General features: G+C 42.1%; 2 pseudogenes; both read right to left on the bottom strand.

Annotated features, from left to right (window-relative positions):
- Positions 1-29,720: 29,720 nt before the first annotated feature.
- Positions 29,721-49,904, bottom strand: LOC136479961 (uncharacterized; annotated as a pseudogene).
- A 201-nt stretch (positions 49,905-50,105) lies between these two features.
- On the bottom strand, positions 50,106-51,299 carry LOC136481976 (protein ANTAGONIST OF LIKE HETEROCHROMATIN PROTEIN 1-like; annotated as a pseudogene).
- Positions 51,300-53,019: the final 1,720 nt, after the last annotated feature.

Genomic DNA, 53,019 nt, shown 5'->3' with positions numbered 1-53,019 from the left:
CCAGATTGGATGATAAATCTTTTTCTCGTAAAGTGGTGTCTGAGGCAGGAATAGGGGAACAACTACTATGGTTACTATGTTTGCAAGTTTATCAAGGAGGTCTCCCAAAGAACTCCTACAGAGAGACTCAAAGTACGTTAAAAATACACTATATATTTATTTAATTATTATTATTGATTATGTTACTATGTCTTTATATATATATATATATATATATATATATATATATATATATGTATGTATGTACATATATTAATTTATTTTCCTTTAATTCAAACCTGTAGGCTCGATGGTTGGAGGAAAAGGTCATACGACAAGACCAGATCAAAGCAATTCAAGAGTCTATAGCCGGATTTTTTAATGACCAGGTCATCGATTCCAAGGGCGAGTTCTACTTTGACCCAACACTGCCATGGAAGCCAAGCTAGAGGATGAGAGGAAACTTGTTATATCACAACAACTGTAATGCAATCTTTTGTAATATATGCACATGAAATAATATAATGTAAAATACACATATGCATGCATGCATGTAAATATATATGATGCATCCATGCATATATATATATATATATATATATATATATATATATATATATATATATATATATATATATATATATATATATATATATATATATATATATATATATATATATATATATATATAGTTCTATGCTTGAATTCTGTCATTTAATACGTTCATTGTGCTTGAACCGAAACATACTAATACGACTTCGAAAACCTATTTTGAAAAGAAAACAAAAAATTGAAAAGAAAAGAAAAAAGGAAAAAAAAACCTTTAGTCCCGGTTGGTATTACCAACCAGGACTAAAGGGTGCCGGCCTCGTGGCATGTCAGGAGGCACCTTTAGTCCCGGTTGGTGTTACTCATCGGGATTAAGGGTCCCCCTTTAGTCCCGGTTCGTAACCCGGGACTAAAGGACCCCCTTTAGTCCCGGATGCTTGCTCCCGGGTGGGGAACCGGGACTAGAGGGGGTTCCCCACCGGAAGTAAAGGCCGTCTCTGTACCAGTGAATCTTATGCACCCATAGTATGACCCTACTTGAACTCCCTCCACCCTATGCTTTCCAATACTTTCCATCACAGTACTCCTTTCGATCACGCTAGCTATACGGTGAACCTAAACCATGGCTTCTATTCCGGAAAACAAGGTCCGTGTGCATAGGGGGTATGGCCACATCTCTCTTGCTTGTTCCCCACAACCTTACCAAGTTTGCCGTTACTAGCACATGACTTCATGTTAGAGGCAAACATTTTGTGGATGATATGTAGAAGCACGTACCATTGTGAACTATATACTCAATCATATGCACCCATAGTATGATCCTACTCGAACTCCCTCCAACCTATGCTTTAAAATACTCTCCGTTACTGTACTCCTTCCGATCACGCCAGCTATACGGTCAACCTAAACCATGGCTTCTATTCCGGAAAACAAGCTCTTTGTGTATAGGGGGGAGGTATGGACACATTTCTCTTGCTTGAGTTGGCTAAGGAGGACTAAAAGATCCATTTGCGTCGTTGTCTACTGCTTCTCCCAGGTTCTTTCCGTGAGCTTCCTTGTCGTATAAGAAAGAAGACATGTTGAAATGCTCAAAGGTGTACTCCATCCCTTCCAAAAAGGATAGATTTTGTGCCTAATCGTACAATGTAACAAGTTTAACCATAAACCAACCAACCACGACAGAGGGATAGGTGTATAATATATTTTGCTATCAAGGGACAGTCCGGCCACTAGTTACTTGACAACGCCAGACCATTCTCCTGGTGTCCAGCTGGCTCTTAATCTCGTCCATGAAAAATCAAGAACAATAGGACAGTCCAGCCCTAAATATTTCACAAAGGCCGGACCTTCTTTTTTGACCCGGTTTCTTGTTCGCGCCAGTGATAGTTGGTTTCAATGCGAGCCTCCCACTAGAGGGGACGCATTTTCAGAGGTGGCTGACCTAAAAAAAAGCCCCTGCAAATGTGTCCCCTTTATAGGCGCGCTTGGTGTCGATGCGGGACCCATGGGGTTTCCCACGGAGAAGAGAGAAGAAGACCTAGTCCAACTAGGATTCCCTACATGTAATCCTACTAGGACTAGTTACACGTAATCCTACTAGGATCTCTACTTTGTAACCAACTAGGACTCCCGCTTCTCCTGGACTATATAAAGGAGGGCAGGGGTCCCTAGATGGAGACACATAACCGACAGAGTTCAGACAACAATTGTACAATACAACACTTTACAATCAATCCAACGCAAAGGCGAACGCCGACTGGATATAGGGTTATTACTCGATCTACGATCGAGGGTCCGAACCATGATAAATCGACTGTCTCTTGCGTTAACCGTCGAGTTCTGCATATGCTGAAACTCGAACATACTGCCCCGGGTACCCCCATGGCAGGTTATCGGTGGTTAAACATCTACAGCTAGCGCGCCAGGTAGGGGCTTTCGGCGCAATTGCATTCGAGAGCTCGATGGACCTCAAGATCACTACAATATTGGCTGGGACAGCATGCAAGCGTGCTCTGCAGTGCAGTACATCTATCTACTTGGACACCACCGATTACTCGGCTACGTACAGGGCTTGGTCGACAAGCAAGATAGTTATTGGAACTTACACGTACACCGGTGGCCGTTTTCGACTCGGACAAGCTAAACCATATCCGTCTCGGCTTCATGCTATTCGACGTGTGTTGTCCGTTCCCAGGCCTCGGTGACGCCGCTACATAGCACATGTGGGCAAGGGAGTCCAACTTCTACGAGTCAATATACATGGAAGCCAATTGCTGAGGCTTCTTACCAACGGATCGACACGCGGCAACGACCAAAACAACAACTCGATGGCTACTTCGACAGTTCAACTACTCGGACCTGACGCACAAGTTGGGGATGGGTTCCGAGTACTCGGCAACAATCATCCACGAATCAAGCTAAGTCACTTTTTTAAATTATTTTTTCTCTGGCTTGTTTTAGCATGATTGACCAATGCGCACAACACGCGCTCTACTCGCCGGAGGGCAGCAAACTCTTGCGCACAATCGTGCTCTCTTTTTTTTTGCAACGACGACTACTCATTTTTGTCTTCTCTTAAAGTCACTAATCTTCTCGAGCAGAACACGCCTTAATTCATGAAAGCCTCAGGTGCACCTGTTACGCCTAAGTGCCAGCACACATACACGAGACAAAGATCTCAGCTGTGCAAATGGCAGTGCCCGTACGCGTAAACGAGACAAAGATCTCACACACGCAGTGGCTGCGGCTAAACGGGGACTGAGAGCCTAAACGTAATAGGCTAACTACTCGGGAGAGATGTGGCCGAAATAAGAGCATGACACAAAATGTTTATATTAATCACTGAATAAATTTTAGTAGTTTCAATATTCTACAAATATGCTATATAATGTATGCATCTTTTCTTTCAGAACAAGCCTCGGCAACGACGCTCCAGTACGCTAAAGCGTACCTCCAATGGCTCAGCTAGCTTCCAAGCTCGGGGGCTGCAACAGGAGAAGTTCTCGGTCCTTACCAAGACAAATTCAGAAAGAACTCGGATCGATCAGAAAACAACCCCGAAGAGGAGCTGCAAGTACCAAGACAAATTCAGAAAGAACCCGGATTGATCAGAAAACAACCCGGATAAGGGGAGCTACATCTGTACCATGAGATCAGGAAAAACACGCTCCTGAGACCTAGCCTAGAAACAACCTGGTTTGATAAAAAAAGAACCCCGACAAGGTGCGGCAAGAACCAAGACAAACACTTAGAAAGAACCCGGATCGATCAGAAAACAACCCCGAAGAGGTGCTGCAAGTACCAAGACAAATTCAAAAAGAACCCGGATTGATCAGAAAACAACCCGAATAAGGTATATACAAGTTCAGAAAGAACCTGGACGAAGTGCAAACAACCTGGAAGAGGTACACCAAGAACCAAAGAAGTCTAGAAACGACCTGGATGAATAAAAACAACTCGGAAGAGCATCACGGCTTAGTCAAACACTAAGCTCGGGGGCTCGGCATTCACTTCAACTACGCCCGAGGGCTCGAATTGAAGGATGAAAGACCAAGAATACAAGTACTCAAGACTACAACAAAGACAACACATCAAGACCCTTCATCCGATTTCTATTCTAAAGAAAAGTACTCGGAGAAGGCTCGGGGGCTGCGGGATACATAACCCCAAAAAAATTTTGAAGACAAGAATCTGGACCCTCCAACTTTTGCAAGAAAAAGCAAGAGGCTCGGGGGCTACACACAGTGAGTGCAATTTTTATGAAAAATTGCACCCACCGAAAAAGAACTCGGAGCAACCAAGAAGACTAAAGGGACCCTCTGGCTTCTTGTCCCAACAAGCAAGAGGCTCGGGGGCTACACTCACTGAGTGCACTTTTGTCCAAAAGTGCACATCAGCCGAAGAAAAGACAAAGAAGACCATCTCAAGGTTTCACTTCAGAAGAACCTGGAACGGATTTACAACAACTCAACGAAGACCAAGAAGAACAAGAAGGCTTCTGAAGCTCATCCATGAAATGCTCGGGGACTTGTCGATGCGGGACCCATGGGGTTTCCCACGGAGAAGAGAGAAGAAGACATAGTCCAACTAGGATTCCCTACATGTAATCCTACTAGGACTAGTTACATGTAATCCTACTAGGATCTCTACTTTGTAACCGACTAGGACTCCCGCTTCTCCTGGACTATATAAAGGAGGGCAGGGGTCCCTAGATGGAGACACATAACCGACAGAGTTCAGACAACAATTGTACAACACAACACTTTACAATCAATCCAACGCAAAGGCGAACGCCGACTGGACGTAGGGTTATTACTCGATCTACGATCGAGGGTCCGAACCAGGATAAATCGACTGTCTCTTGCGTTAACCGTCGAGTTCTGCATACGCTAAAACCTGAACATACTGCCCCGGGTACCCCCATGGCAGGCTATCGGTGGTCAAACATCGACACTTGGGTGAAAAAATTTCAAAGTTCCTGGCGCACCTGTTGAAAATGTTAGCGAAGCGCTGCCGAAATTTTTCTTCGTGCCTGTTCAATTTTTTTCGTTCACCGCCGCTGCCGCCGAAGCTCCGCGGAGGTCCACCGCCCTTCCATGCCTTCATTTGCCAGCTGTTCTGGTCCGACGTCTGCCGACTCTTCCTCTCCGCCACCACCGCGGCTTGTCGTTGTCATCTACACCACGGCCCATCGTCGTGGTGGGCTATTCCCCGGCCCGTTTTCCGCCCGGCGCTCCCCCGTCTTCTTCCCTGTGGCCGGCACTCCCCCATCATGTTCAGTGTAGCCGGTCAGCCGTAATCGGTGCTCTGCCGCTGCGCAGGAGCTCCCCCATCTTCCCTTCCCGGCGCTCCCCCGTCTTATTCCACTCCAGCGACCACGCCTTGGCTGGACCACGACCGCACGCGCCGTCTTCTTCCTCCGTGCCGTCAGCCACCGCCAGCCTTTCCCCCCAAAGGTTGTTTTTATCTTAATCTTATTAGATAATAAATGCTACATAACATTTGATGTTTAGAACCTAGTGTTATAATTAATTATATGCATGAGTAGTAGATAAATGATATGAAGCATAGGAATGTACTAAGTATTTAAACTTTCTAATTTTTGTTACATGCATATATATAGCACCTTTCCTTTAACATGTGTAGAAGCCATGTGTTAATTTTAGTACACTAGATGTAATCATATTGATATGAATTATAATCTTGGTTCCTATTTCGGTATGAAGTATAGTTTTAGAAAATAGCTATGGACGTATTTTGTAAATGTTTTCACCTAATTGAAATTTTGAATGTGGGCTGCAAAAAAGATTTATAACAATACGCTCTTCCTTCATGACTTAGATTAATTCATCCGCATTTCATAGCGATGGCTGGAGATACGACAACAAACGAAGCAGATAATTTGCAGTGGTTGTTGGACAACAACGGCACATCCTCGACCTCATTGGAAGAAGCTTCGGAACCTAGTCCTAGACCTAACTGCCGGGCTATGAGGGCCGAACTTCCAGACCCACAATACGATCCAACCGAAGATGTAAGCAGTAGGCTCAGGATGACCTGCATTACTTGTTATGAATTAATCTCTTTGGTTTTCAATTTAAGTCCTTCCACTATCTATAACCTAATGTTTACTGCTTCAATTTCGCAGGAAGCTATGGAAACTATACGAGCAGTACTTGTTGCTGATGGGCAGGAACCATTGACTAGTGCTGATGTTGTTTCCAAAGTCATTTGCCTCTCCTAGGGCAAGGTCCCCTCCCAGGGCAGTGGCAATACCCTATTTTGAAGAATGCTGGTATCCCAACAAGCTCCACCAGAACAGAGACTTCGGCGGAGAGAACGCTTCAGGAATAGCTTGTTGCTAAACAGGAAAGTTCCGCTGCCCTCGTCGAATAAGTGGATGAACTGAAGAGGAAGACAAAAGACTAAAAGGGAGTTTGAGGAGTTCAAAAAACGGCAACAGGAGGAGTACATTAAGCTCCGTGAGGATATCATGCGCTTCAGCGCTTCTGGTAACTCTCAGTCTTCAACTCCTGTTGGCTTGATGCAGTGAATATTTGTGGTTTGAAGTGTGGACTCGTGTGCCGGTTTGATGCGGTGAAACTCTATCAGTGGCTTGTTGCTGTTGTGTGAACTGTAAATTGTTGTTATTTGATTGCTAGGTTGAACAATTTTTTTGGGGGAATAAATAATTTTGTAGTCATTAGTTGAATAATTATGTAGTCATTCTATACAGCAGTGATGATCTTGATTTTTTTCTTCTGATGAAATGATTGTTCTGCGCGTACTAGAACCAGCACAAGCCACGTGATCAAACAAAAATGTGACATGTGGACGAACCAGTACATGACACGTGCAAGGAAGTCGTGAAGCCACATGGCTGAATTAAAAAATGAAACGTGGATGGACAACATCGTGATGCGTGGTCCAATAAGAAATGGACACGTGCACCAATAAATATACGACACATAGTCCAATGAAGAAGTGACACGTGGGCCAACGGCGACACAACACATGTGCCATTAAAAAACTGACAAGTGGAACAACGGCGACCCGACACATGGTCTAGTAAGAACCTAAAACGTGCAAGAACCAGAGATGGCCGCGTTGTCCAATAAGAAGGTGACACGTGACCCAAGCATCTCCAATGTAACCGCCTATAGCATGTACACGTAGAAGCATCTCCAACAGAAGCACCCGCCAGCGTGGCTGCCCCGGCCATGCATGCCAAAACAGTTCTATGACGGATGGTTTTTCATTACTAATCAAACCACTTCTATGATGAATTGTTCTAATTCGTCATGTACGTACCAATATGACGTGCTTTCTTTGACGAACGCATTTTCATCATAAATTCGTCATAAAAATGAAATTATGACGAATTTCACTTCTTCAGTGACGAAAGCGATTCGTCATGTAAGTGCAGATTTCTACTAGTGTTGCTAGCAGTTCACCGCATTTATTTTTCACATGAGTGTGTTGAACATTTTCTTTATGTTTTATATCTATTTGACCATATGCGTACCCCTATGCCTAGGCAAACTATAGAGCAATCACAGACATAGATAGAGATTCCAGTTACATCATCCGCTCCTGAGACAAGGAAACGGAAACAAGGGCAAAGAAGCAGGAACAAGTTCCCTAAAGGACAGACTATTGTTATAGAACAGGTTAGCCTTATCGGCGAGCCCACATAGCCTGAGGGCATACGTGCCCTCTTTGCAAGCTCGATAGGAGCAGCGGTCAGGGACATTTTGGATTGCTCAATACAACATTGGAACTAAGTGCCCACTACTAACAAGAAAAAAAATATGGGACAAGTTGAAGGAGGCATTTAGTTTCCCTACTGATTCGGAAGACACCGTCAAGAGTTTCGCATTGAAACAGGTGGCGAAAAGTTTCCAACATTGGAGGTTGGAACTAAATACTAGATATCGACTGAATGGTCGTACGCCATTCAAGGAGTTTGGGAAGATCAAACATGAACAATGGAGAAGGTTTTGTGAACTGAAGACCACACCTGAGGCCTTAGCCTTGAGTGTCTTGAACAGTGAGCTAGCAAAGAAGAACATACACCATCACTGTCTCGGCTCAGGTGGATATGCCCCCATGGTGGAAAAGTGGAGAGCAGAGGCTGAGGCTACTAGGGAAGCTGGTGTGCCATATAAATATGAGGGCTTTGAGGAATGAACACTGAACTGGCTTAGAGCTAGAGAACTTAAGGACGAAGAAAGTGGGGAGCTAGTAATCCCTGATGCACGTACTGAAGCAGCCGCGGAGGCCATAAAGGCATTTGCTCAGAAGAAAATGACTGGTGAGTTTAAACCTAGAAGAGAGGTGGATGAGCTTAGTGTCACCCTAGGCAACAAGGAACACCCTAGCCATGTGCGGGGCATCTACTCCAAGCTTGGACTCAAGCACGGTTTTCCACAGGAGGCGAGTAGCTACAGAACAAGGCAACGCTACAAGGACGACCTTTTTGACAACCTTTGCAAAAAAACCGATGCATATATAGATCAAAACATTGCATCATTGCAAGCTTCACAAGGTTTGTCAACCATGGAGCCAATAGTTGTAGTGCCAAGTAGTGTTGCATCCATCACACTTGAGACTTTCCTGTGGACACCATTGATAGGCCTACACCATGTGCTCTGCACATTCCTTACAACCAGAAGGCGAAGACGATACAAGTAGCCAGCGGAACTGCTTATCCAGGACGCGCTATGAACAACAATGTACTTCCAAATGATTACGCGAGGGTTGAAGTTCTCTCGGTTTCTTTGAATCATCTCGTCTATGAAGTTGAGATCGCTGCTCGTGATGGTGAGACGGTCTTGGGCAATCTTGTAGGCTATTTCATTGCTTGGCAACGATGAGACATTGTGGTCTTAGCAACCCTGTCTCAGATGCAATTGACTCAGGTAGAGAAACAAGCAGAAATAGGCCCCAGTTTATGTGCATAGTCACCGACATATGATCAGCAGATGGCATCATTCACGGAGGATATAGTAGCCTAGCCAGGCCTTAGCCTTGAGTGTCTTGAACAGTGAGCTAGCAAAGAAGAACATACACCGTCACCGTCTCGGCTCAGGTGGATATGCCCCCATGGTGGAAAAGTGGAGAGCAGAGGCTGAGGCTGCTAGGGAAGCTGGTGTGCCATATAAATATGAGGGCTTCGAAGAATGAACACTGAACTAGCTTAGAGCTAGAGAACTTAAGGATGAAGAAAGTGGGGAGCTAGTAATCCCTGATGCATGTACTGAAGCAACCGCGGAGGCCATAAAGGCATTTGCTCAGAAGAAAATGACTGGCGAGTTTAAACCTAGAAGGGAGGTGGATGAGCTTAGTGTCACCCTAGGCAACAAGGAACACCTTGGCTATGTGCGGGGCATCTCCTCCAAGCTTGGACTCAAGCACGGTTTTCCACAGGAGGCGAGTAGCTACAGAACAAGGCAACGCTACAAGGACAACCTTTTTGATAACCTTTGCAAAAAGGCCGATGCATATATAGATCAAAACATTGCATCATTGCAAGCTTCACAAGGTTTGTCAACCATGGAGCCAATAGTTGCAGTGCCAAGTAGTGTTGCATCCATCACACTTGGGACTTTTCCTATGGACACCATTGATAGGCCTACACCATGTGCTCTGCACATTCCTTACAACTAGAAGGCAAAGACGATACAAGTAGCCAGCAGAACTGCTTATCCAGGACACTCTATGAACGACAATGTACTTCTGAACGATTACGCGAGGGTTGAAGTTATCTCGATTTCTTCGAATCATCTCGTCTATGAAGTTGAGATCACTGCTCGTGATGGTGAGACGGTCTTGGGCAATCTTGTAGGCTATTTCATTGCTTGGCAACGACGAGACATTTGTGGTCTTAGCAACCCTGTCTCAGCTGCAATTGACTCAGGAAGAGAAACAAGCAGAAATAGGCCCCAGTTTATGTGCATAGTCACCGACATATGATCAGTAGATGGCATCATTCACGGAGGATACAGTAGCCCAGCCAAACCTAGTTTATAGCTGCACCTATGAAGAATTGATGTTAGATATGATCGCAGGAAGGGACTGTTTATACCAAAATTTGGGAAGAAGAATTGCAGGAACTCGAATGCTCCCAAGATCGTGTCATCGAGGAATCAATTGCATAAAGGTCGGTATCAGCTGATTCGAATGTAGTACTAGAATTGGCTCTCTTCAGATAGCACCAGCAGATAACGATAAAAGCTGCGGTTGGCGTTAGGAAAAACATGTTGGACTCTACAAAAAGGGAAAGATTAGGGTCCAAGTTATCTTAAATTAGGAATGTTTTCTCTTATGCCAAAGATTGTAATGAGTCGTGCTTAAGTACGATTCATGCATAGGTTCCGGGTATAAAAATTGGACCCCGGCTATTGTAAAGGACACACAATCAATCAAATACAAGTTACTTACTTTTTTGGCTCCGGCCACCCCTTAGGAGTAGGAGTAGAGTAGATCTCAGTGAGTTCTTTAGAGAGCAGGGCTGCATCAGTCTGGTCGACCTCTGGCTTGTTTGTAAGTACCCTCATGCCTTATACTTCTGTTCATACGGCTGCATTGATCCAGTCGACCTCCACTGCGACCTTAGTATAAGCTAGTTATCGACTCTTGTCTAGTTCAAGTATGGTTGCATCAATCCGATCGACCTCCACTACTCAAACTAGATTAAGGTCAAGTTATCAGCTCTACCTAAGAGTGGCAATCTTTGGCAGATTCATTAAGTTACCGATCTTGCTGATGTTCTTATCGTCATTAGTTTGCAGCAACATCAACCTACCCGGTCGAGATCGATTTAGATCGGCCTCATATCCTTTGGGTCCATCATTTGCTTTGTCACAACACGACACTTCTTACAATGAACTATGCGTTATGTCTTATTGGCTGCTCTATTTTGATCTTGGTCGCGCATAGTACGCGGTTAAGGCACGAATGATCTTGAGGAGGTTTGCCGGCTAGTTGAATCTGGTCTACGGTTCACTATTATGGCTGTAATGATCCGGTCGATCCCCACTGATAGCACTGTAGATTGGAGGATGCTAGTTAGTAGATCCGTTCTTGATTTGGCGTGACCTTAACTATTTGCTATGCCTGCATCGGCTAAATAGTCGATCGCCTATGCGTTAACGCCTACAATGTGTTTACATGATTCTGTTGAACATGAATAGATCTGTTTACTTTAAAGGTTTGATTTGTTGTCTTTTTCATGGCTACATCGATCCGATCGAACCCCACTATTAGAGATAGCAGGTTAGGTCTAATGAGTCCATAGGTCTGTCCACGTGAAATAGTCGATTGTTCACACGCTGTAGTTCTCTTCACTTGAATCGGCTATTTTAGCCGATTCATCCGAGCCTTCACGTATAGCATGTCTTTCGGAAAGCCTATCGAAGTATAGATGGTTTTACGGATTCTTTAGTTTTAATTTGTTATTATCATCATAGCTACCATCGATCTGGTTGAACCTCACTATTTAAGGTAACAGATTAGATTTAGAGCGTCTATAGATCCGTTTGTATCAGATAGTCGATTTGTTCGTGTGTTCTATCCTTTCTTGTTAGATTCATCGACTCAATGATTCATACTGGTAATATCCACCTAGCTGATGATCTCATTTACATATACGTGTACTATACCTATCAACATAAAATCAATCGCTACCCATGAGATTTACAGTCCGTAATAGCCGATCTATGTGCGTATCGGCTATTTAATCATTCTTCCCGTATGGCTACTCCCGAAGCGGCACACTTAGAACTGTCTGGGCATAGACCAGCACGTTCCACCTTAAATTACTAATAAACTTTCTCTCCTTATCAATTGTAGGGTCAAATGGACTGGCATGTCTCGGGAGGAATATGCAGGATCGATTATCCCTGCGTTGAAGCCAGGTGAATCTCCAGCTCCTTCGAGCAGACCCTTCTGGCTTGCTCATGTGTCGACGCATTTTTGTGTCGACACACATTCTGGCACGCCCGGTGAGACACCACAATCGTCATGGCGGCTTACAACAACAACGACATCCTTATGGTACCTTATGAAGACCTACCTGATGGAGATAAAGATGTCATCAGCAAAGCTATTGAAGAATTTCAGAACAAGTGTTCACACGCTGTAGTTCATAGGTCTGTCCACGTGAAATAGTCGATTGTTCTCACGCTGTAGTTCTCTTCCCCTGAATCGGCTATTTTAGCCGATTCATCCGAGCCTTCACGTATAGCATGTCTTTCGGAAAGCCTGTCAAAGTATAGATGGTTTTATGGATTCTTCGATTTTAGTTTGTTATTATCATCATAGCTACCATCGATCCGGTCGAACCTCACTGTTGATGGTAACAGATTAGATTCAGAGCGTCTGTAGACCCGTTTGTATCAAATAGTTGATTTGTTCGCGTGTTATATCCTTTCTCGTTAGATTCATTGGCTCAATGATTCATACTGGTAACATCCACCTGGCTGATGATCTCATTTACATATACGTGTATTGTACCTGTCAACATAAAATCAATCGCTACCTATGAGCTTTACAGTCCGTAACAGCCGATCTCTGTGCGTATCAGCTATAATCATTCTTCCCGTATGGTTGCTCCCGAAGCGGCACACTTGGAACTATCTGGGCACAAACCAGCACGTTCCACCTTAAATTACCGATAAACTTTGTCTCCTTGTCAATTGTAGGGTCAAATTGACTAGCATGTCTTAGGAGGAATACGCAGGATCGATTATCCCTGCATTGAAGCCAGGCGGATCTCCAGCTCTATCGAGCAGATCCTTCCGGATTGCTCGTGTGTTGACGCGTCTTCATGTCGACAGGGACATACTTGAGTTGCAGGCACATCATGATTAGACTCAGGCAGGAACACAAGTGTTAGGTGACAACGAAGAGGCACATCATGAACAAATTGCTGAGCCGCCACCGCCACCACCACTGCCACATACACCACAGCCACAAACGGCAGCGTTGCCACCGCCACAGATGCCACAGCCACAAACGGTTGCACCGCCACCGCCACAAACACCGCCATCGCCATAGACACCGCCGTCGCCACAGACAACTACTCCACCACCGCCACCACCGCCACAGCTACAAATGATTCCTAAGATGTTGAGAGGATTTGAGAAGGGTAGAAATTCGCTCGATGTTGTTGTATCTGCGATGTGGAGTTCACTTAGCAAAAAGAATGGCCAGGAAGCTTCTGCAATCAAGGACAAGGGGGTAGCATCCTCTACCCCAAAAGGCAAGGCCATCAAGGCCAAGGAAGCATCTGCAACAATCTTTGGTGGGCAGCACCATATGAGCAAAACCCTAGGGAGAATTGATTTCGTTCAAGAGATGATGAGTCAGGACAATCTCGAATGCCCCTATGAGTACGTGCCAGGCAAGGAATTCCTATCTGATTTTGCCCTAGAATGCAACAAAAGATTGTCAAACATGAGGGTCTTTCAGAAATGGTATTTGCAAGTGGTCGAACTCGGCTTAGAGGCAGTGTCGTTGTGTTACCTAGCTAACGACATATTCGCTACCGGTGTTGAATTTCAGAAATTGACCATAACTTTTGAGGACATACAATTCTTATTCCACCAGAAGAGACTCGAACTGAGTTAGATTACCCTGTGGTGCATGTAAGTAGTGTTTCCTTAAACTCATCCTCAAATGTGGTTATATGTGCATGTGCTATCCTTTTAACCACACATGTGGCGTACTTTCATGTAGCAAAGAGTGGATGGATGTGGCCAAGTTGAGCGTGAAGAACGCATACCTTGACCCAAATCTCATTTGCGAGGTAAGACACGCTGGACCTCTATTGTGGCAAGATAATCATCCTACATTCGCGGGTGCCAAGGGCAAGGCAAGAGAAAAAAATAGGAAGGCTGCGTACAACGAAGCAAGGTCAGCAGTTGCAATATATATCAGGAAGACGTTCCTAGCTCATCAGAGATTGCAATATATAGAAGCCCCGTACAATTTCGGGTAAGATCCACCACTATATTTTTTCATTTTATAATTTGGTTTACATTGACACCATTATCTTTATTGTACTAATGCAGCGATCACTTCATCTTAGCAACCATCAATTTGAGAGTTGGCAGGGTAACCATATATGATTCTATGAGAAAAGAAGAAAAATGTACCAACGTTTCATCAATGTTTTACAGGCGTAAGTAATCGTAGTTTATAACTTGTGATACTAATTTTTCATCCGATTATTGTTATATTGAAATTGATTATTTTGTTCATTAAACAACACGTACAGATATTACATTAAAGAAGGTGGACCACATGACCCAGAGAAGAAGGATAGGATGACTGTTTATCTACATCGATGGGTACGACCATTTTCTAACTCAAATAGCAAGAATATTGATTTTATAGAACAATGTGTTTCACTGTATTGTTTATTTTGCATTTCACCGACCTGCAGTGCTCGAGGCAGCCTCCCGGAAGCGCCTTTGTGGCTACTATGTATGTCAATGGATGAGAACCAATGGGTGTTACTACAATCATCCTGAAGACGTAAGTCGATCTATCGAACCATATCATATGCATATGTTCATTAATATGAATTTAGCTAATTGTGTCCCTTTTGTTTTGTGTTGCATGAACAGTTAGGCCAAACGAAGTAATTAGCCAAAACGATATTCAAGAAGTTCAAGATGATTTTTGCAGGTTCTTGATGCGGGAGGTTCTTAAATCAGGGGGCATATTCTTTGATCGTGACTCAGAGTATGCCACACATCCCAAGTTTGAGTCTCTTCACGCTGCATGCGAGCATCCCTTCTTTTCTTTTTTTTTGGGCAGAAGCACAATTAATGTTAATTTGTGTTTGTAATGTATTTAAAATTATGCTACAAATAATTTGTTGATCATTTGTGTATTAGCTAACTCTGACTTAGTACTATTTATATATGAAAACGCGATTTTAAATATGGCGGCAAATTTCAAATTCCAAAAGTTTGAAACTGATCTTCAGAGGCAGTTTAGTGAACCACACTTGCAAATACATTTTCAAAGGCAGTTACATTGCGGCAGCCGTCCTTGATAAAAAACTCTTCGAGGGCGGTTGCATTGCAGCAACTGCCACTGAAAATTTGTTTACAGGGGCGATGTTCTGTTGGCGGTCCTTAACGATCAAATCCGACCACCAATTAAGACACAAAAAGGAGAAAACTACCATGTTTTACACACATATGTTATTTATATTGACATAGTTCCACATGTATTGGAGATTAAGTATTTTGCAGGACATATACAAAGATATGGGGGAATTATAGTCAAAATGCACAATCTAGAAAGCGTAAAAGCAGATCCGTGCAATGGAAGAAGGAGAAGGCCAACTTACCTGAAGATTTTGGGCCAAACACCGACACATCTGAGGCCCAGGCCCACTCTAGAACCGACTACGCAAAGGCGGTCGCGGGGCGGCCCCACCAGTGGGCGGCCGCACCCCCTGGCTGCCAACCGGGCCCCACTTCGCCATGGTAGTTCATTAATTAGAGGGGAGGTCGGTTAGGCTATTTACCATGTAAATCTCACCCGAAACCGACCTCTAGCTTGCATAAATAGAGGGGGAGAGTCTCCACCAACACACACACCACAACTCAAGAGCCTCTCTCCACTAGTATATTTTTACCTTTTTAGTAGTTTTGTTTGAGCTAGGCAAGAAGCTTTGTTGAAGAGCTAGGACATCTAGAAGAAATCTTGGTATGATCAATATGAAGAGTTCTTCTATGTTCTTGTTCTTATATTATCAATATATCTATGTTATGAAATTAGAGCAAAGTTCTTATGTTATTCATTTAGCATATAGAACTTTATGCTTACTCTTTCATACAACATACATGTTTAGACCAAGACATAAGTTGAGGTATTGAGCTCTACTTTAAGTTAGTCTTGGTCATTATAAGCTTGCAGGTAAATCGTCCGTCCCCATGACGGATACTCTAGTAGAGGACTCTTGATAAAGATGGATGTTCCTAGCCAACGCTAGAGTAGTAACCAATAGCGTAGACGTGGTGTCTAAGCTAGAAGTTACCTTCGTTTGCCTCATACACCACGGTTGAGGGGTAGGCGGTTCATGGTGATAGCCCTATCCGTCCTTCATAATCCCCCATGTTCGGGTATGGGGTAGAGCTGCAGGCCGGCATCACTTGGCAGACCAGGTGCGATCTGGTGCCCGAAGCAAGTCTATAGTGGCCAAGGCTATCTTAACTTACGATCGCTATCCCTAGAAAACCATGTATGTGTATGATCTTCTACTCATCTTAGCATAGCTATTTAGGATATGTCTGCTCCAGTTTAGATATATTCTTTTATTCTTTATTCTTTCTTTTATCTTTATCATTAAGATTAGCTTGAGTGTGTGTCACACTATCCAATTTTTATCCTAGCTTACCCCTGTTATGAACATTGCTCTATTATGCAGTCATGTTATCTTGTCCATATCCATACTAGAGACTTTTATACCATGCCTTCCTTTGAGAAAATATAAATGAACGATACCCTAAAATACTTCTGGGTAAAATGCTACAACAGTATTTCCGTGTGCTTGTAGATTTATTCTGTAAATGATATAGAATACCAACCAACATTTCTGGTGCCATTGTCATGGACTGATAATCCTAGTGATGAAGCTAAGAAACGCCAACATGTTCTTACTGCAACCGCCCCTGAAAATGGAATTTTAGAGGCTGTTGTCGTACTGTAGCCACCCCTGGAAATGTCATTTTCATGAGCGGATATCCTAATGGAACTGCCCCTAGAAATAGATTTCCAGGGATGGTTAGAAGCCTGTCGCTGAAACACCCTATCTTTACAATCGTTGCCACTGTATTGTTTCTTTAAACCTCCCTTGAAAACCCAGTTTAACCGCCTCTAAAAACGTTTTCTGTACTAGTGCACAAAATTAAACCCTTGCAATCATGGGCAACTACTAGCTGCAAATTGATGACTCGTACATTACACCAAGAGAGAACTTGTTTGTTGACTCGTACAAAATTAAACCCTTGCAATCGTGGGCAACTACTAGCAAGGCTAATAATACAGCTCGTTGTTGGCTGTATGTAAACCTACAGCAAATCTATTAGTCCACTCATATAGTGGTTAGCTTACCTATCGCCCACTTGTTTCTCTCACAAACTTTTTTTTGTTCTTGTGCATAAACTGGCAGCAAACTTATAGCCCACTTTTCTTCTTTCTCTTCTCCTCTCTGTGTAATGCTACTTCAAGAGGGACACAACAACCGCTTAAATAAAATTATATTTTCTCTGTACTGAATGGCTGGCAAATCTTACAACTTTCCGAGTTCGTTTTATTCGTTTTCTAGCGATCCAAATCTTCTAAGATTCATGGTTTGTGATTAGCTTGCTTGCTTCTTGTTAAGTTGTTATTGACCACATCCAAAGCACAAAGGCACAAAAGCCATATGCCCATATCCACTTTCCTCATCCGTCTCAGGCTCTCTGCTACTCCAGCCTAGATCAGCATGGGCCAGGTGACGAGATCACAACATAGGGACATGTCAGGTCCCGGGGGTAGAAGGTTCCCTATCAAAGGACCCCTCGACCGACCCCTCTAGGATCGCTCGGGGGCTACACACCTCAAGTGCGCTCGCACGCACCTTCCGGCCAAGGGATCGGGCCTGCCCCGAGCACGCCCTCAGCCTTTGGTCGAGACTCAGGGGCTCGCCTAGGTCCCAGACTCCCGACCAAAGGCAGCCTGACCTAGATCCTCGGCCGTGCCTCCCATCCAGCCAAGAGGCCAGGCTAAAAGACACCGCCCTGAGCCACCAAAGCTCGGGGGCTCCTCAGCGCCGCCTATTGGCGGTCCTTAACTCACACTTTTAACCGCTAACATTTATATAAAATCCACTCAAAATGAAAACCGAATCTAATAATAGGGCTTTCAACTAATGATTAACATAGGTTTTGCTGAATTATTTATTTGTAGGGGACTAGTATAGAAATGCACCAAGATGGGCCAAAAATAAATAGAATATAAAAAACACGTCATCACTTAGGCCCAAGCACAAAAGGAAGAAGAGGCCATTACCTGACTAAGATCTGGGCCTCAAACACGCGGGGACGCGGCCCAGGCCCAACCACAAACCGACCCTAGAAGGGCGGTCGCAGGGAGGCTCCACTAGGGGGCGGCCGCACCCCTACCGCTGCAGGCCGGGCCCATCTTGTTTGTGTTGGTTCATTTAATAGCTAGGAGGGTGGTTTGGGCAAGATCACCCCAGAATATTCCCTACAAACCGCCCTAGCTGATCTATAAAAGGGAGGGAGGTGCCCCTCACTCAACACAACACAAGAGAAGAGAAGAAGAGTAAGCTACACTGTTACCTTAGCTTCTAGCTAGAATTAGTATAGGGAGTGAGTGAGAGAAAGCAAGAGAAGTTTTGGAGTTGTCGGATCGCTCGTGCTTGTACCTTGATGAACAACTTGCTATTTGGAGTAAAGAGTTCATGTTTTCCAAGGTGGTGAGTTCTTGAATCAGTTAATTCTGTTTATTATATTCTTGCAGGTTCGTCGTTCATCCTAGTGACAAATACTCTAGTAGAGGACTCCTGATAGAGATGGAAGTTCCTGGCCAACGCTAGAAGTAATCAATAGCATATACGTGCTGTCGGAGCTAGCGGTTACCTTCGTTTGCCTCATTCCCCATGGTTAAGGGGTAGGCGGCAGGTGGTGACAGCCCTGTCTATCCCTCATAATCCCCCACATTTGGGTTTAGCGTAGAGCTGTTGGCCGGCATCACCTGGCAGACCAGGTGCGATCCGGTGCCCGAAGCAAGTCTATAGTAACCAAGGTATCATAAATTAGGAACTTTATCCTTAAAAAACACTCACTACCTGAGCTACACTTCTCGTTATCTTAGGTGGACTAGTCAAGAGATTTTTACACCTCCGTTCCTTTGGGAAAATACGATACCCTGAATACTTCCAGGTGAAGTGCTACAACGGTAATTCCGTGCGCTTGCGGATTCTTCTGCATACGTTAAGAAATACCAACAAGCATTTCTGGCGCCGTTGCCAGGGAATTGATTGTCGTTTTAGTCTCCAAACCTAGTTCACCCGTGTATCCTCTATTTTACCTTTCTTTTCTTTTTTTTTACCCTTTTACAATGGAGCAAAAATCTATCCAACAACTTTTCGCTCCAAAGGGCGAGTTCTTAGAGCCACCATAATCTTCGAAGCCAATCACAGCTTCTGGCTATGAACTCTGTCCTAGCTTTATAGCCATGGTTCGAGAACAAACCTTCTCAGGTTTTGATTATGAAAACCCGTACCACCATTTACGAGAGTTTGAGCAGCTCTATGCATGTCTGACCATTTCGGGCATGACACAAGAAACACTTCAGTGGAAGTTGTTTCCCTTTTCTCTTGATGAGAGAGCGAAACAATGGTACACCCATAATGTAGGGAAGGTAAATGGTGATTGGGATGAGCTGCGAAAGAGATTTTGTCTCGCATTCCTCCCTTTATCTCAAATCACTTCCTTGCAGCAAGAGATCCTCAGCTTTCAACAAAATGAGAAGGAAACCATAGATGCAGCCTGGGACAGATTTTCAATCTTAACACATTCTGGCCCAGACTTGTCTATACCCGACCATGTGTTGTTACAACACTTTTGGTTAGGGCTTAGCAAAGAATCTGCCCTACAGCTTGATATCGTTGCCGGAGGATCGTTTAACCACAAAACCACAATGGAAGGAGAAGCTCTTCTAGACTGTATTCTGGAGAACACTCATCCCCTAGAACCCCTCTGTGTAGAACCTGAATCAAGTCTTGAGGAAGTCTCTTTGACTGAGGCTGAACCTTTACCTCCTATCCAGAGACCCTCACCTGAACCAGAAACTCTGGAGGAAGATTTTCAACCTTCAGACTTTCCATTTTTTGACAACGATCTTTTTGAAGATTTTGGAAACACCTCGAAATACTCTTGCCAAAAGAAACCACCCATTTCTGTCACTCCCCTTGACCCAATAGACAAAGAATTCCTTAAGGAATCCATCAAGGAGTTGACTGCTATAATGAGCAGCGAATGGGTAGATGAAGGAGAGCATTCTTCTAAAGAAATTCGGATTCACACCCCCTCTCTACCTATCCGATGTAAAATCCAAGGAAACTGGGTAGATATGTTGTATAATCCGACTATAGGAGCAAACCTCATGTCAGCATCCTTTGCACGCACCTAGCTAGGTGACGAACCCCGTGCTCCAACAGTCAACTCCCTCAGGGTTGCCGCGCGGTGTATCCTGAAAGGACTCAGGATCCTCCACAACATAACAGTTCATCATGGCAATGTCGAAATGGCCCTTGATTTCCATGTTTTTGACATTCAAGATTTCGACATCATAATAGGACCTCTGTAACACCCTAAGTGTTAATCTCTAGCTAAGGTCGCTAATCATGTTATGAGTATCGTGTTTTGATATTAATCCATGGGGTGAAGTGAAGAATGAGTTTTTGTTGCATTTAAAATGTCGAGTAATAAACTTTAGTGCTTCAGCCGTGTTTAAAAATATATTAAGTTGGCTTGGAAAATGAATTTTGAGAGCTAAAATGATATATAATGTGGGTAGAAAAATTATTCCATCAGCAAGGTAAGAACGTCGTGAGTGTGTTAGTATGTTTGTTTCAAGTGTTGATGTGATGTTTGTTAGTTTAAAAATTAGTATGAAAAGGAACAAAAATGGAAAAACCTAGTTCCCAATTGTGTTGATAAAATAATGGTTTGGTTTGAAAAACAATTTTTATAGAGCAAAAATAATATAGAACATGTGTTGAGGTTTAAATAAAAATTGAAGTACAAGTTGTGTAGAGGAAAATGCAACTTTGGTTTTGGAGAATGAATATTGTTAACTAGTGTTTTTGCTAGCTCAAAAATCTAATTTAAAGCTGAAATCGGCTTTTTCGCGCCAACGGCAAAAATCTGAAATTACATTTAAAAGTGCTACATTTGGCTAATTGTTTCATGCAAAATAATTAAATAGTGCTTTAGTATTTTGTTTCCATGGTTTGGTATGAAATATGAGCTATCGCATGAAATAATTGTTATTGAAAGCTAATCGGGTTTAGAACTTAAAAAATATGAATGAAAATGAAAACAAAAGTGTCGCTGCTCATCGTGCGTGTTCACAGCCACTCATCTCGCCTACCTCGCCCCTGTCCGATGCGCGCATTAATGAGGAGAGGATCGAGCTCGCTAATGCCGCGGTCGCTCCCATCGCCTAGCCACCTCGCGCTGAGCCAGCATCACCGTCACACTCCCCGCTCTGCCGCGCGCGCGCTCGCTGAGCCCGCCAAGGCCGGGGCCGCCTTGCCATAGCCGCTGTAGTGCCACCGCCGCCGCCATGCAACCATCTGCCATGGCCGCCGCATGCGTGGCCGGGCCACCACCGGCAGCTAAAAGGTCCTTGTTTGGTTTTGGTAATTGAGTGACAACTTAGGTGGACTAATTGTGTTTATGTGAGATACACAGGTGATTAGTCCACAGGTACATGTGTGTGAGCAACATATGCCATGGAGGTGAAAATGGCTTGGAGATGTTGCAAAGCTCACACATGTGATGATGAAGGAGCTTAAATGCACATGAGACATGACATTAAGTCATGTGATCAAGGTGGAGAAGATCAAGACAAGACTTGGCTTGATGGACCGGTTGCAAGCGTGAAGGGCAAGTCGAAGGCTTTGGAGTGATGGACTGCGTGGCGGTGAAGCTTGAGCAAGACTTGGCGCCGATGGACGATGGCAATGGTGAAGAGCAAGTAGAGTCAAGATCGATGAACCAATATGATCATGTGATGATATGAAGTGGATCATATCATTGTTCATCGTGTTGGTGCATGTGTTGCATCGACATTGGAGGAGATGGAATGGAATGCGCAAGGCAAAGGTATAACCTAGGGCATTTCATTTCACCGGTCATAGGTGTGTAGAGAAGTTTATGACCGGGTTTAGGATAGATGGCCGTACTATCAAGAGGAGCAAAATTGTTTGCATATCGGTCATCTAGTGCCACTCGAGTGATCTAACTTTGCATTGTCGCTAGGATCGAGTGGCGTGGCAAGTTGAGTGGCTAACATCCTTTGGGAAATGATTGTGAAAATGCTAACACACATACACATGATGGTGTACACTTGGTGGTGTTGGCACATTTACAAAGGAGGTGGTGTTTGCAGGGGTGAGATGGGTTTTGGGTCCCTCTCTCCTTCGGGAAAATGGTATGCCTATTTTCTATTGCGCCGGATGCAAATTCTTGGTGGTTGGCTCTTTGGAGCAAGGATGAAGAAGTTAGAAGTGAGAACGAGTTAGTCGCGAAGATGCTGGCGTCGGTCAACTGACCGGACGCTGGATCTGAATGCACCGGACGCTGGCAGGCTGCGTCCGGTCAGGCTGACGTACAATGACGTAGAAGCTGGAGTGTGACCGGACACTGGCTGCGTCCGATCAAGTGTGATCGGACGTCTCCGGTCGAGGTCGGTACCTTACTGGAAACGACCGGACGCTGGGGGTTCAGCGTCCGGTCAGTTGAAAGCTGCTGCGTCCGGTCAAGTCAAGTGACCATTGGAACCGGGACACGTGGCCGTCTGCGGGCGACCGAACGCTGAGGTCCAGCGTCCGGTCAACACGACCGGAGCGTCCGGTCGGCCCGACCGTTGCCTAGTGAAGGGGTAACGGCTAGTTTAGCCCTTGGGGCTATAAATAGAAGTGGCCTTCGGCCATGGCTGGCGTGGAGCACCTCAAGGGACTTAGTGTCCATGCTTGTGAGTGCTTGGGAGCCCTCCATCACACACATACTTGATAGCGATCATCCGATTGTGTGAGTGAGCGATTCTAGTGCGATTGCATCATGAGGTTGTATTGAGTGGCACTAGGTGATCGAGTTACGAGCAGGTGGTGCTTGTTACTCTTGGAGGTTGCCACCTCCTAGATGGCTTGGTGGTGGTCTCCGTCGAAGCGCGTAAGAAGCTTGTGCGGCGCTCCGGAGAAGTGCTTGTGAGGGGCATTGTGCTCGCCCCGCGGGAGCCGCGAAGAGCAACATTAGTAAAGCGTGTCATTGAGCTACCCTCACTCAAGGGGTAGGTTCTTGCGGCGCCTGACGTGCGGGCTTGGTGGGTGCTGCCAATTAGCCACCGAACCACCAAGTGAGCGGTCGACACAACGGGGACTAGCGTGTTGGCAAACACGTGAACCTCGGGAGAAAAATCATCGTGTCAACCTTGTTCTTCCCGTTGGTTTGCATCTCCATTACACAAGCTTGCGTTTACTTTCATATACATTAAGCTTGTGTTGTTGCTTTTGTAATTAGTTAGCTTGTGTAGCTTGCTAGTTACCTTCATGCTTGTGTAGCATAGAAGTAGCTCCCTTGCGTGGCTAATTTGGTTTATGTAACCTTGTTAGTCACATTACTTAGTTTGTGTAGCTAAGTAATTGCGCTCTCTAATTTGGCATTGGTTGCCTTGTTATTGAGCATTGCTAGTGAGCTTAGTTGGCTTTGTGCTTTTGCTTACTAGCATGTGTAGGAGCTCCCCTATAGCTTAAAGTACTAGTGGCATAGGTTTGTGTGACCTTGCTTCTAGAATTGGTTAGGAGAGCTATAGCTAGCCCGGCACCTTAGTTGCATAATTAGTATCTTTGCAAGGTGCTAGTGAACATATATAGAGGGGTGTAGTCTTGGCTAGACCGATTGTTTTTATTCCGCATTTATATCGGTTAGCCGACGTGATTAATTTTAGAAAAGACTATTCACCCCCCCTCTAGTCCGCCATCTCGACCTTTCAGCAGCACCCGGCCGAGCCGCCACTGCTACATGTTTCCCTGCCCACGCTGCCCCTCTTGTGCCCCTCGCTTGGGACCGCTTGCTGCCGGCGCAAGCGGCTAGGGCCCCACACTTGACCCTAGCTGGGCTGCGGCCAGCCCTGGTTCACGTGGGGCCTTCACACCCCGTCGGCCTGTCTGCCTCTGCTGCCGTAGTCCGCAGCGCCGCCGTCGCCGCGCCACACCTCCCATCCGGACGCGCCCGTGGCCAGCTGCTCCGGGCGACCTCTAGCCAGGGCACGGTCGATTGTTAACCAACACGGGCTCAGCGAAGCCCGCCGGTTTGCCTGCGCCACCGGCGTGGCCTCTGCCGAGTTGAATCGGCACCGGCCGGCTAGTTCCCGTGCTCTGTGTACGAGTTGAAGAAGGGTGGGAAAATGAAATAGAAACTTTTCTAGGGTTCCCAATGCAAAACTGTGACTCTAATGAATAGTGCTATATAGTGTGTGATGTACTGTGGGTTGGTTTTGTGAAATCTCGGGGGCTTTAGCGCAAAGTGTTTGTTTTATATGTTTTTTTCCTTTTTCTTTTTATATAATTTGGCTAAAACTTTGAGAATTCATATTAAATTGTATAAAAATCATAAAATGCCAAACCAGTTTTGTCGCACTCCACATGACTAGATCTATGCAATAGACTTATAACATGCTTTAGTATAATGTTTTTCCTATATAGATAAATCTAAGCTTTTATGTGTTTAATTAATAGAGGATGTTTGGGTAGTTCTTTTGTAGTGAAATTTTTATTGTAGACTAGTGTCAAGGTGTTTGTGCTATGGTAAAAGTTTCATGTCTGATGGATGCTGGTTTCTTGAGTTATTAATTCATCTTGTAATAGGCTTGTTTAATATTTTTGAAATAGTTAAAAATATATAAAAACACAAAGTGTGTGTCCTCTATATTTTATACCTATTGTTATGCCTTATGAACCATTAATATGACTATAGTGTTTAATTAAATGTTGAGTTGTAGGTTTATCCTGGGTCACATGTTTTTGGCCATTCAAAGTCCTTATATACTAGTTGTTTGGATTAAGGTTAATATATGCTTTTATATGCTACGCATTTTACATGCTTGACTAAGTAGAGTGTTGTTTGGCTCTGTTTAGTTATGGATTGTAGCATGTTGGGTTGGCTTGTACTTGTGTTATGTTGTTGAATACCAGAGTCGAACCTCCAATGACTAGTTACCTTATTTCCCCCGACGACGTGTTGCTTGTCTTTTAGCGTTTGTAAATGCCTGTGTGTATGCTTGTTGGACTGAATCATGCATCGCATCTATGCATATCATTTAGGTATGCTGGTGGCTGATGGGTCAATTGATGGACTACCAAGTCGAACCAAAAGTCGATGTAATGGTGATAGGTCCAGAAGATGGAGATATGGATCATGTCACGAAGATGGAATGCTAACTTTTGGTTATATTTAACACAGGCAAGCCCCGGTGCATAATCCCTACTTTTCTGCACTTTATATTATGTTTGTGTATTAAGTTTTAAGGAGCTGAATGGAACCCACCTGCATATATATCCTTATCCTATGAGTCTTACTAGTATAATAGTATCGGGTAGATTGCCATGCTATAGAACTCCGGTAGAAGTCGAGTGATTGCCTGTCACTCGCGAGAGATAGGATTATATATTGTTATTATTATCAAATTACTATCACATGGAATATATATGGATAATAATTGGAGACCGGGCGGGACTGTACTTTGGATTTGGAATGGACTTGGTTAGGCAACCGAGCGAAGCTCTGGTTGCACTTGTCCCACCTGTATCGATTGAGGATCGTCCATTGCTGTGGATGATAGTCAGGTCACAGAGTTTTATCCTGAGCACATACTTGCTTATGGGAGCGGGAAGACTTGTTACTCTCTTGTCATGGGTTCTGGTTCTTTTCGAACCGACTTTTAGAGGTGGATATTTGGGTGGAGGTCTAAGCACCATGCTGAGTCTAGGACTCATGTGTGGGGGCTTAGAGTCCAAGTTTGGACGGGGACCTAGACCCCTTGATAGGAGTGGAACAGGTTGGTCTTGTCTGTGCCCGGGATGTAGATGAGGCATGTGTTTTGGGGTACCCAGCTAGGATACATGGATTTGCGAATCGCCGCTTAATGCGGTACGACTTGGCTATGGTCTAGCATCGTAGTAAGAACTGGAACTTAGAAGAGAATAAAATGGTTCTAATTGCTTACCACATGCTTGAAAATAGCATAGGTGCTTACCTAGAATGGTTAGATAAAGGAACTAATCATGACTGCTAATAAGATGAATATAAGGATGCACTTTTAGTAATGCTTCCTGCCAATGCAATAAACCCACAAGCCAGATAGCCATGCATATCCTTTGAGGCTTTTATTTCCTCCTATCGGGTAAGTCTTGCTGAGTATAATTTAGTACTCAGGGTTTTATTTCCCCCTGTTGCAGGTGACAAGCAGATGTTAGAGCTAACTCTTATGTGTGGATTCCTCTGGTGGGCTCAGAGAGGATTCCTTTACACTGCGATCATAGTTTTTATTTATAACTCTCACTAAATGTTTTTATAAATAGAAGTTTTATAATCTGTTGTCATAGCTTATATATCAATGCTTCATCATGTCATGAATAGATATTTATTTCCGCTGTAACTCTGATCACATGTTTATATTCCGCTTTTAAATTAAATTGTTCATAACTCTGATGTTGTATTAAAAGTGATGTAAGAAATGGTTAAGAATGATGTACACTTTATCCACTCATTTATGATCCTGATGGAAAAATATGGATTTTCGAGTTCTCTCATTGGGTGTGCTCGATAGAACTGCTCGGTTTAGTGCTCTTCCACAGTACTTAGTGTCTAATGGAAGAAAAGTACTCCGAAAGGGTGTTAAATTAGGCGGTTCTGCCATAGCATCCCCTAGAAAAATTCTTCATGGAACCACCAAAATCAGGGGACCTAGATATAAAACTTGGGAGAGACACTTTTTCCATTCCTATCACTCTCCCCCGCTCAAAACCACACAAAGAGGTCATGTCTATTTCTCCTTTTGACCCTCCTGAGTCATCCTTAGATAGGGATGTTGAACTCTTCGTTCAAGAAGAGGATGAATTAGGAGAAACCATCGAGCTTCCTAAGGATGAAACACCATCACGACCTCCAATTGAGCTAAAACCCCTACCCGCTGGCCTATGTTATGCTTTCTTGAATGGCGACAAGGAGACTCCTGTAATCATAAGCGATAAGCTTTATGATGAGGAGACATCCAAGCTCATTGCTATCTTAGAGAAACATAGGCCTGTTTTCGGGTATTCTTTATAAGATCTTAAGGGGATCAGTCCAACCCTCTGCACCTATCGCATTCCAATCGATCCCTCTAGCACACCATCTAGAGAACCTCAGCCTAGGCTAAACAATGCGATGCGGGAAGTCTTGAAGAAGGAAGTTCTTAAACTTCTTCACACTGGGATCATTTATCCCATGCCACACAGCGACTGGGTTAGTCCTGTCGAAGTGGTACCAAAGAAAGCAGGGATGATGGTCGTGGAGAATAGTAAAAATGAGTTAATCCCACAACAAATCATCATGGGGTGGAGGATGTGCATAGATTACCGAAAACTCAACTCGGCTACAAAGAAAGATCACTTCCCTCTACCTTTCATTGATGAAATGTTAGAGCGGTTGGCGAAGCACTCTTTCTTTTGTTTCCTTGATGGGTATTCAGGGTATTGTTGGCGGTCCTTAACGATCAAATCCGACCACCAACTAAGACACAGAAACAGGAGAAACTAGCAAACTTACACACATATGTTATTATTATTAACCAAGTTTCACATGTATTTGGAAGATCAATGTTTCGCAGGACATACACAAATACAGTGGAAAACAAACCAAAAGGCGCAATCTAGGGAAGCGTAGAAGTAGATCTTCGCAAAGGAATTAGAAGAAGGCTGTTAGTGTTAGAGTATGGCAGGGGCCTATTGGGCCTGGGCTGGATGTATAGCCCATTAGTGTTAGGGTTAATTAGAGATAAGGGTCGCTTGCTTAGGAGTCAAGTAAACCACTCTATATAAGGAGAGGAGATGTATCAATCTAATCAAGCAAGAATTAAGAAGGAAAACCCTTCCCACTTGCCCGGCCTTGGGCAAACGCCCCGCGGCCGGCTCTCTCTCACCCTTGCAGCCCTAGCCATGAACAGTAACCATGGTACTATAGCTCCACGGTACTATAGCGCGTCAGTCGCCGTCGCTCCCCTCGACTCTCTCCTCTCAATCCTAGCAGCCACATAACAATCTGATATCAGAGATCTCTGGTTCGATCATGTCCACCCGCTGCCACCAGCGTCTTCGTCAGGTACCACCGCACCGCTGTCCGCGGTCTCCACGTCGGCCAGGGTGCCACAATCCTCATTGTAGATGACCGCGGGTGCGTCGTCCTCCGCCGTGGGTGTTATGACGAACGAGCAGTTGACGGCGGCTATCCTTGACCTCGGCAAGATGGTGGCTAGGATTCATGGGTTCCTGCTGGGGCCGCAGCCGAACCCGCCGCCGACGTCCCAGTAGCTGCTGCCGCCGCCGCTGCCCCCAGCGTCTTCGACCACCCTGTACTCCTACGGGATGCCACACGACGACACGGCGACCACCACCTCACCAGCGCCGTTGGTTCTCCCCGCTGGTGTGCCGATCTAGGACATCAAGTTCCCTCACTCGCCGTCCCCTATACCGGCGTGGCTCACGGGCGCCTCGCCACCGGTCTACTCCACCACGCCGGTGCGTACGTCGATCCCGCAGGCGCCCCACATCACCACGGGTTTCGGCCATGGGGGCGCTCCGGCGTCGGGCACCCTCTACAGCGGCATCGATGGGGCCCTCTTCCATGGCTCCAGCCTCTGGCCGCCCCCGGCGTCCGATGCGGCTCCATCGGCGGCCGCCCCCGCGGCGTTCGGCGCGGCTGAGTTCTAGCCGAAGGGCTACAAGCTGGACTTCACCACGGGCGCCGGCGTCCAGCAGATCCAAGACGCGGGTGAGAAGTCACGGCAGATCGAGCAGCCGACGGACATCGCGATGGAGCCGGCGGGGAAGATGCTTACACACCAGGTGTCGGCAGTTTCCCCCACGGGTAACGGGCATGCTGTTTTTCTCGCGGGCGGTGAACTCAAACTCTGCGGTGGCGGCGGTTGGGGAGGCGGTCCCCTCGTCGTTCTCTGTCGAAAGCCATCCGCTCTTCTTTGTGTGGTGCAGACCAGCATTCGTCCGGTGGGGAGAAGGCATGGTGTCACCGGCGGGAGCGCACGGCCTAGCACCGCCGCTTTCCGCCACCGACCACCGTGAGGGCGCCTTCGCTGGCCGTTGTTGCGACTACTTCTAGGTGGCCATATACATGCACCCCTTTTGTCAAGATGGTGTCCATGGGATCCAGGTGGTTGTCTACGTGCAGCTTATGCGTCGGGCTGGTGTCCGCCATCAATTGAAGATGCTGCAAAAATAAAGAGTTCACATCTATTTTCGGTTGATAATAATAAAATAAGCCGAGATGTAAAAAGCTTGTTTTTAAGAGATAGGTTTGTGTCGAGACATCGTTATAAGTTGGTTAGGTTGCAGCTCGAGGACGAGCTGCATGTCCAGATGGGGTGTAGTGTTAGTGTTAGAGTATGGCAGGGGCCTATTGGGCCTGGGCTGGATGTATAGCCCATTAGTGTTAGGGTTAATTAGAGATAAGGGCCGCTTGCTTAGGAGTCAAGTAAACATCTCTATATAAGGAGAGGAGATGTATCAATCTAATCAAGCAAGAATTAAGAAGGAAAACCCTTCCCTCTTACCCGGCCGTGGGCAAACGCCCCGCGGCTGGCTCTCTCTCACCCTCGCAGCCCTAGCCATGAACAGTACCGCGGTACTGTGGCACCGCGGTACTGTAGCGCGACAGCCGCCGTCGCTCCTCTCGACTCTCTCCTCTCAATCCTAGCAGCCACATAACATGATGACTCTGCGTAAAATCAGATATAAGTAGCAAATATACAAACAGAAAAATAAGAACGCACAAGACCCCGCAAAACTCACCACGCACTGCTGCTCAAGGTTAGCCCACAGAAATTGATAGAAGTCAATCTTCTTGAAGTGGTGGCGGACATGACCTGCAAACAACCAAACCATAAGCAATGTAAGACGACAAAAGCTCGCAAAGAAAGAGAGTTGACGACAACCTCTCATGACTTGATTAACGTTGTGGAGAGCCTCCTCCCACCCACTTAGGGCTCGTTCGGTTAGCTCCTTCCAGGTCTAGGATTCATTCCAGATTTGCTTCCTTATACAAATTAAGCCTACTATTCCGGCTGGATTTTTTCCAGGGACTCATTCCCTGCTAAACGAACGGGATAGTATATCCAAAGACTCGCCTGCCCAAAATAAGATAGGATTCAGCAAAATCCCACCCACTTAGGCCTTGTTCGTTTGCTGAGAATCTAATACCGGAGCTGATTTCTTCCAGCCCAGGAATGAGTGGAACCATGCCTGTCACTCATTCCCAGCCTATAACTATCCCTGCCTGTAACTATTCTCTGCTTCTACCATCTACTATTTGGTTAGCCAGGATGTCAGGCAGGCAGATTTGTTTCGTATAGATACGAAAATCAGGCGCATTCGGCATGTGATATGGAGACTCAGAGCAAAGAAGATTATGTAGTCCATGGAATCTCAAAGAAGACTCAGAGGTGACAACGGATTGAGTATATAACCAACAGAAGGCAAGGAAAATGACATTCTCAGGTACTGCTCCATATTGGAACCCAAAACTCTTTGTAATAGATGACTCAATCACAGAAACTAAAGCAGCATAGAGTTTACATCATTCCACACAATAATAAACTACATTGTTTCTTAAAAAAAGACACTATCGAACTGCCATGGCAGAGAGAAAGTCCTGATGTCCTTAGCCATAGTTCAGGCGGAACATGTCGTTCTGCACGTAGAAATTCCCAGGTCTTGCTAGCATCAAATGGAACATCTGCACAGACAACAGGTTATGATGTCACAAATTTTGTTCGTGCATGTGAATCAATAGAAGTAAATAGAGACAAAATGAAAAACCCTACACTTCAAGTAAGAATAGACCATAACAGATGTAATCAATATTAACATAACATTCTGTACAGCTTAACACAATAAAAAACTGAAAGCACTCTTCCCCGTTTGGATTCAATGGAGTTCACCTATGGAACACAAGCAACCAAAAAAAGAAATACTAACACAGTTCATTGAAACATAGCCAACTGCATGAAACACAACCATAAAGTGAAGCCAAGCAGTCAAAGCAGAAGAATACATTGCAGACAGTAGGATAACAAAGAGAGATGTCCACATAATGATACAATATAACAACTAGAAAGGGAAAAAACTTGCCAATTAAAATCACCAAACCAAAAGGGTATTTAGCATCCCCAATCATAGATGTGCTATGCTATGTTGATAAACTCAGTTGATTGCACCCAGAGTTATCAGAGTCATGAAGGACATCAATTTTCAAGCTAAATGAAAGGAGTAGATCTCAGCTTTCAACCTGACTAGAAATGCATCTCTACAGTCCAAATCCTCTTACTAGCAACTCAACTATCAAAATGTTCTCATCTCTAAGGGTTGCACAGAACTAGAAAATATTTCTTCTTTCAGTTTTGCAGTGACTAAAGGACTCTTGTAGTCAAATAGAAGGAAAACATCAAGTTTTCAGCAATTAAGTAGGCTGACCTGTTAGACCATCGCACTTTTGAGCCAAACCAAAGTTGCTTCTCGATCTAGTTCATACCCACTTAGGAAGGCCTCTCTATTTTCTTTGCTCTTGATGAAAACTGCAAATGCTTTTGCCTTCTCTTCCTTTGTCACTTCCATTGTGCTCAGAACGGATATACACCTTTTGATAGAGAAGTCATTACCTTCAGCAACCTCCTTTTCTTTGGCTAGATCTGCAGACTCATCTTGTACTTGCTTAGTCCTCATGTCTAGGTATCTCCCCATCATTTCTTCAATCCTTTCACCCTTCTTAGGTCTCTTTTCTTCCTTTTCATGTTTTTTGCTTGATGTAGTAGTAGTAGTTCTTCGCTGCCTGCTTCTTTCAACAACTACGACCTCATTTTCTTCATCTTGTGATAGAGAACCTCGCTGTCCATTTCTTTCAACAGCTACAACCTCACTTGCTTCCTCTTGTATCTCAGTGATTGAATCATCTTCATCTAGTACCTCATGAACCTCAATGTTGTCCAAGTCATCTACATCATGAATTTGTCGAAGTGGTGCTTCCTCTTGTGGTGGCTCAAGAGAAGTCAGATTGTAAGTACCTTCAGCCAAATGACCTACATGATAACAAGGAAATAGCTATAGAAAGTGGTCTTTCCTCATGAAATTCAAGTATAAAGAGAACCAATATAGTTATGACAACTAGAAGGAGTTAATTGGGGGGGAAATATCGTGCAGAGCAACTAGTAGTGCATAACTGAAGAAAACTCATCACAGTACAGATGACAAGAACATGGATGTAGAGTTGCTATTCTGACATCTATAAATTGTGACAAGTAGAAGCATATAACCTAACTCTATAAAACTAGCATATTGTTGCTTAGTCATCAGAACTAGTAGAAAAGCATTACTGTAACTAGCATATTGTCAGCAAGATAATACTTGATCTACTGTAACTAGCATAATCAGCATTACTGTAACTAGTAGAACATGTATAATGCTTTTCTACTATGCTAGTCTTTGAACTAGTAGAACATGTATAATGCTGATCTACTATGCTTGATCTACTAGTTCTTTGATCTACTATGCTTGATCTACTAGTAGAACATGTATATTACTGTAATTAGTATAATACTTGATCTACTATGCTTTTCTATAGTAATGCTTAGTCATCAGAACTAGTATAATGCTGATTACTAAGCATCACAGTACATATGCTAGTTATAGTAACAATATGCTAGGATAAACTGTAACTAGCATATTGTTACAATAACTAGCATATTGTCTAGTAGTCATCAGCACTATAAAAATACTTGATCAAAGACGAGAACAGACTTTAGAACGATGTCCCAATTTAGCATTAGCCTCGGCATTTTTTGCCCCCGGGACTAAAGGACCCTTTAGTCCCGGTTGGTAATACCAACCGGGACTAAAGGTCCCTGCCCAACGGTCCTCCGCGGGGCAAGGATCTTTAGTCCCGGCTGGTATTACCAACCGGGACTAAAGGTTTACCTTTAGTCCCGGTTGGTAATACCAACCGGCACTAAAGCTTTTAGTCCCGGTTTGGGTGATGCCCCGGGAATAAAGATTAATCTTTAGTCCCGGTTTGGACCCCTAACCGGGACTAATTATCCCGGCCTATAATTCAGCTCATTTCTTCCTTCCCGAGCCCAAGCCATTGCATTCAAACTCACTGCATCTGTTCTTCAGCTTGCTGTTGTTCTTGCTCTCTCCCCATCCATTGGTGTTGCTCTTCGATTTTGGAGGTAAGAAACTTAATCCTCTTATGTTTTGTCAGTAGCTTATCTCATTTTACGATGTAGATGCATGTGTAACTTTATATGTTGGACTTTATTATGATTTTATATGTCATTTTTAGCTCAAAATCACATGATGATTTGCATATATGTTTGGATAAACAAAAGTTAAATTAGTTCATCAAAATCACGCCTCACTCGTCCTCGCTGGAGCACGCGCCATCCTCGTCCCCGGTGGCTTACGTGATCTTAGAATTAATTTTTCCATGAAATGAAAAACTTAGAAAATTGTAGAAAATCCGTACTAGTTGAACTTGCGGACCGTGTTCATCTCGGCGAGCATGTTCTCTGCCGAGCGGTAACGGACGTCAAGGAGGAGCTTTGATTCTATGAGGGAGAGCGGCAACGGTCGTGGAAGACCGTGTTCCCTTTCTCGTAGAATCGGAGCTCTTCCTTGGCCAAGTACGGTGCCGTCCGGTGGAGAAATGCTCGCGAGATGATCACGTAAGCAAGGTCAACTAGTACGGATGGTTATTTATTGAAACATGTGAAATCCGTACTAGTTTAGGTTAAATATATCATTTTAGAAAATATGAAATTTACACTAGTTTGAAAAAATAAGTATAGAAAGTAGATGACAACTGGTACCGGATCCTCGGCCTCTCGTTCGGTTGCGAAACGACTGAGGCCAGAACTCCCTCTCATTATCTGCGGCAAGTGTAAGCAGAAGATTGTGATGGAGTACCGAGTCAAGAGACAGGGACCCAACAAGGGTCGTGTTTTCTACAAGTGCCCGGATCGCGATGTGAGTTTCTGACGCATTTTTTATTTATGGCTAATTGACCTGCTTTTCTTGAATATTTTTGACTAAATATTTTTTGGCTTTAATTTCAGTGGGAGGGCAATGGATGCGATGGTTGGTACTGGGAGGAAGATTATGCTACATACGTGCAGAATTTGGGTGCGCTTGAGGTAGCGGCTACTGCTGATGAGTCAGTGAGCTAGCAGGAGAAGCTTATTGATATTCAACAGAAGAATGATTTGTCTGTTTTAGTTGCGTACGATCACAAAATAATTATGTTACTGAAGTGTATTGTAGTTTTAGTTTGTTTAGTGATAGTTGGGATTGCTTACGTTGTAGCCAGGCTTAGTTAATTAATCAACCGTGTGTGTGTCATTTATGTTGTGTAATAAAATACTAAATTATGTTCAAGGTTTTCATAATTTATCGTGTAATACAGATTATGTCACGCCATTGGATGTACAATGCCGATCGCCGCTCCCAAGACTTTATTGAGGGCTTGCACTATTTCTTAGGTGTGGCCGAGGCAAATAAGCGGGATGGTTTCATGTGCTGTCCATGTGCCCTATGTAAGAATTTAAAGGAATATTCAAGCTCAATGAGTCTTCATTCACATTTGCTTAAGTCAGGTTTCATGTCAAACTATATATGTTGGACTAAGCATGGAGAAAGCGGGGTAATGATGGAAGAAGGTGAAGGAGAAGATTTAGACATTGATGACATTATTGCTCAGTATGGTGCCTTTGATGATACTACAATGGGGGGAGATGAAGAAGAGGTAGCGGTAGAAGATGATCTCGGTGATGCTCTTGGCGATGCCATTCGTGATGCACAACAAGAATTGGAAAGTGAAAAAGAGAAAGTTAAGTTCGAGCGCATGCTTGAGGATCATAGGAAGTTGCTATACCCGATGGCCGAAGAGGGGCAAAAAAAGCTAGGTACAACACTGGAATTGCTACAGTGGAAGGCAAAGAATGGTATATCCGACAAGGCATTTGGGAATTTATTGAACCTCATAAAGAAGATGCTTCCGAAGCCAAATGAATTGCCCACCACTACGTACGAAGCAAAAAAGGTTGTCTGCCCATTGGGATTAAAAATCCAGAAGATACATGCATGTCCTAATGACTGCATTCTCTACCATGGCAATGAATACGAGAATTTGGATGAATGTCCGGTATGTAAAGCATCGCGGTATAAGATCAGGCGCGATGATCCTGGTGACGTCGAGGGTGAACAACGTCCTAGAAAGAAAATCCCTGCCAAGGTTATGTGATATGCTCCTATAATACCACGCTTAAAATGTTTGTTCAGAAATAAAGACCATGCAAAGTTGTTGCGGTGGTATAAAGAAGACCGTAAGGTAGACAATATGCTGAGACACCCAGCTGATGGGTCCTAGTGGAGAGCGATAGACAGGGAATTTCCAGAGTTTGCAAATGAGGCTAGAAACTTAAGGTTCGCCTTAAGTACAGATGGTATGAATCCTTTTGGAGAGCAGAGCACTAGTCATAGCACTTGGCCAGTTACTCTATGTATCTACAACCTTCCTCCATGGTTATGCATGACGCAGAAGTTCATTATGATGCCGATCCTCATCCAAGGTCCGAGGCAACCTGGCAACGATATTGATGTCTATCTGAAGCCATTAGTTGAAGAACTTCTAGTTTTATGGAACAAACCAGGTGTACGTGTCTGGGATGAGTACAAACAAGAACACTTTGACCTACGAGCAATGTTGTTCGTAACAATCAATGATTGGCCTGCTTTAAGTAATCTTTCAGGTCAGACAAACAAAGGATATAATGCATGCACACATTATTTTGATGACCTTGACAGTATATATTTAAAAAGATGTTGAAAGGTCGTGTACCTTGGCCATCGTCGATTCCTTCCATTGAATCACCAAGTAAGAAAGAAAGGGAAGCATTTTAAAGGTAAGCCAGACCATCGAAAGAAGCCTCATAACCGAACCGGAGAAGATGTACTCACAATGGTCAAGGATGTGAAAGTAGTATTAGGAAAGGGATAAGGCAGTGAATCTGTTCCCAAAGATGCTAAGGGACACGCACCCATGTGGAAGAAGAAGTCCATCTTTTGGGAGCTACCCTATTGGCAAGTCCTAGAGGTCCGCAACGCAATCGACGTGATGCACCTAACAAAGAATCTTTGTGTGAACCTGTTAGGATTCATGGGTGTGTACGGGAAGCCAAATGATTCACTTGAAGCACGCCAGGACTTGCAGGGCATGAAAGAACGAGACAATCTTCATCCAGAGAAGACAGATGATGGACGTCATTACTTAAGTCCTGCTAGCTACACGCTTAGCAAAGAAGAGAGGGACAGCATGTTCGAATGTCTAAGCAGCATCAAGGTCCCATCGGGATTCTCCTCCAATATAAAGGGTATAATAAATGTGCCAGATAAGAAATTCCTAAACTTAAAGTCCCATGACTGCCACGTGCTTATGACGCAATTGCTTCCAGTTGCTTTAAGAGGAATTCTACCTCTACATGTACGTCTAGCCACCGTGAAGCTATGTGCATTCCTCAATGCAATTTCTCAGAAGGCAATCAATCCAGTGGAACTAGCTACTCTACAGAATGATGTGGTTCAATGTCTTGTCAGCTTTGAGTTGGTGTTCCCTCCATCCTTCTTTAATATCATGACACACATCCTAGTTCATTTGGTGAAGGAGATTAGTATTCTTGGACCTGTGTTCTTACATAACATGTTCCCCTTCGAGAGGTTTATGGGAGTCTTGAAGAAATATGTGAAAGTCCATTCTAAGCCTGAAGGAAGCATCGCCCAGGGCTATGGAATAGAGGAGGTCATTGAGTTCTGTGTTGACTTTATTCCTGACCTTGCCCCGATTGGCGTTCCTGAATCATGACACGAGGGGCGACTCAGTGGTAAAGGAACTTTAGGGAAGAAAACATATATCGGCATGGGAGACGATTATTTCAATAAAGCACACTACACGGTTCTTCAGAACTCGTCATTGGTGCATCCGTACATCGAGATACATAAGGAGTTCTTACGATCCAAATTTCCAGGAAAGATTGAAGCTTGGATTAGGCGTCAGCACATGGAAAGTTTCAGTGGTTGGTTGCGAAAAGAATGTCAAGGCGATGACAATATTGATGAGCAACTGTATTTGTTGGCTAGGCAGCCATCGTGGCATATCCTCACGTACCAAGGGTACGAGATAAATGGGAATACATTTTACACAGTTGCCCAAGATAAAAGGAGCACCAATCAAAATAGTGGTGTTCGCATAGATAGAACAGATCCAAATGGGAATATACAAACATATTATGGCCGCATAGAAGAGATATGGGAACTAGACTACGCACCTAATTTTAAAGTCCCTTTGTTCCGGTGCCAATGGGTGAAGCTGACCGGAGGAGGGGTAACAGTCGACAAAGAGTATGGAATGACAACAGTGGACCTCAGCAATATTGGGTACAAAGAGGAACCATTCGTCCTTGCTGCCGATGTGAGTCAGGTGTTCTATGTGAAAGACATGTCTACAAAATCAAAGAGAGGAAAAAACGAAGACATCAACTCAATGATCAATGAGCCAAAGCGCCACATAATTCTTTCTGGGAAAATAAATATAGTGGGAATTGAAGACAAGTCAGACATGTCAGAAGATTGCGAAAGAAATGTCCGAATTCCACCCTTCATAGTAAAGAAAGATCCAAGCATCATGTTAAATGATGAAGACACTCCATGGTTACGACAAGATCATAACCAAGGGTCATACGTCAAGAAGAAATTCACTGTTGTACCCGCATGATACAACGATGCATGTTTAATATATTATGTTTTAGAGATGGATATTATGTAATATGTTATGACTTCACAATTGTAGATCTTGCTGAAATGATCAAACTTGGTATTCAGAGTTTTTTCATCTGAGGTCATTTAGTGTCTCATTTGAGCAAGTTTGACCAAGTCAAATTTGGTCAAATAAAAAAACAACACTTTGACTCTAGTATTATGAACTCTAAATGACTTCAAATTGAAAAGTTTTGAATACCGAGTTTGTTAAGCTCATCAATATATACAATTCTTATATAGGCCATTTTTCATTTGAGAAAGCTTGAACAAAATGTAGTTCAAATTTCACAAGTGTGTGACATAGTTTTAGAAAGTATATATGAGATTCAAGAAGTTGTGACTAGTGTTTGATAAAAAATTCTCAAATGGGAAAATGAGCTATGTAACAATTGTAGATCTTTCTGAGATGATCAAACTTGGTATTCAGAGTTTTTTCATCTGAGGTCATTTAGTGTCTCATTTGAGCAAGTTTGACCAAGTCAAATTTGGTCAAATAAAAAAACAACACTTTGACTCTAGTATTATGAACTGTAAATGACTTCAAATTAGAAAGTTTTGAATACCAAGTTTGTTAAACTCAAAAAGATCTACAATTGTTGTTTTGGTCAACTTTCCATTTGAGAAAGTTTGGACGGTTCAAATTTGTGATTTTTAAATTTCGACGCCTACAAACTAGTTTTCGGGACCCTAGATTGTCTCAAATTGAAAAGTTTTGAATACCGAGTTTGTTAAGCTCATCAATATATACAATTCTTATATAGGCCATTTTTTCATTTGAGAAAGCTTGAACACAATGTAGTTCAAATTTCACAAGTGTGTGACATAGTTTTAGAAAGTATATATGAGATTCATGAAGTTGTGACTAGTGTTTGATAAAAATTTCTCAAATAGGAAAATGAGCTATGTAACAATTGTAGATCTTTCTGAGATGATCAAACCTGGTATTCAGAGTTTTTTCATCTGAGGTCATTTAGTGTCTCATTTGAGCAAGTTTGACCAAGTCAAATTTGGTCAAATAAAAAACAACACTTTGACTCTAGTATTATGAACTCTAAATGACTTCAAATTGGAAATTTTTGAATACCAAGTTTGTTAAACTCAAAAAGATCTACAATTGTTGTTTTGGTCAACTTTCCATTTGAGAAAGTTTGGACGGTTAAAATTTGTGATTTTTAAATTTTGACGCCTACAAACTAGTTTTTGGGACCCTAGATTGTCTCAAATTGAAAAGTTTTGAATACCGAGTTTGTTAAGCTCATCAATATATACAATTCTTATATAGGCCATTTTTTAATTTGAGAAAGCTTGAACAAAATGTAGTTCAAATTTCACAAGTGTGAGACATAGTTTTAGAAAGTATATATGAGATTCATGAAGTTGTGACTAGTGTTTGATAAAAATTTCTCAAATGGGAAAATGAGCTATATAACAATTGTAGATATTTCTGAGATGATCAAACTTGGTATTCAGAGTTTTTTCATCTGAGGTCATTTAGTGTCTCATTTGAGCAAGTTTGACCAAGTCAAATTTGGTCAAATAAAAAAACAACACTTTGACTCTAGTATTATGAACTCTAAATGACTTCAAATTAGAAAGTTTTGAATACCAAGTTTGTTAAACTCAAAAAGATCTACAATTGTTGTTTTGGTCAACTTTCCATTTGAGAAAGTTTGGATGGTTCAAATTTGTGATTTTTAAATTTCGACGCCTACAAACTAGTTTTTGGGACCCTAGATTGTCTCAAATTGAAAAGTTTTGAATACCGAGTTTGTTAAGCTCATCAATATATACAATCCTTATATAGGCCATTTTTTCATTTGAGAAAGCTTGAACAAAATGTAGTTCAAATTTCACAAGTGTGTGACATAGTTTTAGAAAGTATATATGAGATTCAAGAAGTTGTGACTAGTGTTTGATAAAAATTTCTCAAATGGGAAAATGAGCTATGTAACAATTGTAGATCTTTCTGAGATGATCAAACTTGGTATTCAGAGTTTTTTCATCTGAGGTCATTTAGTGTCTCATTTGAGCAAGTTTGACCAAGTCAAATTTGGTCAAATAAAAAAACAACACTTTGACTCTAGTATTATGAACTCTAAATGACTTCAAATTGGAAAGTTTTGAATACCAAGTTTGTTAAACTCAAAAAGATCTACAATTGTTGTTTTGGTCAACTTTCCATTTGAGAAAGTTTGGACGGTTCAAATTTGTGATTTTTAAATTTTGACGCCTACAAACTAGTTTTTGGGACCCTAGATTGTCTCAAATTGAAAAGTTTTGAATACCGAGTTTGGTAAGCTCATCAATATATACAATTCTTATATAGGCCATTTTTTCATTTGAGAAAGCTTGAACAAAATGTAGTTCAAATTTCACAAGTGTGTGACATAGTTTTAGAAAGTATATATGAGATTCAAGAAGTTGTGACTAGTGTTTGATAAAAAATTCTCAAATGGGAAAATGAGCTATGTAACAATTGTAGATCTTTCTGAGATGATCAAACTTGGTATTCAGAGTTTTTTTCATCTGAGGTCATTTAGTGTCTCATTTGAGCAAGTTTGACCAAGTCAAATTTGGTCAAATAAAAAAACAACACTTGACTCTAGTATTATGAACTGTAAATGACTTCAAATTGAAAAGTTTTGAATACCAAGTTTGTTAAACTCAAAAAGATCTACAATTGTTGTTTTGGTCAACTTTCCATTTGAGAAAGTTTGGACGGTTCAAATTTGTGATTTTTAAATTTCGACGCCTACAAACTAGTTTTCGGGACCCTAGATTGTCTCAAATTGAAAAGTTTTGAATACCGAGTTTGTTAAGCTCATCAATATATACAATTCTTATATAGGCCATTTTTTCATTTGAGAAAGCTTGAACAAAATGTAGTTCAAATTTCACAAGTGTGTGACATAGTTTTAGAAAGTATATATGAGATTCATGAAGTTGTGACTAGTGTTTGATAAAAATTTCTCAAATGGGAAAATGAGCTATGTAACAATTGTAGATATTTCTGAGATGATCAAACTTGGTATTCAGAGTTTTTTCATCTGAGGTCATTTAGTGTCTCATTTGAGCAAGTTTGACCAAGTCAAATTTGGTTAAATAAAAAAACAACACTTTGACTCTAGTATTATGAACTGTAAATGACTTCAAATTGAAAAGTTTTGAATACCAAGTTTGTTAAACTCAAAAAGATCTACAATTGTTGTTTTGGTCAACTTTCCATTTGAGAAAGTTTGGATGGTTCAAATTTGTGATTTTTAAATTTCGACGCCTACAAACTAGTTTTCGGGACCCTAGATTGTCTCAAATTGAAAAGTTTTGAATACCGAGTTTGTTAAGCTCATCAATATATACAATTCTTATATAGGCCATTTTTTCATTTGAGAAAGCTTAAACACAATGTAGTTCAAATTTCACAAGTGTGTGATATAGTTTTAGAAAGTATATATGAGATTCAAGAAGTTGTGACTAGTGTTTGATAAAAATTTCTCAAATGGGAAAATGAGCTATGTAACAATTGTAGATCTTTCTGAGATGATCAAACTTGGTATTCAGAGTTTTTTCATCTGAGGTCATTTAGTGTCTCATTTGAGCAAGTTTGACCAAGTCAAATTTGGTCAAATAAAAAAACAACACTTTGACTCTAGTATTATGAACTCTAAATGACTTCAAATTGGAAAGTTTTGAATACCAAGTTTGTTAAACTCAAAAAGATCTACAATTGTTGTTTTGGTCAACTTTCCATTTGAGAAAGTTTGGACGGTTAAAATTTGTGATTTTTAAATTTTGACGCCTACAAACTAGTTTTCGGGACCCTAGATTGTCTCAAATTGAAAAGTTTTGAATACCGAGTTTGTTAAGCTCATCAATATATACAATTCTTATATAGGCCATTTTTTCATTTGAGAAAGCTTGAACAAAATGTAGTTCAAATTTCACAAGTGTGTGACATAGTTTTAGAAAGTATATATGAGATTCATGAAGTTGTGACTAGTGTTTGATAAAAAATTCTCAAATGGGAAAATGAGCTATGTAACAATTGTAGATATTTCTGAGATGATCAAACTTGGTATTCAGAGTTTTTTCATCTGAGGTCATTTAGTGTCTCATTTGAGCAAGTTTGACCAAGTCAAATTTGGTCAAATAAAAAAACAACACTTTGACTCTAGTATTATGAACTCTAACTGACTTCAAATTAGAAAGTTTTGAATACCAAGTTTATTAAACTCAAAAAGATCTACAATTGCTGTTTTGGTCAACTTTCCATTTGAGAAAATTTGGACGATTCAAATTTGTGATTTTTAAATTTCGACGCCTACAAACTAGTTTTCGGGACCCTAGATTGTCTCAAATTGAAAAGTTTTGAATACCGAGTTTGTTAAGCTCATCAATATATACAATCCTTATATAGGCCATTTTTTTATTTGAGAAAGCTTGAACAAAATGTAGTTTAAATTTCACAAGTGTGTGACATAGTTTTAGAAAGTATATATGAGATTCAAGAAGTTGTGACTAGTGTTTGATAAAAATTTCTCAAATGGGAAAATGAGCTATGTAACAATTCTAGATCTTTCTGAGATGATCAAACTTGGTATTCAGAGTTTTTTCATCTGAGGTCATTTAGTGTCTCATTTGAGCAAGTTTGACCAAGTCAAATTTGGTCAAATAAAAAAACAACACTTTGACTCTAGTATTATGAACTCTAAATGACTTCAAATTAGAAAGTTTTGAATACCAAGTTTGTTAAACTCAAAAAGATCTACAATTGTTGTTTTGGTCAACTTTCCATTTGAGAAAGTTTGGACGGTTCAAATTTGTGATTTTTAAATTTCGACGCCTACAAACTAGTTTTCGGGACCCTATATTATCTCAAATTGAAAAGTTTTGAATACTGAGTTTGTTAAGCTCATCAATATATACAATCCTTATATAGGTCATTTTTTCATTTGAGAAAGCTGTAGAACAAAAAATACTACATTTTCTATATTTTTATAGGTTCAACAAAAAATTCCTGTCAATTTTGGTCAAAAACCGAGAAAAAATTGAAACATTGACGTTACAATAATGTGATAATAAATTTCCTATCGAATAATATTAGTTTTATTAATTTTAAGTTAGAAATATATTTTTGCATTAACAAAATACTTAGTATTAGTAACATTTATATTCTATATTCATAAAAGAAATTAAAAACTTTAGGTTACAAAATTTTCCTATTTACAATAAATAATTAGTTAATCAATAGTATTTTTTAAAATAAATATTGCAAAGTATTGAAGTTGCTATGGAATTAATTGATTAACCTAGTATTAAACAAAAACAAAATCCCAGGCCTTTCCAATTACGCTGGCGGGTTGGCAAATTTTTCAGGGCTTCAGTCCCGGCCTAGACCAAGAACCGGGACTAAAGGGTGGGCGGCAATTTCGGTGCCCGCCAAAAAAATACCTTTAGTCCCGGCTGGCAACACGAGCCGGGACTAAAGGACATTTAGTCCCGGCTGATAAGACCAACCGGGACTAAAGGGTTAGACCTTTAGTCCCGGTTGGTATTACCAGCCGGGATTAAAGGGTCCCAGGCTATATATATCGAACGTCTGTTCTGTTTATCTTCGATCTCGCCTCCGTCGCTCAGCCCCGCCTGGTCGCGCCATCCGCCGTCGTCGAGCTCGTCTCTGCCGCGCCGCCGTCGTCGTCTACCCCCGCCCGACCGCACCATTCTCCAGGCCCGCATCGCCGCATCCCGTCTCCACCGCCGCACCCGACCCCACCATCCGTCGCCGACGCTTCCCGCGCGCCCACGCCGTACGGCCTCCGTCGAACTCGATATGATCTGCTGCTCTCGATCGGCCATGTTATTTAGATTTTTTTTACAAAGTCTCGGCTGTATGTTAGATTAAAATAAGTACATGTAGTTTATTGTTAGTTTTTTAGTTATTTTTAGATAGTTTTTGATATATTAGATTTAAATGTATTAAAATTTAATTAGTATTTTATTTAGATAGTTTTTTTAGATAGTTTTTTATTATAGTTTTTGATATATGTTAGATTAAAATGTATTATCTTACTAGTTTATCTAATTTCATGTTAGATTTATTTAATTGGATTTAGTAATTATATATTCTATCTCTCTATATATATTATATCTAGAGAGAGATTCTATATGTATACATATGTACTTAATTATTTCTATATGTATATATACATGTACTTATTTTTATGTGTTGAGAGAGAGAGAAAATTGTATCTAGAGAGACATTCTATGTGTATCACATGCATATCTAGAGATATAGACATATGCACTTATTTCTATGTGTTGAGAGAGAGAGAAAATATATTGTATCATTCTATGTGTATATATATACATGTACTTATTTCTATGTTGATGAAATATTATGTGTTATTATATTTAATTGGATTTAGTAATTCTATATGTGTTATCACATGTACTTATGTTATGTACCATAGTAATTCTATCTATGTGTTATCTTGAAGATACAAATGGCTGCTCCGAATGATAACTTGAGTGATGACATAATGGCGGATATTATCAACGCCGGCACCAATGTGGATGTAGATGACACGAGTCAGTACTTTGCTGATTATGAGGATATCCTGAATATGTCGGTGGTTGAAGATCAACAAATTGTCGCGCAAGAAAATACTGGCGAGGTATATTCGATTATCTATCATCTCTTATAGATGCATGCGTACGTATATTTGTTGTTAATCGTTGTGTTTCTACTCATGTAGCCGGTCTCTGGATCTACATCAACCACCGACAAAAGTAGGAAAGTCTGAGGGCCAAAAAAGCCATTAGAGGGCCATTTCATAATATCAGAATTCGACACCGACACCGGCAAACCATTGGGACCACATGCTCAGACATATGTCAATCAATGTGGGTTCGTTGTAAGGGATAGGATCCCAGTTAGTGCTCGTGAATGGAAGCAGAAGATATCCGCTCCTAATATTAGTTTTGTATCTGATCATGACAAGAACCTAGCTTGGAGAGATATCACTCAACATTTCACATTATAAGCAGATGATGCTTTGAAGGAGCTAGTGAGGGATTGGACAATGAAGAAGATGGCAACATTGTTCCAGAGTTGGAAGAAGACATTGTATAAAAAGTTTATCTTGAAGAATGCTACGCCGAATTTCAATGCTAAGGCGTTTATCAAGTTAGAGTCCCATTGGGATGCCTTCGTAGAATACAAGACATCCCAAGACAGTGAGGAATGTGTGATGAGGAATCGGCAGAATGCCCGACAGAAGCAATACCATCATCGTATGGGATCAGGTGGTTATAAGAGTGCTATTCCCAAGTGGTAGAACCTAGAAGCAGAGATTACTGCCAAGGGAATCATACCTGAAACAATAGAGAAGAACTGGCCTCAACGCGCAAAGAATTGGTTCTACGCTCATGGGGGAAGCCTAGACCCAGACACTGGCAAGCTAATTTTCGGCCAAAAAATTGAGAGAGCAACACAGAGACTAGCTCGTGCTAGGGAAGAAGCTGATAGTGGTGTTTTCAAGCCCAACAGAGAGAAGGATGAATTGACATATGCCCTAGAGAATCTCGAACACGGTGGTCGAACAAGAGGCTATGGGGCGGTTCTGTGGCTACACGCATTCCTAGCAGACAAGGATACCTACAGAAGCCGCCAGAGAAAGAAGGACGAGGAGGCAGAACGAATCCGTGCATTAGAGCAATTTGTTGATGAGTCACGACAAGCATTGCTTGAATCACGTGAACGAGAAAAATCTCTTGAGGCAAGAATGCAGGAGGAGATCAAGAGGCAAGTGCAGCTAGCAATGAGTCAAATGCAATCGCAATCAACGCCGGGAGTCACCATTAGCCCCGTTGGTCAGATGAAAAGTAGTTGTGCTTCTACGGAGCTGCCAGTTATTCAAGACGACGCTGGGTTGCGCTTCCCTGTTGATGACATTACCGAGCCTCTAACAACATGTGAGCTGCACATTCCAGATGGTAATAATGCATCAATCATGGTGGCTGTCGGGGTTGTATCTCCAATAGACCGAACGAAGACACCAAGAATCCATGGGTCAGTTATTCAACCTGGATATGCTAGCGTCTCGGTCGATAGAGTGCTCAAAGGTTACAGCAATGTTCCTCTTGACATTGAAGGCGGTGATGGGGAGAAAACACTAGGAGAAGCAGAGAAGACATTTATTCAATGGCGCAAACGCTTCATCATCATTCCTGGGGCGCCACCGCTTCCCCTACCTCACCCTAGGTACGAATGAAAGTGAATGAAATATTATTTTCCATTAATTTTCTATTGGCTTCAAAAATAATTGACACACAACTTGTTTTTGTAGCAGGGTCTCCCCCCAGCCTAGCCTAATCATTCATTCCCCATCTCATCACAACGTCGCGGGGGGCGAGACGACTTCATCCCCACGGCGATCGCCAACTCCTACACCGGCCCCATCGCCTCCACAACGATCTCCAACTCCTACACCGGCCCCACCGCCTCCACAACGATCTCCAATGCCTCCACGCCGGTCTCCACCAACGCCGGCCTCATCGCCTCCACGCCGGTCTCCAACACTGCCCCCACCCCCTCCACAGCGACGCACTACAAAGACGTCTAAGGTCCCGGCGGCAAAGAAGACCCCGAGAAAAAGAGTTATTTCTCAAGAAATACTTCCTGAAAAGACTGATGAGCAAATAGCAGCTGAAGAAGACAAAAAAGTGAAAGATTTTTTTATAGATATAAAAAACAAGAGTCAAGCGAAGCTTAAGGAGAAGCCGTACTTTTACATACCACAAGATGTGTTGAGGCAGAAGGTCGATGCTCACAAGAAAAAGATGATTGAACTTCGTAAGCCTTCGCCACTATCAGACTATGACCGCTCCCTCGTGAAGTCACATGATGCAGATAAGAAAAGGAAAAGAGCATTAGGGAAGGATGTCCCACAGCTCGGACAACAGAAGCAACCAATGCAAAATCTTGTTGTTGCTAATCAATATGGTTCCAACATAGAAGTCTATCGACCAGACAACTCTGGAGAAGTGTCGGTTCAAGCCCTTAATGCTTTTTTTCAAGATACTGGTTTAACCTTGGATCAATTGACGGGCAAAGCTCCAATCCAGAACCTGGAAGTTGATACCTAGAAGACTTATAAATATGGCAAAAGTCTGTACAACCCTGCGGCTCTGAATGAATTGGGTACGCAAATGTACTTGCTCAACAAGTGGTACATGCAGGCGTGTGGCAGGGGTGAGCATTGGATCTTTGTCAGATTTAGAGACCATCATTACTTCCGTGGCGATGACATCTTACATATTAGTTTCGAAGAATTGCATCAACTATACCACATGGACGCTCTGGACAAATCAATCATTAGCTCCTTTTGTTTGTAAGTGATTCTTACTTTTATTTAATAAACTCACTTCCATGCGTACGTGTATATAATTATCCTCACATGTAACTTATATTTATATACAGATTCCAGATGTCAGAGCTCCAAAGAATACAAGACACCAGTGTTGGCTTCATTGATCCTTATATCATATTTAAAACCGGTATTATTGTCAAGGAGCGATGGGTATCTGAAGCACAGGAGAATATCATGATGTTCTTCGTGAAGCAGCACGACAAGACAACAATACTTTTCCCGTACAACTTTGAGTAAGTGTTAATAATAATGTAGTCTACACATTTTATGTAATATCAATACAACTTATATGCATGTACGTGTGTGTATAAACCAATGCAGTTTTCACTGGATACTCATTGTCATTGAGTTAAACTCAAGTCGGTTACTAATCTTTGACTCGTTGAGAAAAGAACGGGCACTATACCAAGATATGATAGACATTATCTAGGGGTAATTTCGATCTCTCGCGCACAACTATTATTGAATAGACTTTGCCATAATTTATTAACGATCGTACATTATTGGTCGCACAGGGTTTGGAAAGAGTTTATTCGGCAACATCGCAAGGATTGCAAGGCACCACTTAATGTAGTTGAAATACCAGTAAGTTGTACTATATACACTTCCCCACGTGTTTAATTACTATATCGTACTTCAATTTACGTGTGAGATGATGAGAATAATCTTCTTCTCGTACAGTGGTGTTTGCGGCAGGAACCAGGTAATAACTTGTGTGGATACTACGTTTGTGAATTTATCACTGCGCACATAAGAAGAACTCCTGAAGATGTCCTCAGAGTACGTATATATCAATTTTTATTTATTTTTAAATGAATATATATACATATATGTGTATTAATACTTTTCCTTTTATTTCAAATGCAAGACTGAATGGTTGAAACGAAGGGTCATGCAAAAAGACCATCTGAAAGCAGTTCAAGAGTCAATAGCAGGATATCTTCTAGAAAAAGTGCTAAATCCCAACGGCGAGTTCTACTTTGATCTTAAGGAATAAATGATGTAAATTAAATGTTTATTGATATCGTTATTTTCGAGAACAAGATTATGAAAGTGTTGTATATATACATATATATATATCTATAATATATATAGTTTCATACTTTATTCGAATATAATAATGCTCAAGATGAGAATTAGATGTAATTATACGCATGCGTGTATTTATATTAGCAGCGTAGAATACGTACATAAAAACATATTATATATTAAACAAATACGTGTAACTGAACTGAAAACAAATTAAACAAAAAAAAAGAAAAAGAAAAGGAACCTTTAGTCCCGGTTGGGGTTACCAACCGGGACTAAAGGGTGCGCCAGGTTCGCTCGGCTGGAGGGCCTTTAGTCTCGGTTGGTGTTACCAACCGGGACTAAAGGTCCCTCTTTAGTCCCGGCTCGATGACCCGGGACTGAAGGTTCCACCTTTAGTCCCGGGATCGTTGTCCCGGCGCGGTAACCGGGACTAAAGGCTGTTACCGCCCGGGACAACAAGTCCATTCTGTAGTAGTGCTACTAGACAAATCAAGTGAATCATAGGATAATATAGATCAGCAAGATAGAAACAAACAAATACTAAAGTGAGAAGCAAAAGAATATATTGATTGGCACTGTTTGCAACTATAGAAAGTGAACCTACCATCATAAAGCTCTCCCAAAGCATCAAATAGTGGAAATCTTGCCTTACTGCTATGGAACTTCCTAATTTTAGGGAATGTCTGCACATTCAAAGAGAACCATTGATCAAATATGAGGTTATCACTATGAGGATATCCATAGAATTACTTCAAAAAATCAACTTACAATTTCAAGGTTATCCCACATAGATGGTGATCCTTCAACCATATGCCTATCTTCATTCTAGGTGGCCCCACTCTGCCTCCTTGCCTCTTTGAGCATCCTATAGTCTTTCTTTAGTTGTCCTTCTTTGTCTTGAATCTGACTCTTTGTGTAGTTGACATACTTGTTCCTCAGATGGAACTCCTTCACCATTTTATTCCACCCTTCAGGGGTCCATCCGTTGTCACCTCTGTAGCCACTATCTTTATACTCATGGAGAATGTCTACTAGGGACTTCTCAAGGGCCGGATTCTAGTCCGCTCTTTGCTTTACTACTACGTAAACCATGGTCAGACATCAGGTTACCAAAAATCAGCAAATATAAATAACAGTAAAGAAATACTAGTTTATAGGTTACAGGTTTACTAAAACTACTATAATAGCACATGGTGCAATAAACTGTATAGAAGAGAATTACTTCAAGAAAGTTCTTTTTAGTAGCAAACAACTGCAAAGAAATAACAGCAATAATAGCAGAGAAATAACAGCAATAATAGTAGAGAATTAAACACCATACCTCTCGGAGAACCTCCAGTCTTCTTTGCCTTACTGCATTTAGGAGAAGCCTTCTTTTTAATACCACTTGTTGTATCCAAGAACCAGTGCAACTTTGGTGACGCCCTTGCAATCATATTGAGCTTCGGGGAGCCTTTTCCAACCATCGCTGTCAAATATGACACAAGCCTATTCACTTATTACAAGCTTATTCAATTATTACAAGCCAAGTTTATTACAAGCTTATTCATGACAAAAGCTTATTACAACCTATTCAAAGACTAATTTAAAGACTAAAAAGAAGTCTCGGCTTAATTACAATCCATGCTTATTACAAGCTTATTGACTTATTACAGCCTATTCAAAGATTAATTTAAATGTTGCTGGTACTGAACCCACATTTCTTGGGCGATGGTATCTCTTAAAGCGTTGCCTTGTACTGAACCCACATTTAGGTCATTCATTTGATCACCACTTGGTACAGCAACAAAGTTTCTTGGAGGGATATTATCCGGCTGATGATCTAACCATTCCTCATCTCCATGAAGTAATTGGATCAGATTATGGAAGATGGAAGCAGCTATAGGTATCTTTACTTGATTTTCCAACATGTGGAATGTGGCAACTTTCAGAATGGGGAAGCGCTTCTTAAGCACCCCCAAAGCCCTTTCCACATGGTTCCTCAGTAGTGCGTGGCGGTGGTTAAAGAGCTCCTTTGGGTTCTGCTGCCTTCGATGTCCAGCCCCAAATTCTTTCAAATGGTATCAAACTCCCCGATATGGAGCAAGAAAAGATGGAGTATTTGCATACCCTCCATCAACTAGATAGAATTTGCCTGGAGGTACTTGGAAGCCCTTGCTCATAGCTGATCGTAGCACTCTAGAATCTGTAGCCGATCCCTCCCATCCACTAGAAATGAAAGTGAAGTTGAGATCGAAATCACATGCCACCATCACATTAATGCTTAGTGTGCCCTTCCTATTTCTAAAAGGAGAAGCTTTCTCAGAGGCTATGGAAATAGGAATATGAGTTCCATCAATGGCACCTAGACAATTCTTGAAAAATGGATAGAATCTAGGATTGTCTTGGATTTTTTTATGCACTTGATTAGGATCAGGAGCTTGAAGGTAACGGCGAGAGAGTGCGGGAATGACCACCTTGAAGAAGTGGTTGATGTGATGATGGAAGGTGTCATTGCTGTGCCCAAAGAACACTTGGAGATCCTCATACGAGGCGTTGTGACTTAACATGTATAGGAAGAAACCCAACTTCTCCTCCACAGTTATCCTAGTATCAACAGCAAGCCTTTTGCTTCTAAGATAATTTGCCAATTCTCTAAAGATGTGTGGTTCCATCCTAAATGCAACTTGACAGTTCTTGACATGTCCCTCGAGGAGTCTTCGAACTTTAACCTCGCCTGTTTCTTCCGAAGTATGACGTTTCTTCTTTTCCCCTCCTCTAGCAGAACTCACAAGATATAAGGCGGGGAAAATAAATAGCATCATGTCATCGTCTTCTTCCTCCCTCCTCTTTCTAATACGATCTCGTAGTGAGAGATGCATTGCAGGACTGAAGCATACAATTTTATAGTCATATAGAAGCTAAATATTATTAACCATGTCATATAGAAGTTATATTATTGACCATGTCATATAGAAGCTGTAATAAAGATTATAGTCGTCTTATAGAAGCATATATAAACTTATAGTCATATAGAAGCTTTTGGAGTACCTTTTGGAGTTGGCACCGGATCCCAAGAAGGCAGAGGTTCACCTTCCCCAACTCTAAATGGTGCTGGAGAGATCTACAAGTAACAAGAAACCATTTGGCAAATCAAGACATCATCTTTTTATAGTACAAACGAACTAGGCTAAGCTTGGTGGTCTCTCGCTGCCTCGCTATTGGAAGTAGACTTAACGATGGACTGAACGCCCAAACGAGAAAAGTATATGGCGCAACGAAAGAACTACACTTGCTCGGCTTGTGTCAACTTGCTTACTGCAATATAAAATTACTCTAATCTGAATATACAGCAGGACATCTCTTGCTTGCCATGGACACTGATGACCTACGTTTACATACAGATCTCCTATTATTGCTTGCCATGGACACTGAATATACAGATCTCTTGCTCGGCTTGTGTCAACTTGGCCTAAGTTTATATATATGGTTCGTAGAAAAATGCCAACACAATTACCACATGTCTAATGCAGCATGTTTTGAACCAGAGGAGCAGCACTAATGTAGAGCTTCAGAAAACTAAAGGTACAGAAACAATGACAAGCTGCGGACCCTACTGAACCCAACGAATGAACTGCAAGGCTAAAGAGGTCCTACCTTTCTTCTTAAAAACAAAGGATAATAACAACTCACAAGCCTTTAAAACAAAGAAGAAGCTCAATTTAGTCTGCAAGAAACTAAGGAAGCAGCCAACACATAAATTGGAAATTTAGTCTGCAAGACACAGAACACAACCTGCAGACCTAAACCTGATTCTTACCCACCAAACAAAAAGCCGAATAAAAAAGCTCAAACAAAGGATCATTTGGTTGGGCCATGCATTAAATGATGGATGAGAGTTTATTCCCTGAAATCAGAATCTTTTTTTTAGAATAGAAGGGTCACTCAGTTCCTGAGAAGGTGATATAATGTCAGTCCAAATTTGAAGACTAAAAATATAAGCTTTCCCTCAGCTAGAGTTTACTTAATACTGAGACACAAATAGTAAGTGCAAGTAGAGGTAATCCTCAGCAAGTGGAGAATTCCTAGTCATTGTGAGTTGTGACCAAATTCATTAAACATAAAAACATTCAACAGAAGGGCAAGGAACATTCCATTGTTTCATATTTGAGGTACCAGGAACTAGAGTATGGAACATTACCAGTAGTAACAGAAGGACAACCGAAGTAGTTGCATTTTTAATACTAAAAAAGAAGATAATGCATTAGTATTTCGTTTCGACAGGGAGACACTGTCTAGGCAAACAGATGGTCAAACCAAGAGATGATGCAAAGTGTTGTTTCCAGAAGACACTACTGCATGTGTTTATGCCTGAATATAATCCTGTTGATGCACTGCACCAGCAAAACCACCTTAGAACATGGCTGTCAACCGGTAAAGCTAGCTAGATGGATCACTCCAGAGTAGTGCACAATCAATCCACCCCCATAACTCAAGAAATCAAATTTAGACCCTTCAATGTGTCCTTCAAATGCCAATCAAGCTAGAGATTTACATCTAATAATATAAAAATTTTAGTATGGAGCTGATTTAAATATTAAA

Source organism: Miscanthus floridulus, chromosome 9 (assembly GCF_019320115.1).
Source record: "Miscanthus floridulus cultivar M001 chromosome 9, ASM1932011v1, whole genome shotgun sequence".
Lineage (NCBI taxonomy): Eukaryota > Viridiplantae > Streptophyta > Magnoliopsida > Poales > Poaceae > Miscanthus > Miscanthus floridulus.
This window is presented reverse-complemented; position numbering and strand designations above follow the sequence as displayed.